This window comes from Mytilus galloprovincialis, chromosome 8 (assembly GCF_965363235.1).
Source record: "Mytilus galloprovincialis chromosome 8, xbMytGall1.hap1.1, whole genome shotgun sequence".
In the NCBI taxonomy this organism is placed as follows: domain Eukaryota; kingdom Metazoa; phylum Mollusca; class Bivalvia; order Mytilida; family Mytilidae; genus Mytilus; species Mytilus galloprovincialis.
In genome coordinates, this window is record NC_134845.1 from 28,857,464 (window position 1) to 28,908,619 (window position 51,156).

The following is a 51,156-nucleotide window of genomic DNA, read 5'->3' on the forward strand; positions in this document are numbered from 1 at the left end:
AAAACATTGGCTAGCCAAAATTGCTTTAGACACAGTTGTTGCCATCTTATACATAGGAAAAACCATCAGTAACTACCTAATAAGGGAAAAGACATCAAAGATACACTTTGCAGAGGAAATATAACATAAAAATTTACGAAAGGCTCCATAATACATGTAAAGGCAGCTGCATATTTATTCATAAGACCTGTAGTGGAATATGTATGCACAGTATGAATTCTAACACACATAAATAAGATCAACTTATTAGACCAGGTACAGAAAAAGCAGCAAGTTTTGTACACATAACAACTTCACAGACCGAAGACTGGTTGTCACAAATATGGTTAAAACATAACAATAGGAAAGCCTTGAAGAACATAGTAAAACATACAAACTACGGGTGTGATTCAAGATCCAGCTTGATCTAATCGACATGGATCGTCAACAATATCTCTGATCCCACGATGATATCCGGACCAAAGGTAAATACTGCTTCTACCAAGAAAGAACCAATACATATGCCTTTGGCCAATCTTTCTTTCCAAAGAGGACCACCAAGATGTTTGTAGGTGTAGCACGTTTTTATTTATGAAAGACTTGTATGGTCGTTTCATGCACTCTTTTAATTTAAGAATCAATGTAATGTTATATTTTTACCATGTGAACAGTTATCAAAGGTACCAGGATAATAATTCATGTTCTTTATAGTCCAGTCAAACCAAGTTTGAACCTCATACTAATTGCAACAGAAAATTTTTTAATTCTAATCTATAGCATTAAGCCCCCAAAAAACAGCATGTAAAATATGATACATTGATGGAGTTATAAGTCCGTATTTTACTATATTATATAATATTCTTCTCATGAAATGAACAAAACTGAAGTGGTATGGGTATTTTACTTTGTACATTTTTCATTAAAGAAATTGCAAATTTATGACTTTATGATCATTTTGAAAAAAAAACAATGTGAATATTTTTATTCAAGTTTTATTCAATTTGAGATTCTTTACCTTGACATGTTGAAAAATCAAATAAATGGTCAACTAATGAATTATGAAATCTAGGTTGTAGCTTAAAAAAAGATATGAAAACACATTTATTGTTGTTTATATACTCTTAAGACGGCTATAATATATAGAATCAATATATTCTGTTGAATAGAAGCGGCCAAGTTATAATTTTGTAGTATTTTTTATTGCTATGTCTGCCTTTTATGCAGAGTTATCCCCTTTCTTTGCAAACCTTCAAAAGAATTTCAAAATCATGACTTTTTAGTTTTATTTCAAGTTGTACTTTATGGGATTTTTTTCTGTGTATATTTGGGGTACTGCTAAAGATTAAAACTTAAAAATCTTCTGTTGCAATTACTTTAAGGTTAGGGTCAAATTTATACTAGATTGACTGGACTATTACTTCACTTCAATATTCTTTTTTTAATGTATAAATGTATGCTTTAACGAGCTATATATACCCAATTCCGGGTTCATACAACTCAGATGACATACTTACTTATTGGAAGTATTTCAAATTGTATTCTTCTATTGTATGTTACTCATCATCTTTTAAAGAGATCCGATTGAAAACGTATGAAGATTAGTTGTATTTAGTACTTATAGAGAATCTATTTTATTGTTGATTTCCTTACATTTTATCCTCTAAAGATAAATGAGTGTCGTTTAAGTATAAGCTGGGTGTTGTTTCCTTTACATAACTCATAAACAGATATTTTTAACATTTATGAATTTAGAGAAAATCCTAACTGTTTGTGTCATAAAGTTTAAGTCATTTCGTAAATAAATATTAACTCAAAATTATTTAAGACAATTTTGTATCTAGTTTTTGGATGCACTCGATCTCTATGAAGTGTAAAAGAGTATTTGCCATGTGATAGAGTAAATTATCTTCTTCGTATTAAAAAGTCAAAACCTGGCTTTTTGACATGAAATGTTTATTCGTTTTGTACTTATAAGGAATATGTTTTATTATCAGTTTTCTTTCATTGTATCATCTTAAGATGAATGAGTACGGTTGAATGAGTTTAAGTGAACTTTCCTCTTACATTACTCATCAAAAATATTAACATTTATAAATGAAAATCACAACTATTTGTGTCTTTAAGTTACATGAATTCCCGAAGAATGTTGTTAGTGAAAATTATCTAAGACAATTCTATATCTAGTTTTTGGAGAAGTAGGCTTGCTTTAACCAAAATGCCTAGTCAAATGCAAAATAGTTCTGTTGAGGACGTATTACAACAGTATACCCAAAATGTAACCGTCAATGTAATTTTACTATCACTGTATCTTGTGACCGGAGTTTTAGGTAACACAATTGTATTACTTGTATACAAGCTAAAAATGAAAGTCACCTCGGAAGAACGTTACTTTATCCCTGTTTTAGCTTTGTCAGATCTTGTATCGTCAACCGTATGTGCGTTGTATGGAATTATTGTTAACAATATGCCGGTGACTTTAGAGAGTGAACTAGCTTGGGACCTTTTGCTTTACATTAATAGATGTGTATCCTTTATGTCAATACAGCTCCTACTGTGTATTGCTCTGCAAAGATACCTCAAAATATGCAAACAGAAAACATTGTGTCTCAAGAAAAGAAGAATCATGGTCGGTCTCTCATGCATTTTTGCTGTGACATTTGCACTACCGTTAGCATTTTCATATGACATAAATGATTTTGCAATTGAAGGAAAGGTGATTGGAAAACTTCCAATCAAAATTAGATTTGAATCGAATGCAGCATGTATTGCGAACGGAGTAGCAGCTTCGGTATTTGTAATATGCATGTACTCTTCGTTTGTTTTTATACGGCAAAATAGGATGTACTTTATACGGTCATATAAAAGCAAAAAACATCAAACGAAAAATTGTGCGATTTTCAAAGAGAATTCGTTTCTCAAGGAGTATGAAAAGGTCCATAGAATATAGCGTTGAATCAGCAACTGCGTTTAGCACAGCCAAAACAAAGAACACCAGTGAAGAAGAAGAAAAGATGTCTAAACTCATAACAACTTTAAAATCAATAGATGAGAGAATCAACCTCGGGGAAAACGACGCCGAACAAAAGGAAGTGCAAAACACTAAAAACAAAATGTGAATATACTGATCTTATCATATTCGAAGCAGAAAATACAAAACAAATTAATAATCAAAATGAGAGTTCGAAACCACAAATGAAAACACAGATTATACCTCATGTTCCCACACAAAAAGAAACCAACTAATGAAAAGCAAGTTTACATTAATGTTTATGCTAATTACCTTCGTATTTCTGCTTTGCTATTCACCAGTAGCAGTCGTCCATTAATACGTTTGAAGGAATATATACCGACTCTTGGAAAAATCTATCGATGTCAGGCTTTATAGCCACGTTGTGGATTTGTCATATACACGTCATTAACAATATTGCGAACCCTTTTATTTATGCTTTTATGGATCCCGTATTCAGAATCGCAGCACAACAATTTTTTCAGAGCTTAACTTGTAAGTGTAGTAATTAAATTGAATGTTCACTATTGTTTGTTTTAATCTATTTCAGTTATAACGATATAAATTCAGAATTTTTTAGAAAGATTATTTTCAGGGTTCATAATAAAAATACATTTTAAAAGAACAAGACGATTAATAGCACTGTTAATATGCTTCTCTCGTCTTTCATTTCACTGAAGGTAGTTTTGTTCGAAAGTAATTTTTATTCAGACAGTGAACTTCTACTCTACTTAACTTTTAACATCCGCTTTCTTCTCTTAGTATATGCATGTACAATTTAAAAGCTTAACAATTTTATTTCAAATCTACTAAAGTAGTTATGTAAAACTGTCTAATACCAATTTGTTTAAACATTAACAATATAATCAGACACTTTGAAACTTAGAACGTCTTCTCTAGTACATACGACTTATAAATAGAAAGAATATTCTGGAATATTATTTCCACTGGAATAAATATTACAGTAAATGTTCGTAACAGAATGAATGGTATAGAATATTTGTTCCAACAGGAACATATATTATGAAATATTTTATTACAAAGTTTCCCGTGTAACTTCTGTTAGGCGGAACAAATATACGTTGACATTTGCACTGTTAATCACTCAGTTCAACTCTTCGTAGAAGTGCATAACAAGGCTTTATAACGTCAAATACGTTGACATGGCTTTATTATATTATTCCCGAACCTATGTTGATAAGTTCGACCCGATATTATCCCTTTATCTTCCAGTTTACTGCTGAAACAAAGAAAAACATGTTAATTTTTCTGCATATCGATATTGTAAAATAACAGCTGCTTGACACAATCTGCATGCGTGTACCTACGTTTGCTTCAAAATGCCCGGGTGTTCACACTAAATTTGAAAAAATTAAAATTATACCCAAATAGATTAAAAGAACTGATAAAAAGCAAACAAGTCTTGTATTTTTTCACTGACTTGCAATTGAAGATGAAAGACAAAGTGAGGAAATTTTACCTTTTAATCAAATGGTATCATAATATTTTTGTTTTGGTAATTTTTGGTCACATAACTCTGCAGCTGTTTCCTATTCATCCTCCGTCGTGTTAGAATAAAGACACCAAGTGGACTAATATTCTCTTGATGATTAAGACATCGAGTGGACTAATATGCTCTGAAACATTATAGACAGAGGGTGGAATGATATACTATTGATGATAAAGACAGAGATTGGACTAATATGCTCTGGATGATAAAGACAGAGGTTAGACTAATACGCTCTGGATGATAAAGATAGAGGTTAGACTAATACTCTCTGGATGATAAAGACAGAGGTTGGACTAATATGCTCTGGATGATAAAGACAGAGGTTGGACTAATATGCTCTGGATGATAAAGACAGAGGTTGGACTAATATGCTCTGGATGATAAAGACAGAGGTTGGACTAATATGCTCTGGATGATAAAGACAGAGAACGGACTAATATGCTCTGGATGATAAAGACAGAGGTTGGACTAATTTATGCTCTGGATGATAAAGACAGAGAACGGACTAATATGCGCTTTATGATAAATACAGCAAGCGGACTAATATGCTCATCCATCATTTCAGATAAAGATTCAAGCCTTTACCATAAACAGCATTTCTAATATGACGCGCTTCTTTCGGTTTGTGAATAAACCCATGCTCTAAATCCAATGAAATTTGTTTTCACATGCGTATATTGACTACTTTAGAATAATTGCCATGCATTTAATATATTTCCTCAACTTAAAACACTTCCAAACTCTTAAATGATGCACATATTGTTACTAAATCATTTATTATGACTGTAATGTGTTGCAATTCGAAAATGCACAATATTTGACCTAGATACAACATCCGTTCATGCTGGCAACTCAAAACTTCCCTCTGAAAATCACATTGAAAGTCGTCTGGTTGTTTACAAACAAAAAGAGGAAGTTTATGGTAGAGCCTACACAAATGCTCTTCACTTATACACATCGGATATAGAAATCACCTTAATTGTCCTAATCAGAATCGAAATAATTGATGCAAGCTATACTATATTGTATTGTTAAAATGGGTATGTATTTTATTCGTGTTATTTTAGCCCTCACTATCGCGAGGGCAAAATAATCACGAAAATAATGCCCACCCATGTTAAAACTACGACAAAGTATAGCTTCCATCAATTATTTCTTAAACAGCAACCATTGCATTGTCATACTACCTACTATATGGCATGTAAACCACTTAAACTAGCCAGAGGGGAAATATTCAAATGGAAAAAAACTGATATACACAAAATAAAGGTAGGTCTTCAACCATTCGTAATAACATTCAAAAACATCAGAAACAGCCATGTCATTTTTTTGTGGCAGGAATTTACAACGGCCATACAAACCACGATAGAGATTAGAGTACAAACAAAAAGTCTTCAAGGAAGATACACCTATTTATGAATAAATACAACTAAAAGAAGCAAAATAATCCAGAAACAAAACGCCCAAAAAAGAGAAGTAAACACAAACATGAATAAAGTCAGGAATATGCTAAAGAGACTACCACAAGTAGTACAGTGGGAAATCAGTTGCAAGCGAATAAGATGTACATGGAAGAAGTAAACTATAATTATAAAGACACCGCAAAGAAAGCCTGGTCGTACGTCAAGAGCAAAGCCCAAGAACGTATACAGGATTTACGCCTTTATGTAATAAACTCGCATTTGTTTAAAGTATCAACAAGAGCAAAGCTAAAATTCTAGACGATCAACTTTAGACAGTAATTACCAAAGAAAACCTTAAAAAAAATTCCAAATAAAGGGAAAAATAAATATTTTGCCATGAAAAATGTGAAAATTAGCACTAACTGAGTCCACACACTATTGAAAAAAAAAAACTAAACCGTAACTGACCCCGATTCGATTGAAACAATCTTCTATTCTGAAAGCAGAAGACTTACTCCCAATCTTACAGACCTTTGTCAAAAAATAAATGAAAACTGCAGTAGTACCACAGTATAAGAGAGACGCACATGTACTACCACTTTTCTTATTAACACGAAAGCCACTTAGCATATAATTACAGACCGTTATCTCTTATTTCCATCTTATGCAAGGTCTTAGAACATATTGTTAAAAGCAACAAAATGGACAACTTTGAAAAAATAAAATTCTTTCTAATGCACTGTACTACATGAATTTCGCAATCCCAAATTATCATAACCTTTAACAGTCTAGCATTAAATTACATTAAGTCTGACAAGTAGATATCATATTTCTACAATTTGTCATGATGCCGCATCACCACCTACTAAACAAGTTGGAATATTGAAAATCATAATACTAACCTTACATGAAACTTAGCGTTATACTCAAAGAGCTGCCTCCGCACAAAAACTTGCACTCTTTGATGTACCATAATGCACAGTATTTTTGCAGATAACTGTTCCTGTCCTTCATTAATGACATGACAGAAACAGCAATTACATTAGAGACCAAGGACAGCCTTCTCTCCCGACATTTCTCTAACCAACCAGATAATAACCTTCTACAGAAAGGGTACCGATCCATGACTAGCGAATGTGTCTTTAGACACAGATGAAGCCACATGCGAATCAATGCTTAACTATCTCCACACACAAAACAACAATAAAAATACACATCGGTAATCATGTAAATCTTTTATATTCATTTGATTTAAAATACTGTTTGCAATAGCATAAATTGTTCTATATAATAAGGATGTTCTTATCACAAGCAGAAAACCCTAGCCGTATTCGGCACAACCTTTTTCAACTTTTGATCCTCAGAGCTGTACAACTTTGTACCCTACCTTTTTTTGACTTTCGAACTTTTATATCTGGGCGTCACTGGTAAATCTTGTTTGGACGAGGCGCGTTTTTGACGTAATGAATTTTAAACCTGATGCCTTTTGTTGTCTATTATTCATGTGTTTCTTTGCCTAATACGTTCTCCTATTTATTTGTATTGTAGTCCTGTATTATTATGTTGTCATTTTAAAGTTATATTTAACAATGCCACCAAAGTGCGAGGTTTGGCATGCCACAAAACCAGGTTCAACCCACCATTTTTTTCTTAAAAAATGTCCTGTACCAAGTCAGGAAAATGGCCATTGTTATATCATAGTTTGTTTCTGTGTGTGTAACATTTTTACGTTGTGTTTCCGTTGTGTCGTTTGTTTTCTCCTATATTTGAGTGTATTATAAGACGTGTCACGGTACTTTTCTATCCCAAATTCATGTATTTGGTTTTGATGTTATATTGGTTATTCTCATCGGATTTTGTCTAATGCTTAGTCCGTTGATGTGTGTGTTACATTTTAATGTTGTGTCGTTGTTCTCCTCTAATATTTAATGCGTTTCCCTCAGTTTTAGTTTGTTATCCCGATTTTGTCCATAGATTTATGAGTTTTGAACAGCGGTATACTACTGTTGCCTTTATCTATATACAGTTGGTAAAGGAAATAAAACATTATGATTTCTCAACATCTGAACAGAACATTTAAAGGAAGCTGCAAATGTATCCATTGTAACAACTGTAGTGGAATATGAATAGACAGTATTGGATCTAACACACAGAAATAAGACAAATGCAATAGAGTGGGTAGGAGCAGACAAGAACAGCGAGATATTTTGCCTACACAACTACTGTGAAAGTACTTTAATTTGTGGGTATCAATTTTCGTGGTTTGAGCAATATTTACATGTTCGTGGGTTTTTAAATTCGTGGATTTTAGTTTTCTAAAATAAAATTAAAAACACGAAAAATTAACAATGATTAAAGCCTTAATAAATGAAGGTTACAAATAATCTCGATTGAGGAAATTGCAAAGTAAACATTGACCCGTGTAAATAGTAGTGATAACACTAATTAACCCATGATAAAGTGACCAACAGACTAAAGACCATCAAAAGTGTTAATTTGGCCATAAACATGTCACCTAAAGAAAACAGTAACATAAACAAATGATATAAACATATCTTGAATTGTCAAATAATTGTTATCAAAATCAAGCCAAGCATAAAATTATAATTGCCCATTTGTACGAGAACTAGAAAGATATAAAATGAACACTGTATCATACTAGCATATCAATATCGGAATCTGACTTTCATGGATCAAAAATATTTTTGAAGAGAATTAAAAGATCAAAAGTTGTATAGTTTAGGTTATTACAGCAGATTCCATTGAGTGTGTAGCAAAAGGTAATATCTTTGGTTAGCTTGCTTGTTAGCTGAACCGTGAAGTCATTGTTAAGTTAGGTAAACTACCCTACTTAAAGAATAGACTAGTCCGATAGAAAACCTATTAATCTGTATGTTGGACTATGCTACTTCGAAAGGCGGGTAGTATACCTGACCTAATAATGACTTCACGGTTCAGCTAACAAGCAAGTTAACCAAAGATATTACCTTTCGCTACACACTCAATGGAATCCGCTGTAAAGATTAAATTGGTATAATCCTGCATGCAGTTGTAGTTCTGTGACTGCTATGAAAGTATTTTTAGATTTGGCGTTATTCACTATATTATCTAGATCATATCAGTCGTCAAACCTACCGATGGAGATCTTTCCATATCTCAATTTGGACAATGCTTGTTTTATTTCGTTGGACACTTAAATTCGTGGTTAAGGTCATCCACATAAACCATGAAAATTGGTACCCCACGAATAAAAGTACTTTCACAGTATACATACCAAATATCTGGCTTGATGGCTTTTAAAAATAGGCTTAAAACATCAATGAAATAGTCCTTATGAACATACGAAAACACAAAGGATGCGTGCTATTCAAAACCCGGCATAATCTAAACGGCATAGATCGTCAACATTACTTTCCTCAAATGATTACTTGACCAGGGGTAAATACTGCTTCTACGCGAAAAAGAACCAGTATATATACCTAGAGCTAATCTTTCTTTCCAATGACCATATTTTATAGAGATTATTAACCCAGTTGTTTGTAGATTTCACGTTTTTAGATACGAAAGGCGTGTACGGCCGTTGCATGCTATCTTTTATTCAAACAAGCAATATAATATTATATTTTATAAGCTGCAACACAACTGCGCGACTGTGTTTTATTGTGCAGATACTACATTCACTTTAACAACATATAATCCCAATTCCGGGTTCGTTTAGTTAACATGATGAAGGCATTTTAAATTGTATTCTTAAATTTTACGTACATTTCCGTCCTTTCGTAAAAGTTTCTGACTGGAAATGTATGATACTTACTTATTTTGTACTTATAAGGAATGTGTTTCATTGTCAATTTCCTCATTTTATCATTTTCAGATGAACGAGTACGGTTGAATGTCTTCTAATGTCTTCTAAGAACACGTTGTTTCCTTTTTCATTACTCATCAAAAATATGTATACAACATTTATGAATGAAAATCACAACTATTTGTGTAATAAATTTTCAGTTTTAAACATATGTTTAGTGAAAATTATCTAAGATAATTCTATATCTAGTTTTTGACGAAGTGAGCTGGCTTCAATCAAAATGCCTATTCAAATGCAAAATAGTTCGAGTGAGGAATTACTACAGAAGTATAATCAACATATAACTGTCAACGTAGTTATGATATGCCTGTATCTTGTGATCGGAGTTGTAGGTAACACAATGGTGTTACTAGTATACAAGCTAAAACTGAAAGACACCTCGGAAGAACGTTACTTTATTCCTATTCTAGCTGTGTCGGATCTGGTATCATCAATCGTGTGTTCTGTGTATGGGATCATTATCAACTATTTCCAATTCACTTTAAAGTGTGAGCTAGCTTGGGACTTTTTGCTTTGCATTAATGGATGTGTATCTTTTATGTCAATACAGCTTTTGTTGTGTATTTCTTTGCAAAGATACTTAAAAATATGCAAACAGAAAACATTGTGTCTGAAGAAAAGACGAATCATGGTCGGTCTCTCATGCATGTTTGCTGTTACATTTGCACTACCGTTAGCATTCTCGTATGACATAGACAATTTTTCAATAGAAGGAAAATTTATTGGAACTAATCCCAGCAAAATTAAATTCGAATCGAAAGCAGGATCTATTGCATACGGAGTAGCAGCCGCCTCGGTATTTGTAATAGTGTTATACTCTTCATTTATGGTTTTGTACGACAAAATAGGATGTACTTTGTATGGGCACATAAAGGCGCAAAATATCAGACGAAAAATTCACCGATTGTCAAAGAGAATTCGTTCAACGAGAAGTTTGAAAAAATCTAAAGAATACCACGTTAAAGCAGAAAGTGTGACCAATGCAAATAAAACTTGCCAAGAAAAGAGGATTAAAATCCAAACAACTTTAAACTCACTTGATGAGCGAAACGACAACGGGCAAAACGACACCGAACAAAAGGATGCAGAAAGTAGCGATAACAAATGTGAATATGATATAAACATATCTGAACCAAATTGTGTTTCTGATAATAAAATACAAGTTATGAATTCGCAACCAAAACTGAAAACAAAGAATACACATAACGACCCCCGGATAAAAAGAAACAAACAAATGAAAAACAAGTTTACATTAATGTTTATGCTAATTACTTTTGTATTTCTGCTTTGCTATTCACCAGTTGCAGTCGTCCTTACATTGGAAGGAATATATACCGACTTTTGGGAAAATTTATCGATGTCCGAGTTTTTAGCAATGTTGTGGATTTGTCAAATATACGTTATTAACAATATTGTGAACCCTTTCATCTATGCTTTCCTGGATTCCGAATTCCGAGTAGCAGCACGACAATTTTTTCAGAGTTTAAATTGCAAGTGCAGTTATTAAATGGATTTTCAACATTGTTTGCTTTATATCGTAAAGATATAATTTTTATGTTGAAGTTACTTCATCATATATCTCCCCCCTTTGTTGATTTTTGCTTCCTTGATAGTAATCGTTCATCTTTGTGTTCAATGAGTGTTAAACATGTCTTGAAATATTGATTCAATGCTATTTCCCCTTTCCTTCAAGTTGCACCACTGGGTCGATGCCACTGCTGGTGGACGTTTTGTCCCCGTGGGTATCACCAGCCCAGTAGTCAACACTTCGGTGTTAACATGAATATCAATAATGTGGTCATTTTTATAAATTTCCTGTTTACTAAACTTTGAATTTTTTGAAAAACTAAGAATTTTGTTATCCCAGGCATAGATTACCTTAGCCGTATTTGGCATAATTTTTTTGAATTATGGATCATCAATGCTCTTCAACTTTGAACTTGTTTGGCTTTATAAATATTTTGATATGAGCGTCACTGATGAGTCTTGTGTATCTGAAACGCGCGTCTGGCGTACTAAGTTATAATCCTGGTACCTTTGATAACTATTATTTTAGAAAATTATATATAAAAGTTATAAAACTTTTTTTTAATACCTTCCTTTAATTAAGGGAATTATTGTGGGAGAATTGTACAAGATTTAAAGGGATTGTAATTTATAAGATAATGTGAGCATTCTTTAAACACATAGTAGTGTGTGTAATTGGTGTGTATTTGATTTGTTAGATACAGTTGTATCATTGTTGTGTATGAAACTGGTTTGAAAAAGTTAAGTCCAATTTTCCCCTTGATTTTCGATGTACCTTTATCAAAAAGTAAAATAACAAAAAATACTCCAAAGAAAATTCCTTACCAAATGGAAAAATCAAAACTCAACCCATATAAAACACATGAAAAACAATTGTCATGCACCAGATTTGCTACAGGCTTTTCCTTGTATAGAAAATGGTGGATTAAACCTGGTTTATAGCTAGCTTTACCTCTCACTTGTATGACAATCGCATAAAATTCTAGAATATTGAAAGCAAAGTGTTAACAAAACAAACGGATTTAACAGTTACAAATGTAAAAAAAGTAAATAATTATACATCAGTCAACATTGTTCTAATCTTAACTATAAAACTGGTTTGATACAGTTCAGCCCTATTTTTTTGAAAATTAGACTGGCATGGTACATTTAATTCTATTTATCATCTTTACTTTTAATGTAATGATGTATTATATAACTGGTTTGATGATTATATTATTGTTATCCCTGTATTAAACTGGTTTGATACAGTTAAGGTGGTATGATTGTCTTTCACCATCTTTGATTGTAAAAAACAGAGAACCCAAGGTCAATTTTTTCAATGAAGTTAGCAAAACATTGATCCAGGAATGCAGTAAACTAATGTGAATTTCAATTTTAAATAATTTAATTTTGGATGTAACGCGTCTTCTGATTGTCTGACGTTATTTTGTTATGAGACCATAGACATAATTCAGTCATGTGACCGTGATCATCGACGTTTTTTCAAGGTTTTCTACAGTTAAAAATGGAATTTAAAATTAAATTATAAGAAATGACTGTAATATTTTTTCGGTGTATTCGAAACAACATAAAAAATATGGTGCACACTGTTAAATAACCCGCTACGTGTGTTATTCAGTGTGCACCAAATTTTTTATGTTATTTCTTCATAGACAGGAAAAATATTACAGTCATTTCTTAAAGAACAAATTTCAGAAGAATTCCTCAGAACATGATTGAAATTAGGTATAAAAAAACAATAACATACCCTACATCATATATATCAAAAGCTCATGTACCTTCCTTATGTCAGGAACCTGGTTAGTAGTTTGTTCTTTTGCCAAAAAGGTGTACAGAGTCTATATTATACAGTCTGTGTTTAGTAGTTCTAAATTTCCAGGTCAGGAAAGGGCAAACACAAAATGACCTCATTTTACCTTCTCTATTAAATAGTCAATCAATATGATAATCTATAAAGCAGAAATAATTATAGCATAGTGCTACCAATTTCATACTAGTTTCTAATGCCCAAATTACCTAGTGCTGTTATACTAGCATAACGACTTTAAGCATTCTTTCTTATAAATTATATTGGTTTGTTGGTCTGCAGTAACCTGACAAAAATGATTTCAGAGCCAAGTTGAAGAACCATATTGGCATAGGCTGAAAATGTTACCCAAGTCTGCCAATCCATCCTTTAGAAATGTTTTTCAAGGTTTTGGTCTATAAGACTGAAGAGATTGATCTGATAAATGGTGCATAAGGGTATAATGATGAGTTAAAGATTAAGTTTGTGCTTCACTACAGGTGACAGTGGCAGATCAAGAACATTTGTAAAAGGAGGGGTTACTAACTGACCTAAGGGGGTCCCAATCCAGTCATGCTTCAGTGATTTCCTATATAATCAATCACTACACCCCCCTCCTCCCTGGATCTGCCTATAGGTAACCAATTTTTCAAAAAATATAATTTTGGTTTAAATTCAATCCATGTAATCAGCATTTTTTGTCTTATAAACCAGTTTTTCAACTCAATAAGTAAATAATATCTAAGTTTCACTACACAACCAATACCATTTTTTCCTGGTTTTTGAGAGAGAAAAAAAATGCTAATGATAAATTTAGAGAAATTCATTTCCAGTAAATTTTCAATGTTTTTTTTCTTAAAAAAAACAAAAGGGACCTTTCTATATACATTTGATTTACAACAGGCTTTTATTGCGAACCCAGTGTTACCTTTCCATAGATTCACCTGATAGTAACCTGTCTATTTAAACTTTTGACAGTTCATTTGTCCCGTATAACAAATACAACAGGTATTGTTCTCTGTATAATTTATTCACTGGGACCTCTAAATTTCTTTTAAGAGAAATCTATCACTCATTGATTAATTTACCTGAGTAAAAGAAATATCTGCTAAATCTTGCAGTTTTTTTTATTAATAGTAAGCATGTCATTTCCATCAATTTAGAAGATAATTTTTTTACTCAGGTAAATTAATCAATGAGTGATAGATTTCTATTAGATGAAATTTAAAGGTCCCAGTGAATAAATTATACAGAGAACAAACTCAAGACTTTCAAAACTTTTGGTCTTTGGCATACTGAATAAAAGTTATTCCAGAAAGGTATCAATTTTTTCTATTTTTACATCATTATCTAAAACAAATATGAACACTTGGATAATGATTACATATACACCTTAATCCAGAAAAAATAAAAAGATTAACTGAAAATGTGTGAAACTGTGGCTCTATGCTTGTTTGCTTTAGTCAATTTTATGTAAACTAATGAAAGAACTAGGGTATGTATAAATAAAAACATTTATTAAGAATTAAAATATAAATAACAAAATCCATATCACATTTTTTTCTCTTTGTATATAAGTAAAAACAGTTGTAAAAAGTCATATAGGTTAGAGGACGGAATGTAGATCTCTTCGTATACTCTCTTTTGACGTTGTATAAAAATCATACTAAATGCTGAAGAATAGATTTTTTCCATGTGATTCAATGCCATCATTTGTATCTTAGAGCAGAGGCATAACTTAGTCAAGTTTATTAAATCTAAAACTTCATGATCTTTCATTATAACTTTTGGCTTGCACTTTTTATGATGACTGTCTGATTAGAGTTGTTGATATTGTGCAGCTTCAGGAGAATCAGCTCTCAATAATTTACCTGGACAATGGACTAAATCTACAACAAAGGTTCTGGGTGGGAACTTTGGTGCTCCAGGCTGAAAGTACAAACATATGTATCATTTAAATAGTTTGATTGATAAATTGCTGTTAAATGTCCAGTGACAAATATAATTAGCATATTCAGTATAAGATTATTATTTAAGATATGAAAATATCCTTTTTTACTAGGCAGACACACTAAGTCACATTTTCAATGTACTAACTCATTATGCAAAATGTCTGCAGAAAGATATATCACCCTACTCAAATAAAGTTCTGTCTCAGGGTCGACCAGTCTTGGCATTTTTTTTTCTAAATGCTGCATGCTTGATAGAGAAACAGTAAATGTTATTTGGAAAGAAGTTAGTTTCGTCCAATCTGGTACCAAACTCACCATTTATCACACATGTGGCAAGTATGCTATTACAGAATGACTACAGAAATTTAGAGAACCTATCAAAAATCAACTATAACTTCTGAAAATTCAAGGAAATGAAATCAGATTACATAACAAGAATGAGAGTAATACAATGTTCTTCTAAGAAACATAAGATTGTTGGTCATGGTTTTAGGATCCTGATTTACTTTTAAACCTTTTATGACATTTAAGGATGCTGAAAATTCTTTATTTTGCCATTTAAATTGTGTTGTTTTTATAGTTAAATGTTTGAAATTTAACTGTAAATATGAACCCCTTTTTTAAACTAACTCAAATTCCATTTATCACACATGTGGCAAGTATGCTATTACTTATTATTGCGTAATGTTTTTTATTCACTACATTGATTTATCCTGTGTGAAATAACTGTTTTTTACTTACGACAATGATTTATGCTGTGTAAACTGTTTTTTCTTACTAAATATTAGATTAATAATTATACAAGGTGTAGACCCCAAACTTACAGTGTCATCAGAATCTGGTAACATGACCTCATTCCATGCCAGGTTATATTCCCCTCTGTTCAATGTACATCCCACTGCTATCCTGTCAGCCAACACCTTAAACAAACACCACAAATTTTAACAGAATTGTGAAAGTATAATATATAAATATCATTATGACATTGGTTGCAATGAATTACATTGATTTCCAAGTTAAATAAAAACAGATGATTTCACATATGAAATAAACATGGTTATTTCACTCTTTGACTTCATACAACAATAGTCGTTGTCAAGACGTCAATAACGGCGGATCAAAACAAATTGTGAATGGGTAGAAAGAAGATATAGTTCCTTACATGTTTTACATTAATTTCTTTAAAAAAGCCATTTGCCAATGTAATAAAAAGAATAAGTAATTAAAGAATTCAAATATCGAAAAATATTCTACTTGTAACCGAACAACAGATAATTAACTCTGTCCCTCGTTGAATATTTTTCTCTGTTTGAATTCTTCGATTAGTTATTCTATAAATATTGTGAATTGCTCCTTTCCCACTTTTTATCACTACGTAGATAATGGAAATTAAAATCAAATACAACAGCATTATCTCCTAATAAAGCTGTATACCTTGAAGAGTAAAGCTCTGTGTATATGTATCCCTGTCTTGATCTTGCCAATAGGTACTACATTAGATTTCATTTCATATCTAATCTGACTGATTGGTAGTTCATAGCTGAAGTTGGCTAGTTCTCCCTTCTCTATTGGGCCGCCCATATGGTCACTAACATATCTAAATATGAAACATAAGGCTTCATGAACATACTATATAGAGCAATTTGTAACAAGCTGAAAATGAAATAAGTCACGTTTCAACAAAGTAAAAAAAAAAACAAAAAAAAAAACCCTTACTAAACCTATGTTCTTTTTTTTTTTATTTTTAAACCTCAAAGATAGAAATATTTTGAGTGAATAATATATTTTGTGTATTAATTTTGATAATCATGATTTGAGAACCATAATTAAAGTGAAAGGCAGATCTAAACCAAGTACTTCATCCCATTGTAATAAAAGTTGATAATGTATACTTGATAAAAATTGATTCACAACATAGTTATGAGCATTTGGTTCTTATCTTAAAGTAATTAAGTCATTTGTCAGAAAAAGGGAGACAACTGCATAAGATACTAACTGGGCTAATGCTATAACTTGTTCTCTGGTCGTCTGTAATGGTTGAATTTTCTCTGTGATTTCCTCCAGGTATTGACAAAGGTTTGAATCACATGGCATCTCAAATGGTTTATTGTCTGTGGTAGATTGGTTCTCAGCCTCTCTCTGGAGCTGGGCTTGAATCTCTTCCTCTCTCTGCTTTTCTTCCTTCTCTTTCTGTGCTTTGGATTTCCTGTTATGAATTGAGAGAGAATAATAGTTAGATACAGAAGTTTTATAACATTCCTACTGACATGGCCAAACCTTTCGTTTTGAGGATTGAATTGAGGATTTTTATAAATATGAAATGTACATAGTTCTGTTTTTTTTATATAAAATATAAAATGCAATGTAACCTATTTCAATTTGTTTATCCTTCTTCAGTTATTGGGTTTCTACTGTTCATTAAATGTTTTCTTCACCCACATCATAATTTTTTTCTCACTCAGATTAAAATCATCAAACATCTACATTAAGCATGCATATTTTTAATGTTGTTAACCAGAACAATAACTCAACTCTGAAAAAATAGCATTATGACACAAAATTTAAAGGTTGAGCAACATTACAACATTGCTAAAACATAAACTAGCAACAATATAATTAAAAAAAACCAAGATATATTCTCACACAACATCTGGAGTTTAAAGTTTTTATACATTGTGTATCTTCAGACACTGATCCTCATTGATAAATATTAAAAATTATTTTTATCATTTAGAGATTACTTGGGAGACATCAAATATAAAAAGTTCCTCAAAATATGGCATAGCTGTAGGTACAGTGGTGTAAAGCATGACAGAAAAATTAGCTTCTCATGGGATTGTTTTTCTTGACCTCAAAGATCAGCTTCTGTCCAAGTTTCATAACAATCTATGTAGATTTACAAATTTGTCTTGTCATAAAAATTTAATCACAGGCTGTAAAGAAAACTGCCAAAAATATAAGTACAATCAGCCAAAATAATGTAAAAATAACTTAGATGGACCAACTTGAATGAGGTCAAGCTAGGACAGAAAAAGTTTGTTGAGACACCATAGTTGGACAATAGACTCGTTTACAAATCTGCTTTTATTTCTTTTCACTTACATTGGTAATATCTCAAATAGTTATTAAACAATGCAAAGACAATACAAACATACCAAAACAATGCAAAGACAATACAAACATACCAAAACAATACAAAGGCAACACAAACATACCAAGAACACATCACACAGTTCACTGCAAAATACTGGGAACTAATTCTCAAACAATTTCAGTTGAATAACAGAAAGATCAACAATTCAGATAATGAGACATCTTATCATCAACATATGAACAGCTTTAAAAAATGGACTGAACCCTTATTTGTGCTATTTACAATATAAAACAAAGAAGAATTATCAATTTTGTGCAACTTCTACAACTGTCATGTTTATGAAAATAAAATTTACAAATGTTTTCATGCTAAGGGTAGAAAAAACATAAAAGCCTGAATCGTTTTAATCATGTTAAGATTGAGTTTAATGGCGATTAAATTGAACATACATACATGTAAGTTTAAATATATGAATACCAAACAAAAAGCAAGATAATGAGGATTTTAATTTTTTATAAGGATTGATTATCATGTGCTTAATGTTCAGTGGCAAATACTTCAAGAACATCTTAAACAACTACCAAATATAAAACAAACCAATAAGTAAGGGTAGACTAAGAGGGTGGTCAGAACAATTTGACTGCCACTGTTACATGATGATAGCTGATTTTCCTCCCAAAAAAAACCCAAAACACTTGATTCCTCCAGATTTTTGAAAGCCTACTTAGTGTATGGCCCTCTCCAATTGAATCATTACAAACAGTAACACATACTTTTTATTGTCTCGATAGAGATATGTAAAGCAGAGTTAAAAACAGTTTATAAACTGACCAGTATTATACATATACAGATGAACATACATAGGTTACATAGGGTAGTGCTTTTTTCATTGTGTGGATAGAGATAAGTAATGCCATAAATCAGACTATGACCCGACAAGAAATATACATACATAGGTTACATGGGATTTTGCTTTTTAATATTAATTTTTAAAAAGAGGTATTTATTAAGTTACACAGAAAGCAGATTATAAAAGTAAAGTGAGTTGTGGGATAAATATATAGACTTTAGTTAGGAATTCTTTATACATTTATATAAATATTCATTTTTTGAAATTGATGCAACCAAATCACCCCTGTGCATGAATAACTTGACAGCAATGAAGAATGGAAGTTTTTAAAAAGAAGACAATCAGAAATTCAGATGTCTCTTGAACTCATAATTTTTTAAAACACATTTTATTTTATGAAATGTTAATATGCCAAGCTGACAAAAATCTTTAACTATAAAATTACATTTTGACAAAAGTACAACACTATTACACCATTAAACCATGCATACATCTTCCTTTAGGCTGTGTGAGAATACAATAAATCAGCAAAATACTTACGGTGGTGAAGGACTGCAAAAGGGAAACAACTCTACAGTTAATAAAGACAGACAGACAGTCTAGGTATAGTGATAGCTATAGGTTCAAGTGAAGTCAAATTAAAAAGGTTAAAGTTGGAGAGGTTAGTAAGTTTGAAATAAAAACAGGATAAAAACAAAGGTTTGGAGATTAGTGAAAAATTATGAAAAAACAGAAAAGCATCGGCTAATCTAATATTTAAAAGAAGGTAGCAACTCTCTTTTCACTTTATCAAAGCATACTGACTGTTTTAAAAAATGTTAATGACTTTTCCTTCATGGTTTTTTTTTAAGAAAGGAAAATTAAAAAAAAAGTCTGCATCATGACACACTGGGAATACTAAAATGTGTACATTATTTTCTAAGAATCTAAAGATATGTTCAAAACTATTCAGGAAAGAAAAAAAAAGCATCTTCTATTTTTTTTAGTTCAAATTAAAACTTTTCCTGTAGTATTAGTTTGAGGAGTAATGTTACTTGTTCTGACTTGTTAAGTTATTACATCTATAGGGCTACACATTACTGATTGTACCTTTCACCTGATCCTTTACGGCTAAATTAAAAACATCCAATTTATTAATATCCATGAAAAACTAATAGCAGGACCTTAAAAAATAGTCTATTATAACTATGCAGTTATATACATTTGTCATACATAACTAGGGCAGATTGAGGAATTTCAAAGGGGGTGTATTCAATAGAGGTATTTTTATACCACAGAGTGCAAGGCTAACAATTTTTTGGAAGACTTTCTGCTAAAAAATAAAATATTTTCCAATCAAAAAGGGCCTCTACACTCTACTAATTCTACCACAGCATAAAATTTAAAAAGTTAGAGTTTAGGGCAATCACCATTTTAGAATCTGATTCAATCACTATAAATGGCTTATATATCAAGATAAAAAAAACAGCATTACCATTACCATTGTTAGGATGTTATGCTTTGATGCATGCTTTTACTAAAAAAGCCTTAGATTCTAGAAATTTTGAATTTTTATATCGTGAATAATGTCTTAACCCAGGCCATCATAAAAGCTTCAAATTGCATAGTTCAATCATACACAGTTTATGGTTCTGGAAGGTAAGACTAATAAGAAATGACTGACCAAGCCATTAAACATTGTGATGTTCCTTATTGTCAGAATATTACTAGATTTGTAGTTTTTGTCATATGCCACCTACTCTAGGACCAATGCAATCAAAGTGATGTCCCCTCGAAAAATTGACAAACCTTACTCTTAATTGCAAGTACTCATTATCATTTTTTTTTTAATTTGAATATAATAGGGATTTGGTATTGTTAAATAAGAATAATGAATGTAATATTGTGACATTGATAAATGGGAAAGCTTTAAAGGTAATTCAAATAGGAGATTCTGACCACTAGCCATTGATATATATGGGACATATAAGGAAATCAAAAAATATAATGCGAGAATTTACTTTAAACATTATCCAAAAATGGTATGGTAGAATATATATTTCATGCTTCATGCAAAAATGAAATTAATAAAATGCTATAACCAACATTAAGTAAATTCATTGATATATATTTATTATTATTGTATAAATCATAAATAAAAAGTTTAAAAAAGATAGCAATAACCTATCTTATAATGTATGTGTACTCTGCATTCTTTACATATTTACAATCTATTTCATACATTTGCTGTAGTTGTGAAAGCACTAGTTCCTATGATCATATTGACTACTTTCTGTGATAAGTGCAGTATGTGTGTATACAAGGGAGATAATACATACGCCTTAGTTTCCCTGCCAGTACGGGAAGATTTCCCAGATACACTGGTCTTTGAACTGTCTTTTGCCATTTCAGCATCTGCTTGTGACTGAGATTCCTTGGGTGCTGACCTACAATAAAAATAAATGGTAAACTTAAAAATGTCTTATGACTTTTATAGACAGAAACTTAAGACTCTAGTAAGGATAAAATAGTATTTCTTTATAATCTTGATTATAGGCATTTTTGTTTTTATTAACCCTTTCAACGCTACACAAAAAAATAGAAAAATGGCTGCTGCTGCTGCATTTTTTTTTTGAGTTCATTCATTAGAAGAGTATATTCTTTTTCAGACTGCTGTATCTTTTTTATTATATAAGATACAGAGAAAGTTATTGCATGAAAAATGCTCAGGAGAGCATGAACTGTAATGTTAGGCAATTATTTTAATGAAATTTTTATCAGGTTACCTGCATTTTCAGGTAATTAACAGGTAAAAGGTGTAATTTATTACATTTGTATTGAATTTTGAATAAAACTACTTTCAGTCTTCATTTATTTTGTTGTTTTATCTGCCATATAATAAAGAAGACACCAGTTGTTCGATTCCATAGCGTATTGCACCATACACAATGTATTATGTAATCGTGGCACAAATAAATGGCTCCGTCCTTAAAAAATTCAGTCAACCTCCGTTTTTCCCCCTTTTTCTACGTCTCGTCATGATCGATCAAATCATATTTCCCATACGAATTAAATGTAATAAACACATTGAGATAACAATAAACCTTTTAACTAATCCTCGTTGTTAGTTTCGCCATAGAAATGCTGAAATATTTCCATATTTACAGCTTCGTTTCCGATTTCTGCCATTTGCATAAATTGTCAAAATATTTGTTTTTATTTTCCTTCTATTGCATGATTTTACAATAAAAATTGCCGAGCGCAAATGAGACCTTGTATATCCTCGATTCAAACGAGGAAAAATTAGAGAGAACCCAAATGAAAACCGAATGGTTTAAGAGTCCTTATGAAAAATCCTTTGTCATCGCGGCATATGCCGCGAATAGCAGTTGGGAAAGGCGTACGTCATCGCGGCATATGCCGTGTATAGCGTTGAAAGGGTTATTTATCTAGACTGTCATATATTTTCAATGAATATGAAAACAACAGCAATTTGGTACAGCTTCTCATAATATTGATGAAATGAAGATAGAAAAACAAACAAATACCACATGGTATCAGAAAATATTAATTTACTTAGGGTTTCATTTAGAAGGAAATGCTCGCAATCAAGTATTTCATTATAACAGCTAAATTACATGAAAACTAAGTAATATTTACTCTGGTTTAGCATTAACTAGAAGTACTGGTCGTTTGTCATGTAGTTCCTGTTTACAGTAATCCTCCAGTGACAAGAACTGACTGCCAGGTCTCAATTGTCCAGCATCATAGAATCCATCTAATATTATGTTTGTGGAACCTGTAAATAAGATTTTAAATAATAACAGTGAAAATAAATGCGTAAGCATTGTGACTTGGATGGAGATTTGTCTCATCAGTCATTGGCACTCATACCACATCTTATATTTATCTGTTGATAATTTTCCTTTAACTCTAAGCTACTGCTACTAATGATACCCCAGCTTAATGTAAGCTGAAGAGAAGAATGTGAAAAAGCTTCACACAATATACCACTCTAACATGAAAATTGATTAAAAGTTGCAGAGAGCTCAGATTTGTATTCCTGATAATTATGCAATAAAAATGTACATACATGGACAGACAAAAGGAATGAAGGGCAAACAGACACAGGTAAACCAGTATACACCTCCTTTAGAACAGAGATATGAAAAGAAGACAAAGCCTTCCTATTTATTTCAATCATAGTTCTTTTGAAGGTACTATAGTTATATGTATCAATGCTATTATCTTGTGTGTTGATAAGTTATATAAAATCAACTTACTAAGTGCTCCAGTGAGTGAATATTTAGCTGACAGGTTACTGTTGAGTAAGTTCTGCAGTGCCACATCAGCAAAAGGATTTCTTCTTGTTCCTGATACCTGTATCTCTTGTAATACTGACATTCCTCTGAAAATATAACATTTATTGACTTCATTTTAAAAATAAACAAAGTGAGATTTTTTTTTTCCATTTCAGTAATATATTGACAATATAACTTTTTTTTGGCCTCACACTTCCCAGAACAAGAAAAAAATCTTAACTTGATTTACAGCATATTAAACATGCGAAGAATGCATTATTCACCTTTCATATCGTTATAATTAAAACTACAAAGAACAGGTCTACATTAGTGCTTAATTTGCCTATAGAATCTTCTTCTTTAGTTTGTATTGTCCACAGCTATATTGGTGCACCTCAAAGTGGGTAAAAGTTCATTAATAAAATGTATAGTCACATTAAGGGATAATCTTATCAATAAGTATTTACATAGAAAAATTTAATGATAACATTTGAATTCAGGGCCTAAGAAATTATGTGCACCCTTGAAGTCTCTGAGTTAGTAGTCAATGTTTTGCGTTTCTAATCAATGTTCTGTGTTTATAATCAATGATCTTCAACATTGGAGGGAGAAGCACAGCATACATGTCAAGTGACATGATATTAGCGTGTAATACACGCTTTTTCAACGGTTTACATGCGAGGATTTTGTCACATGGCGTGTACACGCTTTTCACCACTTTACACGCAATTACACGCTTTTTCGTTCTTTTCATTTTTGGTCGTTAGTGATATCGCTATTCTCTGGTTTTTTCCTTATTCGGCGAGAAATACCGAAAAATTCGAAGTAATTGTTTGGCTGCCGTATTGTTTATTTTTCTATATGGACAAACTGTAAAAGGTAAGTAGTTTGTGATTAGTTTTAACGATTTTGTGACTTTCTTTCAAATTCACTTTATAGGGGAAATGTGCACAGAAAGAGGTCACTTTCAGGGCCTGTACCGTCGTCTAAAGTGCCGATTGTTAAGCCAAAACGATGTTTACGGCAAGATTCAAGATATAAAAATTATATTTTGGAGTTCGAGTTTAAATGATCGAGTGACAAGTAACGCATAATTTGTGCATTCTATGTTGACAATACATGTGAGAGGAGAAATACAATGTAGCTATTTGAATAAGCATTTTAACATGTTTATCTAATGGAAATAAAATTTATAAAACATTTTTCTTTTTCAATTTCAGTTTCAAATCTAGCCAACATGGCAACAGATTTCTACAGGCCATGGGGATAAAAATATCACAGAACTGTTGGATCAGCTCTCATAGTACCAGCTTTCTTCTGATGAACTACCCAGTTTTAACCAGGCAATAGCAATGGAGCAATGACAGATAATAGATGACATTTTACATTGCCAAAAAAAAAATCATTATGACATTCTTTCAAATCTTGATGAAGCTAATTCAGTCAAATATCAATTCCTACTGTGGGAGAGCCTTTTCAATTATAAAGATATTGACACTGAATTCTGATCAGAACTTGACTATGTTACACTTGTATTGTGTGCTATTATCAAATAAATGTAACTAAACTTGAAACTGGCAGCTGTTTTGAATATGTGCCTAGTGGTGGTGCTTTAAAAGCAACATACATGTAACAGACCACTGTTTAATACAATAAAAGTTCACAGTAGAATATAATATTGTTTTTTTATATTCACAAATTTGTATGAAATTATGAACATTACCACATTCATATTAACAAGTCCGCATCTACGTCACGCGTTTTCACACGCTTTTTGACATGTCATGTCATGTCATGACATGATTTCCCATTGTCAGAGGTTGACATGTATGAAGCACAGTAAAACTTGTAAAAACATTTAAAGAATTATTTTTTAAATCTGAACTTGAGCAATTGTAAAATTGTGACAAAAGTAATTTCTTGTTAATCTTTCTTGATCCTTACTTACCCTAACTTGCAGACTTCTGAAGCAGTCTGTTCATCTACAGCACAAACAGCAATGGCCCAAGAGGAATTCCTCCTGACTTCATCATTTCCAGAATGTAGCAATGTTATTAAATACTCAATACCGCCATTATTTCTAAACTGGAAAAAAAAGACATTATGATTCAAAAATATTCTATAAAAAACAAAGTTATCTCTCTTTAGACTATTATGTATTACGATTTACCAAGCTGCATCAATGCAGCTTTGAAAAAGTAATCTTGCTTCAAAAAGTGATTTGATATAACTATGTTCAAGTGGTTTCCATTTTATATATGGCATGATTCAAAAGTCCAGTCTGTCATGATGCATTATAAAACATTTTATCATAAATAGTCCTGTTTTTATAGTAATAGTGTAGTTTGTATACTTTCACACTCTCACAAACTCACATGAAATGACAGTAAATAATACACTATTCTGACAACTAAAATTTAATAATATAAGAACTTTCACTGTGCTTAAACGGCTGTGGGTAACTTAAGTTACCCACAGCCCAAGATGGCGGACTCTAAACTCGTTGATATTTAATTCATACAAAATGTACCTTTTGCGACGTTTTTCATGCAGAATGTAAATATTTATAGGATTATTGAATAAAGAAATGACTAACAATTACCTTAAATTTGTTAATATAGAGTTCACTAAAGCGCAAGGTCAACTTTAAAAAATGCATAAGATGTCCGTAACTTTTTGATCGAAACTAAGCAGACTGTCCGTAACTTTATTTTTAGATGTGGGTAACTTTTGATTTAAAATTTTAAGAATTATAATCTCAACAATTAGAAGACAATTAACATCATATTTGTAACCTTCGCGTTTATACTACTCATTCACCACCAAATGTGATTTGATTTACGCATCATACTTACACCACAGAAGTTTTATGTGGGGTTTGTGGTACTCCATCCTGGTTATGGTTTGAACTTTTATTTACTGATGTGCGTCTTATCGACGTTTTTCGCTTGTCAGACCAAGGCTTTTTCATACTCTTTAATGTTTTGAGTTTAATTATATGTTTGCGGTTTACCTTCACCTCTGTTTCTTTCTATGTGTATTTTGATGAATACTCTTTGACGCGGCTCGGTATTTATACATCCCACCAGTTAGTTATAGTGTTATGACTTTTTGAATATGTTTCCGCGGGGTTTTGGTGATATAAATAGAAAGATACGAGGACCGAGAATACTGAACACAAACAGAGAAAACGTTATTTAAATGGTATCTTTGTGCTTCTGAAGGTTATCGAAATGATAGTTTTAAACATAATTTATACTCAAATTTAAACACGTCGGATATCTTTTTTAAAGATAGTTCTTGTTTGAATATGTTTCCTAGTATGTTTTTTTCTCTCTCTCTCTTTGTATGTTATCAGGGTTTGTTAGACTATTAAATTACCCTGTTGTCCTACGTAGTTATTTATATTTTTATATACTATGTCGAATTGTTACACTATGTTGACTGCTCTTTTCCTTTTATTGTCACTGACTTTTACCTATTGTGTCTTTTAGTTTTATTCAGTTTAATGAGATTTAATGCAACTTGCATACAAATGAAATATGCAGCTAGCTGTAAAACTAGGTTTATTCATTTATACAAAATCATTAATGTCCTTTTTTTAAGTTTTCCCATTTACTGTAAATCTTGGCCAGGGTGCCGCAATATCACCTTGCGCAACGTCCCAGTGTGTCCAGATTGACACCCCTTTTATTTTACTGTCAATGCTGATGGGATTTGTTTTTGTGGGGATGAGAGAAAAGTGTTTTTGGCTTTTTCAAAAAGACGGGAAAAGTTTGTGCACTTAAGTCTTGTATAGTCTATCCACTGCATGCCTGGGCAATTTGGGTTCCCCTCCAAAATCTCGGATTCACGCTACCCTTGTCGTTGCTGGCAGAAAATCAGTAAGTGTATACATGCATGCTACATGTATTTGTAAAAAATACTTGTGTAGTCTACTTGTTCAAAAATAAAAACGAACAATGATGTTTCAACAGTTTATCTGCTATGATCGAAAACAACCCTCCGAACTAGGCCATTCGGGTACCCCGACGTTATACAAAATGAGACCCGAGTTTTGCGGATTTATCGTGATTTTTTTCATATTTTCCCAATTTTGTCTTCCATCGATACAATGAATTATATCATACTAGACATCTACTTATCAGTTTAAACATTACATCCGCGTATGTCGATTCTTTGAAAGTTACGGACATCTCTATTGGTATGATGAAAAAAGTTACGGACAAGTTGTTTTGAAGTTACGGACAGCCTAAGTGTTTTTTAAAATCGTGCTGTGATCGTTTATTTTGTAGAATTTAATCACCTTTCCAGTTTAGGGGTTTCCCTGAACGATTAATACAACTTTTAAATTCAGTTGTTTAATTGATGCATTCGTGGTATTGTTATTCTATAGAAGAAAAGTATCTAACCGACGCAAGGCGGCTCCATCTTGGGCTGTGGGTAACTTAAGTTACCCACAGCCGTTTAAGCACAGTGAACTTTGCTTTTTGTTTAATAAAAACCCTTCTGGAATGAATCTTTAAAAATCTTTTTTTATAAGTTTTGACTAAGTCCTCCCTGGTACAAAAGTAGTGCTTGATACACCAAATCTAGTATTATGATTGATTGCTTTCTGAGTCGGATAACAATCATAGTATTCAAAACTATTCTTCCAGAAGCTGTAAACCAACGTACACATATTCTCTCATGACACTTACATCAGATCTGGAGTCAACATCACATACAAAAGCTGCTACTGCTAAAGAACATTTCGACTGTACGTTTGTATTCCTAAAATTAGAAAATATACATATCATGAACAACATGTGCCAAACATTGATAACTTTTTAAAAGGAGAGGCCATGTTTATACAAAAATTAATATTTGACTGTGGTCATCAAGTGTAAAACACTTCCACATGATCATTTTGATTATTTTCTTCATTATCTATGTTTTATGCTGATACCATATTTATCTAACACCTTTCTACTTTCTATCTAAAACTTATTATGTTTGTATGGCATAAAACTAGAAATAATTTTTAATCTAAGCCACGTTTTGAGGCTCCATAAGTTTGTCTATTGTATTCATGTTCTTTTAAAAGTTCACTACAATGTTCATGCACTGAGCCTTATGACTGATTCTCAGTTTGATTTCTTAGGCATTTAAGTTTGACAACAATATTTTTGTTCTGAGCCTTTTGACTTAGATTTTAAAGGCTCTATAAGTTTGACTACAATATGTTTTTTCTGAGCCTTATGACTGATACTCATTTTGATTTTAAAGGCTCTATAAGTTTGACTACAATATGTTTTTTCTGAGCCTTTTGACTGATACTCACTTAGATTTTAAAGGCTCTATAAGTTTGACTACAATATGTTTGTTCTGAGCCTTTTGATTGATACTCATTTTGATTTTAAAGGCTCTATAAGTTTGACTACAATATGTTTTTTCTGAGCATTTTGACTAATACTCATTTTGATTTTAAAGGCTCAATAAGTTTGACTACAATATTTTTGTTCTGAGCCTTTTGACTTAGATTTTAAAGGCTCTATAAGTTTGACTACAATATTTTTGTTCTGAGCCTTTTGACTTAGATTTTAAAGGCTCTATAAGTTTGACTACAATATGTTTTTTCTGAGCCTTATGACTGATACTCACTTTGATTTTAAAGGCTCTATAAGTTTGACAACAATATTTTTGTTTAGAGCCTTTTGACTGATACTCACTTTGATTTTAAAGGCTCTATAAGTTTGACTACAATATTTTTTGTTCTGAGTCTATTAACTAATACTCACTTTGATTTTAAAGGTTCTATAAGTTTGACTACAATATGTTTGTTCTGAGCATCACTCCTCAAAGCTTCCTCAGTGGCCATGTTAGTCAGGCAGCATGCAGCATTGGCTACGGCCTCCTCTCTAGCATCAGCTAATGTATGGATTAAGGCATCAATTCCACCAAAGTTACTGATATCACTTAAACACAAATAGTAAAGTAAAGTAATGAATATTTAAAACCTTCAATAAGAGGAAGGGGTTAGCTTTAATTATATCACACAAATTCAGCCTCAACTCACCATTAAAAATTGTCAAGCGTTTTGAGCTCTATGGGTAAAATAAAAATTCAATGTGTTGTCAAATAAGAAGTGACTGTCTGGCAGATAAAAAAAATAACTTGTACAGTACTTCTCAACATTGTAGAAAATATTGATCATTCCTGTATACATGTAACCAAAAAATACAATAACAAGAGTGCACATGCTGAAATGTCTCGTCTTCTTTACTGATCATTGATATTATGTTGATAGTCCTAAATATAAAGCTTTATTACAACTGTCACATAAACTCAACATTAACCAAAAAAACTTAACATTGATCGATGAACCATGAAAAAGAGGTAGAAATGTCGAGCTTTCTGTGACAAAAGTTGCAGGCTCGACAAAAAAACATCAATGTTCAACGAGTATCATAAAGAAAGTGGAAGATTTGAAAATATCTATCATGTTACATCTTACATTATCAAGGTCCAGAATATGTACTCAGTTATCCCTTTCTATACAGGTAAAGAAAGGTGGAATGAAGAAATTCATGCTGTGGGTATCATATGAAACTATTGTGATAATTATAATGTGTAGATCTTTATTTGTAGTGGATGGGATTTTACAATTTGTTTCATGCTGACTAATATTAAGGCTGCTGATGTATTCTCCATGAAACACGAACATGACATGCATCCACTACTTACTGACAATTAGTACTGTTGTTGGCAGTCAGATTAGCTAGTGCCAAAGAAGCTGCTTCTTTAACATCACCATTGTCTGAATTCAGTAACTTCACCAAAGGCTGAACACCCTCTGAAAAATAAAACGGAAAATTGATGCATATTCTTTATGTCAAATAGCTTGGTGAGATAATATGAATCAAATGTTCTCATCAGATTTTTGTTTCGTTTCATTCCGTAAAGTTAATAAAACTATCTATGCTAAATAAATGGACAACATATCAAGCCTATCATTGGTTCTAATCCCTAGCGTCCCTTCTTTAAAAGGACAAACTCTTCTACTGATCATGCAGGTGATTCACAGATGAACTGCTAAGCTCTTTTACCTTTGTTCAATGGAGATAATAAATTCTATGGAGTGCACAGTATCCACTTAAATGGAGATAACTAAAAAACAATTTGTAACAAAGCTATTTTTCAGGATGCATCATTGCCCATCCAATCTTACTTACCCCACTCTCGTATTGAGTCTTTAGTCAGAAGATTCTCTGACATAATACCCAGAGCCTGAGCTGCAGCTGTTTGAACTTCTGTAGACTCATGAGCCAATAAGTGGATCAACATTTTCTCTGCTTCTTGTTCATGTAGAATCTTTCTGTTTTCAGCTAAAAACAAAATGTTTACATTAAGCAGTGATGAGAGTAGGAACAATTTAGGAAAGTTAAGACACTTTTTAGTTGTTTCTATAGTTTGGACATCCATATTTTTTTCTAATGGTTTTTACTGTTTTGGTTTCACTTCAAGTAGTTTCAATTTGACTAATTTTAGAGTCAATTTCCTAATGCAACAGAGTAAGAGTTTGGTTGACGTGCTTGCTTTGATTATATTAATGTTTGCTCAAGAATTGTAATTAATATTGACATCTGCAAACAATATAAATAGGCAGAGTTAAACCTTTAGATAAAGTAAATTTGATTATTTGATAATGTGCAATCAAATTTAAGTATAAAGTATACAAGTTTAACTTCACCTATTTATATTGTTTATCAAATGTCAATCTCAATAACAATACATGGGCAATGTTAATACAAACAAAAGAAGCAAGATAGGCAAGCCAACCAAACTCTTACTCTACATGCATTAGGAAACTGACTCTAAATCATGTAGAATTTCTTGTTGCATAGTAAGTTTAGGTGTAAGAAAACTTACCACTTCTGGCTGATCTAGCTATAGCTTTAGCTGCACACATTTTAACATCAGGTAGAGTAGGTATGATGGCCTCTCCTGGTACAGATTCCTCTTTTTCTTCTGAGGACTTTTTACCTGAAAAAAAATACATTCAGTATCAGGGTTTATCCTTTTATATCTTTCATAGCCAAAGACAAAAAGGATACCTTGATTAGTCTATCACTATGGAAATACGATAGTATTAAAAACATTGTTTCAATATACTATTAATTACGGATGAGAAAACCAATAATTATATTTTTACAAAGGGATTGGGACTTTTTTTATTTTTTAAGTCTTCAGTTGCAGCATCAAATGAAATTTCATATTTGCTTAGAAAATGTGACCAGAAAAAGACCTGAACAGTTTATTGTGAGCTCTTCATTTAAAATTTAAAGCCATAAAATACCGGTACATTATTAGCAAATGCATAAATGTGATCAAAATTGTGCAACTATAAAATTCCAGCAAAATAAAGTGTGCTGGCCAAAAAACAAACGCTTGCCAAGAGCCACTATGCAAATAGCCACCAAACACATTTATCTTTTAACAAAAAGTGTGAAAAATGCCACAGTTCAGACCAAATGTGCAAAATCATTTTAATCAATATATCCCAGCTTAAGCTGTTATTTCTGATTTTGTCAATTGATATGGTGATATTATAAGCTATAAACTAAATATGCAAATTTGTTAAATGCTGTTATTTGGTCCTAACTAGAAGCAAGATTTGAATGAACTCTTTCTGCTGAAAGAGGGCAAAGTTGAAATATTCAATAAAAATAATGAATTAATGATGCCAATTAAATTTAAATTAGATAGATACTGAGAGTAAATATAAATAAAGAAAAGTGGTGCATGAAAATTCAACAAAACTGAAGTGCAATAATTTAAAGAAAAATGAAAAATAACATTAGATGAAAAAGTCGTAGAGAAAATAAATTAAAGAATTTTTGTGCATTAAAGATAATAAAAAATATGTAAATAAAAGTTAATGCAAAAGATTTATATAGAAAACTTATATATTTGGCTTTGTTATTGTTAAAACAAGAATGGTTAACACTGAATATGTTTAAAGAATTTATGTTTTGTTCATTTAAGAAAATATAAAAAGGATCAGATACCAAACCCGTGTTAACTCTCCATACACAAGGCAACAGCAAAACAACATTCTTAAAGTTCAAGGGAAATAACTCATAATAATATTTTGTAAAATTTGATTCGTTGCTTTCCTTTTTGATTGTCCTTTTTTTAAGAATACATAAATTTGTAAAAGATGTCATATCATTATCAACCTGACACTAACAAAAATTAAATTAGCAAACTATTGTAAAGCACAGTTCAATTTTCAATCAAATAAAATTTATTTCTGCATTTGTTCTATGTCACAAATATAACAACAACATATTATCTCTCCAGGTTTCATGTTAAAAGATACCCTATGTTTCTAGTTAAGGTGAATGAGAGTAAAGACTGTTTTCTACTGGTGTTGAAGGCATATTGATATGTATATATAAAGTATATAAGCATGGTGCTGTTTCCTGCATATAAAAGACTAGGGTATTTTGTTTACCTCTGCTAGTTTTACCCCCTAAAGTCAAATATAAATATTTGTTAAAATATTGCTATCATAACTGGCTTGCAAACATTCAAAGCAAGACCTGCTGTTTTTCTCTATATACTGTGAATTCATTTATTTTCACAGGTATCAATTTTCTAGGATTTAGAACAAATTGTAATTTAGTGCTTTTGACCAATACTGGCTACATGAAAATTTGACATTTCTTTGAAAACTTGAATCCACAGTATTAAAGTTTATATATCACTGAGACTGCCATATCTCTTTATCATTCCAGTTATGCCATAATGCAATTTCTGAGTGTGCAGTTGATCCAATGGTATGATAAAACATTTGGCTTGATTATTTACTTATCTTAATGCATTAAACAAATATCAAATATTGCATTAGAAATCAAAATGAAGGTTAAACGATGGACACCATCTTCTCATTTTATTCTCAACTCAACAGTTATGTCAATATGCAGCTTAATAAATTAAATATTACCAGGAAAATGTAAAAACAAGCAAATACATTTTCATACGGTTTCATTTAGCAAAACAAAATTTCGCACATGCATAGCAGCTTGCAGTAATAAGACAATTTTATATAAGTATGAAATTTAAACTGATATTGTGTTAATAAAAATCATGCAAACTCATTCAATCAATCTAATTAAAAACCGATCTCTCATCGCTCCCGTTTTCTGATATGTCGCGTGGGAGATGCAAATGAGTTGACGACCTATTTATAAGCCAATCAAAAAAGTTAATGAATTATTTTGACTGACAATTTCATCGTAAATAAAACGAGTTACATCCATTTACCTTACGATAAACTCTCAAGATCGTGGAAGACTCAATTTCATTGGCCGAAAAAGACACACCCACGAGGTCACTCACATGTGACCTCAAAGCAGGTTTCGTTAGAACTCCCACGCGACATATCAGAAAATTGGAGCGATGAGAGATCGGTTTTTAATTAGATTGTCATTCAATTGCAACAAAATGGACATACAATAGTGACTGACATGCCAACGTTTTCCTTATTAATATCATATGGAAAAGGTTTTAACCCAACAATATTGATATTTTATGTGAATTCAGGGCAAATCTCTTAGACATTACTTATGGTGAAGCCTACCATCTTTAGCACTCTTTTTAGCTGCCCTTGACCCTCCTTTCTCTGCCTTGCCTCCCTTGCCACCTCCACCCTTGGCCTCCTCCTCTGGTGGAGGTTGATCTGTTATTAGAGCAACAAGTCTCTTCAGTGTGCCTGTCTCTTTTACTAACTGTAAAAACAAAATATCTTTTCTCTTAAATTTCTAGGACAATTTCAACTAAAAATTTATTATATCCAAATTATGGTGCTTCATACAAATAATTGGATTTTAAATTTGTCAGATAGATCATAACTGAGAGATAACAAACCTATTCAAAATTGTAAAAGTACATACTATGAAGACTTTCTGACTAGAAAAATTTGGTGACGAGACATAAAAAGCAATAAAACTGAATGAAGGACCTGCCATAACATAGAGACCCTTCTACTATGTGTATTTGATCCCTTTTATCTCTGGTCAGACCATACAACAAACAGGGGAGATACCATAGACAAATTTAAACAGTTTGTTTGATGAGCTATTCACAATAAAACAATATCTGATACTGAAGTCTCCATCATATCTAACATGTAAGAATTAACGTATTGTAAACACACGGACTATCTCAATCCTCAAGTGTCATAAATTCTATTTAAGATATTGTTTAGTCAATTTATAGTTAATAAAGTACAAAAATATAACCTTATCAGGACCTGTATTGTGACCTGTGACCTCATTTACAACTATGAAGGTATCAATATCTGAAGGTTTTATTTTTTTAGTTTTTTTTAAAAACAAATCAATGTAAAGAGATAAAGCATGATAAGTAAGACAGGAACCTGGTTGATATGAGACTATGACATCATTTCAAACTAGTGATGTTAACACTGTATATTGGTACATTTTAATAGTTCTGATCTATTTAAACCAATTTAAATTATCCAGTTTATACAGTTCATTTTTTCCAATTCAGTCTTCAGTATTAATTATATATTCTTTCTTGACAGCAAAGCAGATAATGTCAATCATTTATCATAATTTTCAAAGATAAAACAAAAAATTAAGGAGGACGGATGTGTTTCCGCTATCTCCATCTACTATAATATTTTGGTGCAACTTTAAAAATAAAAAATATACATCTTGATGCCCTTGTAGAAATCTTTAAACATGAGAGTTTACAACATGTTAATTTTTATGAAAGTGAAATTTTAGAGTGCAAAGAAATTATAAACTTTTTCGTTTTTATGAAAAGGAAATTTATAAGTGCAAAGAAATGATCAAATCATCAATCTTCTTCACACTAAAGTTTTGAACTACAAGAATTTATTGTTTATTTATTTTAAGGTCGTAGATCAAACAATTTCTATTAACTTGATATTTACAACACTTAGTACAGGCTATTATCTAATCATTTCTGCATTTGAAACCAGAAATGTACTTTAGCATTGCTATACCAATATATACTAATTTTGATTCCATTAAAATAAATTTAACTCTTTGAGCTAAGGGTTGTTCTATCAAAAAGTGAAGGTACTTTGAAAAAATGCCATATTGATAGACAATTTAAGAACACCCACTTTTAGTTGAGATTTTGAAGTGCCTTTCCTGGATCCAATATATATTTTTATTTAAAAATAAAAGCCCAAAAGAAAATAACCGTGGATTTTTACCATATTATATTCATTTTTCATTACTAAATTATATGCTGGTTAAACAAATTCCTAATTACAAAATCCCACCTCTAAGCTTTCATGGTCTTCTAACAGGTTGGCTAGAACCATAACAGCCATTACATGTAAATCATTCCATTCAGGATGGGCTACAAAATCTACCAGTTTAGACATCGCTTCTAATTCTCTCAAAGCACCTCTATTGTCAGCTGTCAAAAGAAACAACAATGTTCATCAAATATATATATATATCAAATTAACAATTTTTTTATTGGAATCAGATCGATGCCTTAGATGTGAGTTAAAGAAGTTGAATTAAACAAAACTGTGCCTTGGTCAGGTCATGTATCTCGACTGGACAAAAGTTTAATTTAGATTGTACATTGTTCCCTATTCCCTACATAACTTTCATCAGCAGTATTGTTTAAAATGATAGATATTGAAAATTCTGATTTGAACTGCAACAAATAAATGCATGTCAATTCTTTTTCATTATTAAACAGCTGAAAATGACATCATAGTAAATAATAGAATATACATAAGTGATAAAAACTCTGTGAAGAAATGTTGCATAACATCACAGTTAAAATGCCACACCAGTTACGTAAATGTAAATAATGCAAAGGGAACTGCTAAAGTAATTGAATCAGACATTTACATTGTTTTCACATTTTTCAATTTATATTAGAACTTGAGAAAATGTAAGTTTTAATGTTATCTTTGATTACAATGTATGATAATATACTTGTGACTAAACAAGACAGATAACTTATAATGTTTACCCATCAAGTCAGAGATCTAATTTTGGTGAAAATCTAGTTATTTGCCAGGAAAACGTACAAAATTCTAAGGAATAATCCTATTTCCTAAAATTTTACCAATTTTCTAAAGTTTAACCAATTCTAAGAAACATGCCAATTTTCCCCAAGCTAAAGGTAGAATTCATTCATAATGCTCAGTATTCAGTTGTCTGTGTGTTGTCTATGTTGACTTTTGTTATCTTTCAGTCATTTTTTTGGGGGCCATGAATTGTCTTTTTTCCCACCTGTGATATTTTTTATTGTCTCTTTTATATCTTATACACTCTTGTGTTAGGCAATCCCTTTCCAAAACGAATTTTTTTTATAAAAATAATAAAATATTTATGTAAATGATCTACTGTATTGGTTAATTCGACAAAACTATTTCCTTTGCAGAATTACATATAAAAATAGTTGTGAATTGTATCTTTTTGATAAATCACTAGCTTACTTTTTAATACTTCAAAATTACAATATTTTAAGTCCTAAAAATATTATGAATATGAATTAAGTTTGATATATTGCAACATATATTCCCCTCTTTATCTTAATGGACCTTATTACAGCATGGAGGGTTGTAAATAACAAATTACCTTCTCTAAACAGATAAAAGGAGGATCTCTGTAATAGCCAGTTAAAATATTTATGAAATACATCTCACATTAAACATTTTTCAAATATAATTTCATAACACATCTTCATGTAATAAAGATTGCATGGCTTGAATATAGGCCATCATTGTTGAACAAAATGGGCATCTTTAAATGATCGTAATCTTTATGAATTTGAGAATTACGGCTTTAATGATATTGGTAAATTAGAAGTTACATTATGATTCAGTTTAGGCTATGATATATCTTTTTGAGTCCATTTGATTTATCATATCTACATAACAGGTGCCCCCTACAATTATGATGGTTTGTACTTTCCTTCCAGTTTAAGGATGTAGGACTAGGAGTTTATACATTCTTGAGAAATTTAATAAAATTTTAAGTCATTTATCAGATGTAATGATCTGCTCTCTGGATTCTATGGTTTCAAATTTTCATGAGGATTTTGTTCCTTAAAACAAGTTAAACTTGGTCATTTAGTATACATTAAATTTTGAACAAAACTGATCCTATAGATAAAAACAGATTAAAAAAGTTAATGGATTAAAGAATAGACACTTAAAAAAAATAACATTACTGTTCATTATTTAAAAAGCTTAGAACCCAACATAAAACCTCCATTAAGAAGGTTTAATGCTGCTAACCATTTACTCAAAACAAAACAACCATGTAGTAAAATGACATATATTGAAATGGATTCTATACTAAGACCACTTTATTTTTATGAGATTTTTTTTTCAAAATACAACCAGTCACACCTGAGCAAGAAGTTTTAATTTGATACTACAATTTTGCCACTTCTGTTCTACCTGAAAATGATTAATCTTATAATGAGCTTTTTTTTAAATTCTTAAAACAAGACTTTTACAGGATAAATATACATTAGTATACATGTATGTAGTTAACATTTTAAAAATTAATGTAAAGTACAGAACACTCGGTTAAGATTATTCCTATAATTTTGTATGTATATATTGTTTGTAGGAGACAAGGTTATCTGCACTGAGACATAACTATCTGTAAAAGTCATACTCAAAACTGACAAGAAATAACAATACAATTATTACATAATCCAATCAGTTAAAAACAAAATAAAAAGTCAAACTCCCAACGTTTTATGTTCCAACTACTATAATGAGGGAATATTTTGAGAGAAAATCATATGCTAAATAATTTACAAATGTTGTCTGAGGTTTAAAACTGTCTCATTGATTTGGTAATTATACCAGAAGTCGTCAGAACTAATTACTTTTACATCACAGTTATATAATAAACACTTTATCTTTTAAAATCGCTTTACCATATTTTCACAAGAAAAGTATGATAAGGACAAAATAATGTGGCTTGTTATAAAAGTAAAAGTTTTTCAAAAGAATGGATACTTTGAAGTTTGATATAAGATGAAAACCAGGAAAATTAATAAAAATATCAAACATCAAGATTAAATATATTTCCAGCTTTCAAAGGCTTCACACTAATTTATGTATTTCTTTAGCATACATATCTATAATACGTTATCATCTTCTAATATTTATAATTAAGAAAACACAAACCACCTTTCAATAAAAAAACAAATAATCAAAATGTGTATCAATCTGAGATAAAAAGGACTAAAAATAATCTTCTACAATTCTTTTAATATTTCAATGACAATTCTTATAAAGAGCAAAAATCTAATTGTTGGTTGCTTCGTGGTAAGTTTGTTCATATTCAAGGCAGGTACAAATTGAGCAATATTATTTGGCTGCTGCAATAAATGAAACATTTTAAACGAAGGCAAAATCTAATGAGGTCAAGGTCAAATGAAAATGCTCCATACAGACATGGTGCTGAATTGAAATCTATCTACTGGTGCAGGAAAATGAGGCAATCTGTTCTTTGAACATGATAAGTCCAATTTGTTTGGTACACAGGTTGTTTGTGTGAGAGGAGTATATATTGTGTGACATTAGCTGTGTTGCATCTACATTGAGCCACACACCCCTTTTTGTGGACTGAAATAAACAGAAAATGTGTCATAATATATATGATTGTATTACCATCTTGTGACGCCCTGTCTAATGCCAGTAGAGCTAACTTCTGTATGATGGAAAATTCTGACTTTAGTAATTCTAGCATGGGAGATAATCCATCACAATCTTTGATTGCTGCCCTTGTCTGGTAGTCCTGTCAAAAAACAAAAATATAATTGAATTTACATGTATATGAAAAAATAAAATCTGAAAAAGGAGAACGAATTTCCCTGCATCAGCTAATGGATAAAGCAAACATTTCTTATTCTGATTCCTTGAACACTTTACAACTCATTTAACCCACAAATCTGTCAAATACAAAAGTTACCTGTATATGGTGTTGAAGGCCGTACGGTGACCTATAGTTGTTAATGTCTGTGTCATTTTGGTCTTTTGTGGATAGTTGTCTCATTGGCAATCATACCACATCTTCTTTTTTATATTAACCAGTAATTTAAGCTTTAGGGAAAAAAATCAATTCAGATATTATCTTTAGTTGCCAGTATCAATAAGGGATCAGGTGCTAGCACCATTTTGAACCAATAACTCAGTTTAATACCACAAATGCATACCAAAAGAAGTTGTGCCAAAGTTTCAATAGCATTTTTCTGTACATCAGGGTCGGTTGAGCTCAGACATTTCACCAATGGTTCTATTCCATTATTCTCAAATATCACTGCTTTACTGCTGAACTCAATGGCCATCTGTGATAATCCAAGGGCACAGAACTCATGTACAACAGTGTCCTCTGCAAAAAAATAACTAATCATGAAACAGGGTTCAAAATATATCTTAGATAATTCAAATGTTCAAAAAGGTATTTTACACTTCAATTCCAATGCAATCAGTATATAGACAAAGCCCAATCAGTCAATTACAGACTTTTCTTAGGTTTCAGCTTGTTACTTTAATTGTAAATTTTGTTATTCTAAAGCTAAAGTATCAACAAGTAAAACTGAAAAGGATTTAAAAGCTTGTAAGAATCTTTGACTTGAAAGCACTAACATCTTAGTGAAAACTCAATTATCTGAATATGTTCCACCTGCAGCTGTCATAGTTTTAAAAAAAATGAAAATAAACAAAATTGATGCAAGCTGGAATATGTCTGCAAACAAAGATATCATAAGTGAAACAAAAGATTGTACAAATGATGGATGTATACACAACTAGTGAAAAACTTCCAAATGGCAGATTCTCAATTCAAGGCATTATGGGGACAAGGAATTTCAAAATTCCAAGAATGTAAGAATTGATGTGGTGTTATAACATGTAAATTCATAAGCAATAAGCATGTAGACAATTAAGGCGTTGAAAGGTGGTGCATGACTATTTCACTTTTAAAAACAATCTTATTACAGAATTCAAACACCGGTACATAAAAACATATATCAATCTGTTTATTTGTGTAAGTCTGTGAAATAAGGTTGCACCAAAATATACAATATTAAAGATAACAGAACTAATATAATACAAACCTTCAGGTGCTAACAATGTTATCATAGCAGGTATGGCTTCTTCGTTCTTTCTCAACTTTTTCCTTACTTCAGCTGAAATTTTACAAAAGCATTATAAGTGTTTTAATAAATGAGTAAAACGTTTCAGTTTTTAACCATATAACTAGAACTGTTATAGTATATACCTGACTTTACATCTATACAAGAAATAAACAACTTTATATATTGCATTGTTGAATTTACAAAGTCTGTACATGAATGCTCAAGACAGCAATATAGAATAGATGGATGAAAAATAAATCACTTTTGGACTGTGTTTAGGTTATTTCAGTGACTTAGTATTTTAAGGTTTAATGTAATATTTGTTTTGTTCATCAAGAGTCTCGAATCAACTAGAGTTTTGAGGTCACATTGCAACATGTAGTGAATCCAGTAAAAAGTGTTTTTTTTTATTTATTGTCCATGTCAAATTCTTTTATGTACAATGGCTGAATTATTTTTAAATTTTTTAAACAATGTACTTACGATGTGCTGTCATAACACTGACAGCCATACAAGCATTCCTTCTAACAATTCTATCTTCACTTTGTAAGAGTGGAAGTAAAGCCTCTATTGCATTTAAATCAAGTAGCTGTTTCTTATTTTCATCACCTATAAAAAAAGATTACAATTTTACTGCAAAATTTTAAAACTTTTCTTTTCAGTAACTTTACTGATAATATGTCATATAATTTTTAGTAGCTTTAAAGTCAGATAAGAAAATAATGTAAATAACAAAACAAAAAATTTATAAGGGTTCTGCGGAACCCAGTGTCTCCCTTACCTTTGCTGTAAATCGCAGGCTAAACAAAAATGAGGGAAAAAAATAAAAAAAATATTCCTCTTGATACTATCTTTTGATTGTAAGAATCTTCTGTCTCTTCTGTCCAAGTTTGGTAAAAATCAAGGATAGTTTATGAATCCAATAAATGTTTTAAAAACTTTAACTGCAGACTGTATGTAATGTTAACTGGAAGAAAATTAAGTCCATTCAGATACACATGTACAAAATATTAACAAAATTTCCTTCTAAGGTACTAACTTTTGATCATAAACAAGCTTCTGTCCAAGTTCGGTACAAATTAAAAAAAGTATAAGTAAGTCATTAAAATTTTAAAAAATTTAACCACAGGGTGAATGTGTTGTTTCCTGGCAGAAATTCTAAGTCCATTTAAAGGTGAAATACAGAAAAAAGGGATTTATTTTTTTACAAAATTTACTTCTGCCGTCTGGATACTATCTTTGATCATAAACAAGTTTCTGTCCAAGTTGGGTACAAACCCAGGATAGTTTAAGAAAGTTATTAAAATTTTAAAAACTTTAATCACAGAGTGATTGTAATGTTCCCCCGCAGAAAAACTAAGTCCATTTATAAGTAAAATACGGAAAAAATGGAATTTTATTTTTACAAAATTTACTTCTAGATACTCTCCTATGATCATAAACAAGCTTCTGTCCATGTTTGGTAGAAATCCAGTATTATTAAGAAAGTTATTAAAATTTCAAAAACTTTAACCACAGATTTGTGGACGCCGCTGCCGACGAAATGTAGGATCGCTTAGTCTCGCTTCTTTGACTAAAGTCGAAGGCTCGACAAAAACAAACAAATTCAATATATCTTTTTCAACATACTAATTTTCTATATCTGATCAGTGGTGGATCCAGAACTTTTCGTAAGGGGGGGCCCGCTCCAGTCATGCTTCAGTGATTCCCTATATAATCAACCCAATTTTTCCCATGAAAAGGGAGGGGGGAGGGGCCCGGGCCCCCTGGATCTGCCTATGCTGATGTAACACATATATCTATAAAATATTAAGTGCTTTCATTTGAACTTACATTTATCAACATATTTATAAATAGCTTCACATGCTTTGGCCTGCACGTCTTCCTCTGGACTACTTAACATTAGGACCACAGTCCCAGCTTGTCTGCTCTCAACCAATAGAGGGTCAAACTAGAAAGAAAGAAATAATACAATTAATTTATGTTTTGTATTGACATAGCAAGAGGAAAGAACATTTATTTTGTGTGTCAAAAACATCCGCATTTTCTAAATTCCTACCCAATCTTTTGACTCATTCCAGAAATAAATTTGTATAAATGCTTTATTGAACAATTTTATTTGAAAATTGCCAATTGGCATTATCTTATCAACCCAGAAGCTGATGAACATACATGTACTTTTAATTGAAAATGTTTCAAATCTCATTTTACAGACACTTTATACGTCTGTGTCACATCTTTAGATATACATGTATACGCAAAAATTGAATGTATAAAAAACAAAACAAAATATCTAATTTCTTTTGGTATTAACAAACTTTAATAATGACCAATAGTGCAGGTGGCAAAATGGGACTACTTTTAATTATTAATTTTGTCAAATTCAAGATAGGAGGTTTTTCTTAAACAAATATGCTTATGTACAGTACAGTACAAAAAAATGTAGGCCCTAATTGTTTGATACCTTGATTTCAAACTAATGATCCACTTTCATGACTTAAAAAGATTATTTATCTAAAAAGAATGTACAAATGGTGAAACAAACAGACCAAGTATATGTTTCATGTAAATTATCTTACAATGTTGTATTGTACAAATAAATTTAAAAAAAGTTGTATAAAATGTATAACATTACTCCTCAATCACCAAAAACATTCTTTTTTTTAATTTCATCTATACATGCAGTTTTTTTTATATATTAGTTTCAGTACAGCCTGGTACAGTCAGTAAGGTATAACTGAATGAAATACATGGTTATCCTTAATGATTCCTTATAATTTACATATTTATCTTACCACATCATCTGGAGGAGGTTTCTCGTCCTTCTTTACTTTCTTTCCCATGTCTGAAATAGAAAGATCCATAAGTTTGTTGATTGTTTAATATTTTTAACCATGACGTAAAGCTAAAGACAATTTGTGCAGGACAAATATATTTATGGCTTACTATAGATAAATTGACTGGCCTGTAATGATATCATAGTAAGTAATACTAAAGTTCCATTACTTGACCATACATCTCATTAAAGTGTCAAACCATAAAAGATAGGTAAAAGTTACCTACTTTTTTACAACTCCCCTTCCCTAATTATTTCTGAACTTTTTATAAAAAATAGTACTTATATTATAGGTTCTGTTGACTCTGCTAGAAAACAAATTAAAGCTAAAACTTTAAAACTGGATTTGTAGGATTTTTTCTTTTACAAATAAAATATGAAAATACCATAAGAATGGTTGCAACAAAGTTTTTTCTTCTAAAACTAACAAATTATAAAAACATCCTTTCCACAGCTACAATAATCCTAAGTAAAATAATAAAATTAAAACTCTTTAAAACCTAGAAAATTACTAATACAATGCACCATGATCATCTAATTTCCTCAGCCAATGATACCTGTTCCTCGAGATGACAGATGAGATCTTGCAGTATCTCGTGATGATGTGAGAGCCCTTTCACGAGAGAGCAAATGAGATCTTGCTAGGTCCAAAGATCTTTTTGAATCAACCATTTTATTGTGTTCTAGTATAAAGGCACATAATCATAAATCAATGTGTAAAGACATGTGTATATGTACATGTAGACCACATTGATATCATAATCTGATAAACCATTAAAAAAAAATCACGAAATTTAACTATCTTTTTTTTATTTGATTATTTATTCAAATTGGAAATGCAAGGAAACGTGGTGTAGCAGTTTCATGCACACTTATAAAATATCATGTCAAGAAGTAATGTTATTGTAATTCATGCTCTACTAATAAAAGGTAAATAAAAAATAAAATTACCCGTGATAAAAAAATTAAGGATATTTTTTTTCTGTTTTGAAACAATCTGTAAGGTACATCTATAATTGGTTGTCATTTGTTAATCATGTGTTTAAATACATATTTGTTTTTCGGATATTTTGTTTTACATTAATTAAGCCGTTAGATTTCTCATTTGAATTGTTTTACATTGTCATATAGGGGCCTTTTATAGCTAACTATGCAGTATGGGCTTTGCTCAATTTGTTGAAGGCTGTACAGTGACCTATAGTTGTTAACTTCTGTGTCATTTGGTCTCTTGTGAAGAGTTGTCTCATTAGCAATCATACCATATCTTCTTTTATATATATGCCAAACATGGCACATGATTAGTAATGAAAAAGTATTATTAGTTTACTTGATGTAATCAGGGATGTACATGAATGAATGTTTGAACTAATGGAGCATGTACTTTACTAACACAGCTAATGGGGACGTTTACATATCAACTATTTAAGGGTCTGCTCAGCTTCATTTGTAATATAAAACACTCTTCATTTACTGCCCATTAGTTGCCTGTAAATACATCTTATCGCTATTCCCAGTTGACCCAAGAATCTGTCCTGCAGCTTTTGAACTATTGATGTCATACAACATTCAACAATCACTTTTCCATTGTGGTGTCAGATATTTTGTATTATGACGTCAAAATTTTATAGGAACCTGTGTGATTTCAATAATGGCAGACAAATAGCGATAAGGTGTATTAAGGGGTCTCTACTAGACTATAATCTTGCGCAGTATACATGAGGGGTATAGGAGGGGTCCTGATCACCAAATCCCGGAGTTAAAAACAATAAATTTAGGTCCCGAAATTTAAATCAAATAAATCCTCACATCCCGAGCTTAAAAACACCCGATCCCGGAGTCCTGATAAAGGTCCTATCCCCCCTCATACATGTAACAAGAACATGAGCGATGTACATAACTTGTTACATAATAAAAAAAATTGTACCAATACAAGTCGGGATTATGACATTTGTTTTCCATTCATTTGATGTGTGTGAGCTTCATTTCACAATTTGCTCAGAGAGTTTTCCGAAATGTTTTCGTTTATTATGCAGAATTTTCCTCCTATTTCGGTATTTTTATCATGTTTTTATATCATACAATGTCATATTTGCATATCATAATTTTTTTCTAATTTGGTGTGTGTTATAATATTTTCATCAAACAACAAACCTGTTTTTATAAATTGCTGGGCAAGTGATACCACAATAAATAAATAAGTTTAGACTGATATTTATACCGCCATTGACCGAAGCTTGTGTTGTTACTAAGGACGTCCTATTTTGGTGTGTAGTTAATGACGTAGTACACAAAAGTACCTGATTGACAAATGGCGGGAAAATTCCACGAGGTTAGCGTAAATACAGGTAAATTGGGTAACAAAAGACAAATGTACAATACAATTTGATTAACGACACAAATGCCTCTCTAAATTAATATTTAAAGTTTTTTTTACAATAAAGATGAAATGAGGTTAAAGTACTAATTTTCTCAAAGATGATGAAGAGAAAAAAACTATATTAAAAAAAAGTCGATTTTATATTTATAAATTTTCAAATTAATTTTGGAAAAGACAAAAAAATGTCAATAATTATAAATCACAAATTATGAGAAATATTTTTAAAGTGTAAAGAATCTCAAATTTTAAGAAACATTTTTATGAGGAGTGCAACACAAATATGGTACAGTTGAACTTGAAAGGCTTGTATCTAATTGATGGCATTTCAGATTTTTTTTGTTTTTTGCTTGGATTTCAATGAAAAATGATTCAAAAAATGATATACACATAACCTTTTGAAAATCCATTCATTGGAAATTCCTGGCTATGGGCCTCTGTATTGCAATTTTTGTATCAGAACTAAGTTTTTAGTTACATATAAATATAAAAAGATGTGGTATATAACTATAATTGCCAATATTAGACAACTTTCCAGCAGGGACTAAAAGGCATAGAAACATGTCTTTAATAAATACACCCAAAATGTGCAGCAAGCCTGCATAGGCGTTTCTGGGGGGCCCGGGCCCCCCCCCCTTTCGTTGGAAAAATTTGGTTGATTATATTGGGAATCATTGAAGCATGACTGCAGCGGGCCCCCTCTTAGGTCAGTCAGCGCCCACCCCCCCTTAGGAAAAGTTCTGGATCCGCCACTGGCCTGTCTCTTTCTGATATCTTAGTTTCTAGTATAAAATCTAGTCTGTCTTTTTCTGAACAATCTCGGGTAAATGGTCATGATATATAAATCATCCTACCCTATCAGGGGCGTAGCTAGAAAGAAACGATGTGGAAGCAAGTACCGCTGAGCGGAGCGAGGTGAAAAAATTTTGGGACCCTATTATGCAGATTTTTTTTTTTTTCTTCTGTTTTCGGTCATAGGACGGTCAAAAGAGGAGCTATATGTAGATAAAAATTTATGAATGTAAAACTATTACAGTGTTCTAGGATTTTTTTGGCACCTTGACTTACCACGGGTAAGATCAATAAAAAAATTACTTACCCACATCTAAAAGTTAAATCCGCCAACCAATGCGGACGGCGCAAAGCTGTAAGTTTATTTTCCTCCGATGACAAGAAAAAAAATCGTTTATGTCCCGATTTAAGCACCAGTTATCAATCCGGATTTTCCGATTTTACCGACACCGTGACCGACTTTTAGAATGATAGGAGAAGAATGTGGTCTCTTTTGCGCTTGATTACACCTAGTAAACGAGTGCTTGAATAAAAGCGCTGATAGACATCGACAAAATCTTCGATCTTTTATCAAAGTTTTTTCTCGTGATTTAATAAAAATAAAAAGCAGATATGGGAAAATTGAAGAGGACCGGGAAATTTCAAGAGTTTTTCGGCTTCCCCGAACTTGAAAATTGACTTACCACCGGGTGACAAAGGCTAAAAAATGACTTACCCGTTGTCCTAATCCACTTACCCCGGGTAACGGGTAATGGGAATCCTAGAACACTGTATTAATAAATCTTCTGAATATAGTAATACATAAACAACACATATTTGTGATACAGAATTTACTCAAAATTGTCCAAAATCTGCTTTGGGTCTGGGCAGAAACAAACTTCTCTATTGTCAACATTCACACTGAAATCCCGATGAATATGCAGTAATGCTATGTAAATGTCGTTGTTCATTGTTGATCGTACATTTGTTTTCAATTACATACGTAGTACCGTGACTGATAGATCTCAGGGCCATCATGGCATGCGGTAGCACTCGCGAGATGTTATAAACCAGCGTACTTGTTCGGCATCGAGTGAAGTCCAAATTGAATTTGTCAAAATTACATGCCAGGGGTCAGTTTCGTATGTCTCAGACAATATTGAGATTTGTTCGTTTGTGATATTTCCTACAACACGATAAAGCAGATACAGTGCAAAGAACCGATTTTCTGATAACTTGACGCGACTCCACTCTCCAGTTCCCTTATCATATGGTCTATGAACGCAAAAAATAATTAGACTTTCCAATACTGTTTTGGCGTGGTTGCAGCACGGTTGCAGGGTGATTGGCTCCGGTAGCCTCGGCATATTTTCAACGATATCGAAGGGATCTGATAATTCTAATGTCGATTGGTACATCTCATTCCAAACTGCAAACTGATGAACTGTACACTGTAAAATGTGCCCCAAAACTACATATCTTAGACTGACTATTACAAATTCAAATCTTGTAAAAGATACAAGTTACCTTCCGATATTGTCATAATCTCAAAAAAAAATGTCGTTATTTAATGATATTTCATCAATTAAAAAAATGACAACATAGGTGTTTCCTTTAGCATTCAATATTATAAAAAAAATATTTTGCCATTTCTTTTTTGCATGCCGAATCAATATGCACGCAACTGCGGAGCTACGATCTTTTTCTGCATGAACAGCTTCATCAACACTTGTATCTAGGTTGTCAAACTAATATCCAGGATAGACGGAAAAGACACCAACACTAACAGTCTCCAAACGTTAAACAAATATCATAATCATGATAATACATGCATCACGCTGTCTGATTCCGATTGACAAACTCATCTCTCTCTTCTGTTTTTTTTTTTTTTTTTTTTTTGTGAAAACGACGTGGATGCACGTGCTGTCGTGCCTCTGGGTAGCTACGCCCCTGCCTATCATGTCTTTGCCGTAAAATTCAAAATATGCTTGCATTTATTTTTGTAGAGTGTTTGATTAACGTTAACAAATATTTAATTCTGCATGGAAATAATAATCTCAATTTTTGAAAAGCTACTTTTTTGGGGGCAAAATCTCTCCCATGCAATTTTCCCAAATAGATCAACAGAAAAATTTTAATGTATCTCAGACCAGATATTTGAGTAAAAAGCTACCACTAAATTATGGAAAAATGGAATATCCATCGCTTACATTACAGAATTAAAAAAAAATTATCAGGGTAATTCAAACCTTGGAATATGTTTCACTGCAGTAAGCAGCATACATGCATCACAAGATGAAAATATTGTCATAACTATAGTAACACTTTGTTAAGCAGAGAATCATATTGAAATTAAGCTGTAGAATCTATTTAGATAAGCTTATCCATTTGTCTGTATCAGCATGGCTTGTGTCAGGTAGGAGTTTTTGTTGTAGTAGATAAATACTACATAGACGGAAGCACCTGTCTCAATCAGGTGAAGACTGTAAAAATGATATGTTACATCTGACTTCTGTGTTTGAAATTGGTAAAAAGATATCAGTTATTTCTATGCTCTTATTTTCTTTGCAGTAATTCCAGTATTAAGAGATGGTTGAAAGATATAAGAATAAGTGAATGACCAGTACATTTAAAGTATCTTATATTTGTTGGAGGGTAAGCATATATGTGGTATAGATCTTTCTACCAATTATATACATCATACCACATCATCTCATTTTATATTACAGGATCTTTTTGACTTTTTATTGACACATATGACATTTGAGATAGCCTAAGAAAAGTTCCGGAAAAAAGAAGTTGAAAAGTCCTGGAATAATGTAGCTAGTTGAATACCGGTAGTTCTGGCGGAACAGAACAACTAGTTACATCGTTCTGATTTTACCATATTTCGTTCTTTTTGTAGAAAGAGGGGGAAGAATGAGTATCAGTATATATATAAGAGCAAATCATTAATTTACAAGAATACCCAAGGCACTGACTTGACTAATTTGGCAAAAAGTAGTTGGAACTTTTCAACATGTCACTTTGTTCCTGTGGAACTTTAAAACCAGAGGAAGAACAAAGTAACTAGTTAATAAGTTCCTACTTTTCGGCTAGTTAGTTCTTTCCACCTGGAACTTTCCAACGTTGGAACAAAAGAGCATTTACATATATCAACCCCCCTCCTTTTGATTGTCAAAATATTTTTAAATTTTGTTTTCCATGAAATGTATAAACCTTAAAGTTTATAAGAAAATCGTTTAAATTTTGTTTATATATACACAGCATTCATACATAGCAAATTGCTCCCCCTTTTCTAAAATCCTGGACCCTCCCTTGATATTAAGGTTAAAAGGGTTACAGTTAAATATTGAAAGTGATTATAAATCAATTACATTCTTGTTATCACCTTTTATTTAGAATCCATCAACAATATAGATAGTATACTGATACAAGCAATATTATTCAACTGTTTAAATATTGGAATATGCAAATTAGATTATGAATAAGGTAATGTGAGGGGAGATAACTTGACCCAGACTTGTGGCTATAGATAAAACAGGGAGATAGACAATCTATATAGATTAAACTTTAGAACCCTGCTGACTATATTTCCTCACCAGATATCAATAATTTCCATATATTTAAACATTTACATGATGTATGTACAGTTAGTACTGTTTGGGATACTGAGTTTTTGATGAGGCAAAAACAAGCACCTGTTCTGACATTTTATTGTTGAAGTTTTAGGAATAGACTTGCCAACTTTGTGTTGTAATGTTGTATTCTTTGTTGGCACAAGATAAATTTAATGTTCTGTTTAAATTTTGATTTCTATACAGATGGAAATAGAATTGCTGTGTTGAATTGATTGTGAAGGGTGAATTATTCTATTGATAATATGCAGAACTGATTGAAATTAAACTGGAAAATAAACTACTGAAAAAGGTAAGAATTTCTGAAGACTTTGTAGATACAAAACACATTTACATCTTTTTCTTTTGAGATCTTGAAACATAAAACCACTTACATAATTGAGGGGAAACCATTAACCTAGTTAGCTAAAACAAATAGATATATGCAATAAAAAAGGTTCCTCCTCAATAGGTTCTTAAAATAAAATGAATAACACTCCAAAACAATTAGATATTTTTGCAGACAATTTCAAAAGATTTTAGCAAAAAAATATTTGTATCCAGGAATAGATATGTAAAAATAAGGAGATGTGATATTATTTCCAATGGAACAACTATCCACCAGAGATCTTTTATACATAGTATTAAAATCATTAGATATATACATTATTATTATAAGTTTGGAGTATGGTCAATCACTTGCTTTCATTGCTATATTTTTTTTTTTAAAAACATTTTTTCTGCATGCTTCTTTAAACAGCATATATTTGTAAATACCATACTGTATCATTTTGTATTTTTCACATTTACTGATGTAATTTGTACTGATTTGATGAGGATTTCAAGAATGATAAGTGAAAACTAATAAGAATACCCTTTCAAAATAAAGGATATTATTATTATTCTACAAATCTCAGCAAGGTCATTTGGGTTGATAAGGAACCGTTGTTTATTTTTTTCAATGAGAATTGTGTACTGGATCACCATACAAAACTATCTTTTCTGACTGCCATAGTAATGTGTTATTGTAAGGTAATTTTGGATGAAAGGAAGTGTTTTGTCTGTAAACTAAGAATCATTGATCAGTATAATGCATGTTTTCTTCACCTTTGGGTAATCTTACACCA

At 31.5% G+C, this 51,156-nt stretch overlaps 2 protein-coding genes and 1 long non-coding RNA gene across 9 annotated transcripts in view; 2 read left to right on the forward strand and 1 right to left on the reverse strand.

The window, feature by feature from the left end:
* The window catches only part of LOC143043218 (caspase-2-like), a 9,328-nt gene extending 8,598 nt beyond the window's left edge, over positions 1 to 730 (forward strand). For both annotated transcript variants that reach the window (XM_076215630.1, XM_076215629.1), the window contains one exon: positions 1 to 730. This exon is cut by the window's left edge and continues 247 nt beyond it. The gene's annotated coding sequence lies outside the window, so the exon portion shown is untranslated.
* Positions 731 to 14,578: 13,848 nt separating this feature from the next.
* On the reverse strand, positions 14,579 to 45,545 carry LOC143085494 (armadillo repeat-containing protein 3-like). 6 transcript variants are annotated; one of them, XM_076261877.1, is made up of 25 exons: positions 43,825 to 43,964; positions 43,227 to 43,276; positions 42,265 to 42,382; positions 40,915 to 41,040; positions 40,411 to 40,482; positions 39,508 to 39,683; positions 38,963 to 39,089; positions 35,582 to 35,721; positions 33,884 to 34,031; positions 32,756 to 32,773; positions 31,168 to 31,281; positions 30,471 to 30,623; positions 29,983 to 30,091; positions 29,087 to 29,213; positions 28,580 to 28,629; positions 27,957 to 28,029; positions 25,205 to 25,341; positions 23,239 to 23,363; positions 22,616 to 22,754; positions 21,295 to 21,402; positions 20,066 to 20,086; positions 17,029 to 17,238; positions 16,467 to 16,629; positions 15,857 to 15,952; positions 14,579 to 15,009 (listed from the first exon to the last, which is right to left on the reverse strand). In XM_076261877.1, exons 1-25 carry the CDS (start codon positions 43,937 to 43,939, stop codon positions 14,899 to 14,901), a joined length of 2,826 nt encoding a protein of 941 aa, XP_076117992.1. In that variant the 5' UTR covers positions 43,940 to 43,964; the 3' UTR covers positions 14,579 to 14,898. The 6 variants fall into 6 exon arrangements, with proteins under 6 accessions (XP_076117992.1, XP_076117996.1, XP_076117993.1 ...); XM_076261881.1 differs by lacking the exons at positions 28,580 to 28,629; positions 43,825 to 43,964 and adding an exon at positions 45,419 to 45,545 and having other exon boundaries at positions 29,037 to 29,213; XM_076261878.1 differs by lacking the exons at positions 20,066 to 20,086; positions 28,580 to 28,629 and adding an exon at positions 19,517 to 19,528 and having other exon boundaries at positions 29,037 to 29,213.
* LOC143085495 (uncharacterized) lies at positions 23,898 to 25,093 on the forward strand. Its single transcript, XR_012981344.1, has 2 exons — positions 23,898 to 24,135; positions 24,477 to 25,093. It is a non-coding gene; the product is annotated as an uncharacterized LOC143085495 (long non-coding RNA).
* Positions 45,546 to 51,156: the final 5,611 nt, after the last annotated feature.

Coding starts and splice junctions, on each gene's coding strand:
- LOC143085494 (XM_076261877.1), bottom strand. CDS start 43,939: ATGGTTGATTCAAAAAGATCTTTGGACCTAGCAAGATCTCATTTGCTC. Junction 30,092..30,470: donor AGACTCAATACGAGAGTGGG/GTAAGTAAGATT, acceptor TTTATTTTTCAG/AGGGTGTTCAGCCTTTGGTG. Junction 22,755..23,238: donor TTCACTCACTGGAGCACTTA/GTAAGTTGATTT, acceptor TCTTATTTACAG/GTTCCACAAACATAATATTA.